Source organism: Anomalospiza imberbis, chromosome 17 (assembly GCF_031753505.1).
Source record: "Anomalospiza imberbis isolate Cuckoo-Finch-1a 21T00152 chromosome 17, ASM3175350v1, whole genome shotgun sequence".
Classification (NCBI taxonomy): domain Eukaryota; kingdom Metazoa; phylum Chordata; class Aves; order Passeriformes; family Viduidae; genus Anomalospiza; species Anomalospiza imberbis.
The window spans coordinates 16,118,496-16,179,443 of NC_089697.1; the positions used below are offsets into that span (position 1 = coordinate 16,118,496).

General features: G+C 55.4%; 3 protein-coding genes across 5 annotated transcripts; 2 read left to right on the forward strand and 1 right to left on the reverse strand.

Moving 5' to 3' along the window:
• The first annotated feature begins 3,101 nt into the window (after positions 1-3,101).
• Positions 3,102-31,061, forward strand: L3MBTL1 (L3MBTL histone methyl-lysine binding protein 1). Of its 2 annotated transcripts, none has more exons than XM_068208256.1 (23): positions 3,102-3,271; positions 9,854-10,043; positions 10,269-10,431; positions 12,519-12,742; positions 13,403-13,547; positions 13,684-13,813; positions 14,468-14,591; positions 15,187-15,274; positions 17,326-17,417; positions 18,011-18,115; positions 18,862-18,997; positions 19,467-19,567; positions 20,575-20,726; positions 20,811-20,887; positions 21,277-21,362; positions 21,909-22,019; positions 22,265-22,379; positions 22,636-22,735; positions 23,647-23,844; positions 24,134-24,180; positions 24,868-25,025; positions 25,652-25,714; positions 26,636-31,061. In XM_068208256.1, exons 3-23 carry the CDS (start codon positions 10,296-10,298, stop codon positions 26,768-26,770), a joined length of 2,523 nt encoding a protein of 840 aa, XP_068064357.1. In that variant the 5' UTR covers positions 3,102-3,271; positions 9,854-10,043; positions 10,269-10,295; the 3' UTR covers positions 26,771-31,061. The 2 variants fall into 2 exon arrangements, with proteins under 2 accessions (XP_068064357.1, XP_068064358.1); XM_068208257.1 differs by having other exon boundaries at positions 19,476-19,567.
• Positions 31,062-34,309: 3,248 nt separating this feature from the next.
• On the reverse strand, positions 34,310-37,066 carry LOC137484430 (osteoclast-associated immunoglobulin-like receptor). The gene is made up of 5 exons (XM_068208297.1): positions 36,183-37,066; positions 36,057-36,092; positions 35,598-35,861; positions 35,092-35,373; positions 34,310-34,479 (listed from the first exon to the last, which is right to left on the reverse strand). Exons 1-5 carry the CDS (start codon positions 36,211-36,213, stop codon positions 34,310-34,312), a joined length of 783 nt encoding a protein of 260 aa, XP_068064398.1. The 5' UTR covers positions 36,214-37,066.
• Positions 37,067-43,077: 6,011 nt separating this feature from the next.
• On the forward strand, positions 43,078-59,931 carry LOC137484382 (sacsin-like). 2 transcript variants are annotated; one of them, XM_068208260.1, is made up of 7 exons: positions 43,078-43,228; positions 45,860-45,947; positions 46,129-46,231; positions 46,488-46,634; positions 47,009-48,341; positions 48,573-48,661; positions 49,142-59,930. In XM_068208260.1, the coding sequence occupies exons 1-7, from the start codon at positions 43,206-43,208 to the stop codon at positions 59,191-59,193; spliced, it is 11,835 nt and encodes a 3,944-aa protein (XP_068064361.1). In that variant the 5' UTR covers positions 43,078-43,205; the 3' UTR covers positions 59,194-59,930. The 2 variants fall into 2 exon arrangements, with proteins under 2 accessions (XP_068064361.1, XP_068064362.1); XM_068208261.1 differs by lacking the exons at positions 43,078-43,228; positions 45,860-45,947; positions 46,129-46,231 and having other exon boundaries at positions 46,494-46,705; positions 49,142-59,931.
• Positions 59,932-60,948: the final 1,017 nt, after the last annotated feature.

A 60,948-nucleotide genomic window follows, 5' to 3' on the forward strand; every position in this document is an offset into this window, starting at 1 on the left:
GTCACAGCTCATGGGCCTGGTGTGACCACAACTGCACCCAGGGGAGCTGCTGGAGCAGAATGGGGTAAAGTGCAAAATGCTTTCCCCTGCACAGCTCTTGTACAAACTCCTCGTTCTGCTCAGCATTGGCACGAGAGGAAAATAGCAGTCTCTTGTGATCACAGTGGTGACAGGGATGCTGTACACTTCACCTGAGGGGTGCCACAGCAGCTCCTGTTCTGCTCAGCTCTGGTTCCAGCATGGAGCATGTGCTGACAGTAACAGGAGACACAAGAAAAGTATTTCTGAAAGAGCCTTTCCAATTATCTTGTCTGGGTCTATTTGCTGACAATTAAAACCAGTTGCTCTGTGACACTGAAAGTGTAATCCACCACTTGCCATCATTCAGGTGTCAGCTGTGTACATGTGACAGCCCAGACTGAGTTCTCCACACACAGCATCCCCCTAGAAAGCATGAAACTGATACACAGCATTGCAGTGACCTTCCCAGTGGGAATAAAAGCTGTGCGTGGCAGCAGCTTCCTGGGGCTTCATGTTTTATGAGGTCTGTGTAAGGCTTTGGGACATGACTGTGGGTGAGGACAGAAGTGACGCGTGCATGCTGCTGCCATCCTGGGAATAGCAGGATGTTGTGGGGATGAATGCCAGCAAAACAAGTCCCACAGCAGGACAGCCCTACACACACTGGGTCTCGTGGGACTAATGGACCAGCAGGGTTGAAAAATCCATGTCAGAATAAATTAAGTCATAAAAGCATTACAAAGAGATAGGTTTATGTTAACAAAAGTTCACAGAATCCCAGAATAGCTCAAGCTAGAGGGGATCCACAAGGATCATTGAGTCCAAAACCCTGATCCTGCCAGGACCACCTAAAATGAAACCAACAGGACCCAGTGTTGTCCAGACACTCCCTGAACGTGGTGCTGTGACTGCTTCCCTGGGGAGCCTCTTCCAGGCACTGAGCAGCCTCTGGGTGAGGAACCTTTTCCTAATGTCCCACCAGAACTCCCTCTGAGGCAGCTTTGTTCCATCTCCTCGGGTCCATTGCTGGTCCCACAAGGGGGAGATCAGCACCTGCCCCCCGGGAGGAAGGTGCAGACAGCAATGGGCTCACCCAGCTGAATGGGCCAGGTGGCCTCAGCTGCTCCTCCCAAGTCTTGCCCTTGAGACCTTTCACCATCCTGGTCCCTTCCTCTGGACACAACTCCAGCCCTCAGCTGTCCTTTGTGTGCTGAGGGGCCCAAACTGTCCCCAGAGCTGGAGGTGAGGCTGCCCCAGAGCAGAGCAGAGCAGGACCGTCACGCCCCTGATGTTCCCCAGGGCAGGGCTAGCCCTTGGGGCTGCCAGGGCACTGCTGGTTCCTGTTCCACTTGCCCTCAGCCCAAAGCCCCTGAGCCCCTTCCCTAGGACAGCTCCCCAAATCTCGAGGTATAAGTTGAGATCCCTTCCAACAGAGGTCACAGAAATGGAAGTTAAGGCACAGAGAGGGAGATGGTCTGATGTTACATCAATGACAGGGCTCACTGGGAAGCCAAAGCTATTTTTCCTGTTTTTTATCTAATGTAGCTGTTCCCTAGGAATTCATCATTCTGGATTCCTGATTGTTTTTTTTTTTTTTACAGCAAGCTCAGCCAGGAACAGGGAACTGATGGGTTGCTTTTCAAGTGACTGACTTTCACTCTGCTCCTGAATTAAATCTGTTTGACCTTCCCTCTGCAGCATAAAAGGATTGATATGGGAAAACCTTTCTCTACTCTGTGCCACTGGAGTTTGATTTGAAAATGGGGAAGAAGGCAGTAGCAGCAAAGGAAATATATTGTTACTTCCCTCCTGATTTGCAGGATCTGTTGTCAGAGTCTAACTTAATATTTTTAATACGGTAAAAATTTTGGAGTACAAAACTCAAGCAACTTGCAGATACACTAAAACTGTGATGTTGTTCCTACAGTCTCCAAAGTGAGCAAGAACACTCTGCGGCCCGGGTTTGGAGCAGCCAGAGCTGGCTGTCAGGGTGAGCAAGCAGTCATCTCTCTCCGGCCCATCCAAACCACAGCGAGGGCTCTTCTCAGCACATTTTGGTACATTTGGCCCTTGTGCTTCCAGCCTTGGTTCCTTCCACTCCCACTTTCTGCAGGTAAGTGGGACAGACCTTGTGTAAGTGTCTGAAGACACTTCTTGTGTGGCCACAGAATACTGAAGGTGAGGAGCCCTGGCTTTGACCAGAGCTGTTTGGAAGCGCTACTGCAGTGTGTCCATCCTGCATTTCCACTACAGGACCAGTCAGAGTGATTCTTTCACTTCCCAGGGATCTTGGGGATGTCACATTAACATCCTCTGGTCCTTCTTTGGGGCTGTGGCTGGAGTGCCAGGGAGTGGATTCTGCCCTGGTGCCTAAGCCAGACAAGGCCTGGGGAGCTGCTATGGTGTTCTTGGCTGCTGTGGAGGACATGTCTCCACTGCTCTTGTTTGATTCCTCTCAGAAGGGTGTTTAGTTAATCACACAATCTTAGAATTATTTGGACTGGGAGGGACCTTAAAGGCTCATCTCATTCCATGGGCAGGGACACCTTCAACTATTCCCAGGGTGTTCCAAGCCCTGTCCAGTCCGGCCTGAGACACCTTCCGAAATCCAGGAGCAGCCACAGCTTCTCTGGGCACCCTGTGCCAGGGCCTCACCATCTTCATTCTTTCCCAGTATCCCATCTAACCCTGCCTGCTGGCAGCGGGAAGCCATTCCCAGTGTCCTGTTCCTCCATCCCTTGTCCCAAGTCCCTCTCCAGCTCTCTTGGAGCCCCTTTAGGCACTGGAAGGGGCTGTCAGGTCTCCCTGGAGCCCTCTCCTCTCCAGGTGAGCACCGCCGGTCTCCCAGCCTGGCTCCGGAGCAGAGGGGCTCCAGCCCTCCCACAGCACCCGTGCCTCAGCGAAGCATCACCCCGTGGCTCCTCGCTCTCCCGTCTCGTCTAACCCTGGCCCCGAGGCCCGGGGCTGCCCGGCCGGTCCGGGGGGCTCCCGTTGTTGCCATGACGACGCCCCCCTTTCCCCGCATCCCCCCGAAAAGCTGCGGCGGGGCTGAGCGCGGCCCTGCGGATGCGGGCCCGCGCGTTTCCACGGCGACGCCGCGGCTGAGCCGCCCCCTCCCCGCGCTCCCCGCGCACACTCGGACCGGCCCCGCGCCCCTCCCGCTCCGCGCCCCCCGCACCCCGGGCCGGGCCGGGCCGGGCCGGGCCGGGCAGCGCCGCCGGGGCTCGCAGCAGCGCCCGCCCGGGTGCAGGTAAGGAGCGCGGCCGGGCGCCGCCGGCCCGGGCTCACCGCGTCCCCGCCCGGCATCGCCGCAGCCCGCTGCCCGCACGGGCGAGGCCCCGGCCGGGCCAGCGGGGCCGAGCCCGGCGCTGAGGGGGAAAGCGCCGACATCCCCCGTGCTGGAGCCGCGCGGAGGGACCGGGGGGGCTGGGACCGCCCCGGGGCGGCGGGGCCGGGACAGCGGGAGCGGCTCGCCGGCTCTGGCCGGGCCGCCGCTGTGCCCCGAACATCGCCGCGCTGAGGGCCCGGGCCGGGCTCGCGTCCCGCCGGCGCTGCGAGCTGCGAGGCGCTGCCCAGCCCTGGCCGCAGGCACCGCGCTGCCCCGGGCGAGCCCCTCCGGGCCGCGCCGGGGCTGCGAGCGCCTCGCTCGGGGGACGCCCGGCCGTGTTTCTTCGGGTGTTTCTCAAACACCGGGTGGGCAGGTGCTGTCCCGGAGCCTGCAGTGACAGCACTGCAGCCCTGGCCAGGGCCCTGCAGCGCGGAGGGCTTTGCTCCAGCCTAGCAGTGCACAAACAACCCAGGCTGTGGACAGGGTGCTCCACATGGTCCAGGACAGGTCCTGGATTGATTTTACGAGTTTTAACCTGGATTTCTTTACTAGTTATAAAAGAAAATAAAACGTTGGACAGTTAGAAACATTTCGAGGTCAGGTATCCACCCTGCTTAGATGTTTCCATCTGCTTATAAGTGTGGAATAATATCGAACTGTGGAGGTCTGGGTGGTGAGCGGGCTGGTGCTCTCAGGGGGCAGTGGGAGGTGGGTGTGGCGGTCCCTGTTGTCCTCAGAAGTGCCCGGGCTTCAGGCTCTCTGCTGGCCTTGGCGTTCAGTTTCGATGGTGTCACCTCGACCCCTTTGGGGTGGCACATGGGATTGCTGGCAACTGCTCATCCTCCCCACCTGTGGGTCTGAGCAGATCCACAGTCCTGAAAGCTGGTCCTGGTGACAGTGGAACTCCTGGGGACAGCAGGTGACACCCAGCCTGAGTGTTTCTGCTTTGTCGTCTGTGTCTGAACCTAAAGCTCAAGTCAGTTGCTGCTTTAATGCCCTTCTCCCTCTCATCTCCATTTCCACAGAATCTATTTTCTCTTTTGAAATGTGTAACATGAACAGCCTCTTACTGCACAGAGGGACATTTCATCTGGTTTTGAGGTGTTGATAAATACCGTGGCCTACTCCAAACCTCACCATGCTGCTAAAGAACCCAGGAGCAGAACTTTGTGGCCCCTGGTTTTTTCCAGAGGAGGCATTTGCTCCTGGCTTTGGAGCAGCATTCAGATTTGGAAGGGAAGAAGTGTGTGATTGTCTTTCTCCCCTGGGCCACCTGCCTGTGCCAAGAGTGTTCCTGAGTGCTCCTGTGTGTTTACAAAGCAAGTATTTTCTGCAGTGCCATTAGTCTCCTAAACACCTGTCCTGGGCAATGCCAGATGACGGGAAGATCCAAGGGAGCAGCTCTCAGCCCCGCAGGTCTCTGTCGTGCTGTGGTGTGCCACTTGCAGTTTTAGCATGATCCCAGCTAATGGTCTTTTTCAAAGGCTCAATTTTGCCACTGGAGGTAATTAAAAATCTGTATCTCTGCTGATGGCAGGGATGGGGAAGTTCTCAGTTTTGGCTGAGAAAATTCCTGAGAAAAATTACAAATCTCAGTCTAGGTGAGGCTGGAGGCACCTCTGCAGGTCACCTTGCCCAGCCCCTGCTCCATCAGGGCCACCCAGAGCCAGCTGCCCAGGATGTGTCCAGGTGGCTTTTGAGTCTCTCCAGGGATGGAGACTCCACCACCTCCCTGGGCACCTGCACCAGTGCTCGGCCACCCTCCCAGTGCAGAAGTGCCTCCTGAGCTCAGAGAGCCCCTCCTGTGTGTCACTTGGTGCCCAAGGCCCCTGGAATGTCCCTGGCTCTGTCCCCTCTGCAGCCTCCCCCCGGGTATTTATCCCCAGGGATGAGATGCTCTGAGCCTGCTCTGCTCCAGGCTGGGCAGTGCCAGCTCTCTCAGCCTCTCCTCACGGCAGAGATGCTCCAGTCCCTCCGTCACCTTCATGGCCCTGTGCTGGACTCTGTCCAGTCTGTCCCTGTCTCCTGTACTGGGCAGCCCAGCTCTGGGCTCAGCACTCCAGGGCTGGCCTCACTGCTGTGGAGCAGAGGGAAAGGATCCCCTCCCTCCAGCAGCTGTGTCGCAGCTCCCGGTGCAGCCCAGGACGCTGTTCTGCATTGCTGCAGGAGCACATTGCTGGCCCGTGGGCATCCTGGTGTCCAGCAGGACCTTTCCTCGCAGCTGGGTGGCTCCCAGCATGTACCAGTGCAGGTTTTAGGAACATTTAAAATTCTGAGCAGCCACTACATGAATACCCGTTAACATTGTTTGAATTAGACTACATTAAGCCAATTTTGTGATGAACAGAAACACCTCTTTCGAGCAGATCATGCTTTGTAAACACTGTCGGGGCTGGGCAGCGGCTCCGTGCTGGGAGCTGCCCTCTCCATGCTCCTCTGTGGCCTGTTGCATGCAGCACGAACCTCCTCTTCCCAAGGAGCAGATCACTCCCTGGCTCTGCCATGGTTTGGTGAGAGGGTGTGTGTGAGGCTGTGTGTGAGGCTGTGGCAGAGCTGGAGGCTCGTGTGTACAGCAGCCCTGGAGATGGTCTGCAAGCCCCAGGGTCGCTGCTCCAGGACGTGGCTGTGCCAACACCCAGCGATCCCTGTTGGCACAGCTAAACCTCTGTGAGCAGCGGGGCCAGTGATCCTGGTTGCCTTTAAGGGTGTGTTTTGTGGCCCGTGTCCTCGGTCCTTGTGACTGTGTGCACAGGCTGGTGTCCCCAGCTCTCTCAGGAGCTCAGGGTGGTCAGACTCAGGTGCCCTGTGCTGATGCCCTTCCCTGCTGGGTGAGGGGCCATGCAGGGATCCCTTCTCTATGCTGGTGCTTTGTTTCCTGAACCTGAGGGTTTGTCTCTGACAGAGACCACTGTTCAGAGACACTGATCCTGCTGTCAGAACAGGTTAGGATAGGCTGGTGGGGTCTGGCTGCAGACAGGCTCCATGTGCACAGCCCTCTTACACAGAGCATGGGATTCCAGGAGCAAAGCAGGAGGGACCAAAGCACTCCCAGATGAGAATTGTCTTGAAAAATTCCACCCTCCAGCAGCACATTGTGGTGTTCTCTGGAGGCACCATGTGTATGTTTGTGGGGGTTTCTTGGGGTGGCTTTCCTCCTTCCTGGCTTTTCCAGCCAGGAGTCCTTGGCTGTCCTTCAGCAGAAGGCAGAAGTGAGGAGTCCTTGTGGATTGGATGGGCAGCTGGCTGAGGAGTGGGGCTCACCTGCACCCTCTGTAAGATGTGGAATTACACCCAATACCAGGAAAAATGGAGAAGTCAGGGCCTCACTGTAAAGGCCAAAACAGCTGCAGCTCCACTGTTGCTCTTTTAAAAGTTGCATTTGGGAGGAAGGGTTGAAGGCTGCTGAGCAGCCTGGTTCTGTTTTGTCTGGGTGGGCAGAGCTTTATCAGATGTCACTGGGATATGTGTAGGCCAAAAGCGTTTTAAGACAACAGCTAAAAAAAAAAAAACATAAAGATTAATAAAACTTTTGTTCAATATCTAGGGCAACCAGCAGAACAAATCACAGAATATCCTGAGCACAAGGATCCCGGTCCTGCACAGACACCCCAGCAATCCCACCCCGTGCCTGAGAGCATTGTCCAAATGCTCCTGGAGCTCTTCCTGGGAGCCTGTTCAATGCTTGACCACCCTCTGGGGTTAAAACCCTTTCCTAACATCCAAGGAAAAAGTGTGAGTTTGGTTTGGTAATTGTTGTGCTAATTTGCAGATTTGCATCCTGGTAGGCTGGATAACGACCAGGCTGGGTAAAGCCCTGAGCAGCCTGGTGTGATCCCACCCTACTGGGAGCAGAAGGTTGAATTACAGACCTCGGAGGTTCCTGAATTACCCTGTGACCATATGGGTCGCTCCAGGGCTTGTAGGATCCCCCTGAAGGGATCTCTGGGGCAGTGGTACCTCCTGGGCTCTGGCTCCAGGGGCTGAGGCCACCAGGGTTGTCTGAGCTGTGGGCATCCCCTTGATGGCCTCTTTTCTGCTCCCAGGGAGCAGGGTTATCCAAAGTGTCTTTCTCCTGCTGTGGCAGTGGTGCTAGGGCAGGTCGCAGGCTGAGCCCCTTTTCCTCATGTAGCACTCCTGACCTGGGATACTTCACAGCAGGTTGTTTTTATTACAAAAACTAGTGAATTTACATGATATGATTAATATATATTAGTAGTAAGTGTTTGAAGGGATTATTAATATTTTTAAACATTTATGTAATATTAACAATAGTTACTATTTATTGGTATTACTTATAGAAAACAGAAACAACAGAGGTTATAAGTTTATTACTAACAATTTCTAAAACTTTGAATCATTGGGGAATCAGCTGATGACTGTAGATGACTTTGTAGATAGGATTTGATTGAAGTTTTTTAAATGTTTTTAGAGAGATTTTTGGTAGTTGAATTATTACTAATACTTGTATCTTTATATGGTGGCTTCACTCATTGGGAAACACTTTTTACAGTAAAAGATTTGTATTTGTGTTATATTTGGAATAGTACTGATTTGTATAGTGTCCTTCCAGGGGGTTTTATACTGGGATTAAAAACACTGTGAGCTGCAAACAACACCTCCAATCCTGATTCTCAGTCCTCCAGGTGGGGATGGAGCTCTGCAGCCCAGGTATTGTCATGCCCACACCTGTGGGGCCATGGTCCAGGGGCTGTGGAGGTTCTCCCAGGAATGCTGAGTTAAAAGTTTACCAGTTTGTGCTATGGTTGATGGGAGCAGTGTTGGTGGTAAATTGTTGTCTGACACCATGGAAGCCCCTGACAAGAGGTGGGAGAGCCCTGGGAGCCGCTGAGTTTCAGCTGTGGCAAGAGTGTGCTTACAAGTTCACACTAACAGTGTACTGGCAGCTCATGTGTGGCCTTGGAATAGCTTTGGGCTTGGAATAGAATCTATGCTTCATGTGTGCTCAAAGGGCAGGAGTTGGGACAAGGAGTTGGGGAGGGAAAGGTTTCCACCAGCAGGACAGAAGTTGCTCCAGCCAGGAGTGCTGGGGCGAGCACTCACACTGCTGCTGAGGGACCGGTGAGGGGAACAGGAGGCACAGTTTGTGGTAGAATAATAGCATTGTTAAGGTTGTAGAGGACCTGTATGATCACTGAGTTCAACAGTAGGGCAGGGCTGTGGGCTGGATGGGCTCCTCTGCCTCTTGGAGGGCTCCTAACCCTCTGAGCTGGGCTGCCCCAGTGCTGGGACATGCCCTTGCTGCAGTGAGGCCTGTCCCAGGAGAGGACTTGTCTGGAGGTTAAGGCCTAAATCTCAGTTGTTTAGCTTTTCTAGTTTAAAGAGCAGCACCACAATCTGTAATCCAAATTCATTCTGTTCACCCTGAGCTCACAGTGTCCACAGCATCAGCCTAGTCCTGTAAGGATTTGGAGAGTGAACCACAATCACAGAATATCTCAAGCTTTGGAAGGACACCAAAGGACCATCAAATCCAACTCCCTGCTCCTGGCACCCAAAATTAAACCATAATGTTGACTACTGCTTTGCATTTCCTGAGCAAATATTTGCTTTTGTGTTCACATCAGAGACTGCGAGAAACTCAGGTGAAGCTTCCTGAACCGGAGTACTGGATCTAGTTGTTTCTCTTCCTTTCTAGGCATTTCCAGTCCCAAATTCTGTTTGAATTTAAATAAAGGGCAGAAGTTCCCACAAAATGAAGAGCTGTCCTTGAAATATTTGACCCAGTGATGAATCAAGGATTGACTGGATTTAAGTGCCAAAAAAAGCAGATAGATTCCTACTGGCTATTAGGAAGCACTGAAACAGGTTGGCTGCTAAATTCATTTCGGCTTTCACTTGGAGTCTGGTGTCTAGATTAGTTTCTCAGTTCCTTCAGTTGTCCTGACACTTAACAGTGTTTTTCGGCACCTGGAGAGCCTGAAAGGTCTGTGATGTTTGCCAGTTGTCCATCAGGTGTTTCTAGTCACAAACCTGACAGAACTGGGAGAAGTAGATCTTCCCCTCAATGTGATCACACCATCCCACTCTGTACCCTGTGATTGTAACACCTTTATCTGAATGTCTCAAGTTTTAAATTTCCAGACTTTATCCTTTGTAGCCCAATTCTTAGCTAACCCTCCTTCACCAAAATGATTATCCTGTTTTCCACATGGATGTCTTCCCTTTCAAATTCAGATTGGATCAGGAGGGGCTAAGACATGACTGTGGTCCTCTCCAGCCCTGCCTCCATCCTGGCAGCAGGTGCTTTGGAGAGGATGCTGCTGCAATGTGGAGCCCCTAGGCCCATGGGTGGGGGGGCTAGTCACAGCCAGAGAGAGTCAGTCGTGCCCTCGAGGCCCTGACACTTTGCTTCCTCCTTGAGATGAACGGCTAGACAGGTTGAGCATCACCAGTCCCCTGAGAAACTCGGAGGGGTACAGGGACATCAAGTTCCCCCCACTCACACCCCCCATAACTCCTGTCACTTGTGAAATTCTCTTACAGCCAGTTAGAAGATCAAGGGTGACACTCTGACGAGAGAACAGGAAGGGGCCCTGCAGGGAGCTCTACCTGCTCCAGGGTGGGATTTGGCAGCCCTCAGTCACAGTCTGTCGGAGCATTGTGGGCCCCCGTGGGAGCCAGGAGCAGCTTGTGGTGGACCTGTTGTGCTCGTGCCATCTTATGGTGGTGCCAGGTGAGAAAAAACCCTCAGCATTTGCAGGCTCTGAGCTGGGACCTCACAACAGGGGCTTTCATGGGGCATGTTGGTGCCAGCTGTGAGCTTCATGTGGGTTCAGTGGACCTTTAGTACATCTTGAGGGATTTCTGCTGGGAGAGACCATCCTGTGCAGTCACATTCTCTCTCCTTTGTTGTGTTTATACTGGTACCCAACTTGATTTGTTCCCCGCTGCCCTGCAGGGCCTCGCTGTGTGCCCAGGCAAGGTGATGGACAGCAGGGGGGAGATGGAGGTGGTGAGGAGCACCAAGGGCAGTGCTGCTGGGGAGGTCAGTGTCCACGTGGTCACCACCGAGAGCACTGTGCAGAGCACCCACCTGCCCACCACTGCCTTCATCATACCAGGTATGTGGAGCAGCCCCCTGCAACTGCTGCCTCCCCAGCCTGGAGAGCCCACACTCCTTGGGGAGCTGTGCTCCTCCCAAACCTTGGGAGGCAAAGCCAAGCTGCTGTTGCCATCTTGGATGTTCTCTGTGGCTATCCCACATCACTTGGACTGTGGTCAATCAAATCTTCCCGAGCTTTAAACTGAAGCTCTGGTATGAGGGGCCCTGAGCCAGGGCAGCACAGTGTGCTGGTACCTGCTCTGCAGGGCTGTGAGCTCCTGGGCTGCTGCATTAGCATGGAATCCCAGAATAGCTCAAGCTGGAGGGGATCCATAAGGATCATTGAGTCCAAAACCCTGATCCTGCCAGGACCACCTAAAATGAAACCAACAGGACCCAGTGTTGTCCAGACACTCCCTGAACGTGGTGCTGTGACTGCTTCCCTGGGGAGCCTCTTCCAGGCACTGAGCAGCCTCTGGGTGAGGAACCTTTTCCTAATGTCCCACCAGAACCCCCTCTGAGGCAGCTTTGTTCCATCTCCTCGGGTCCATTGCTGGTCCCACAAGGGGGAGATCAGCACCTGCCCCCCGGGAGGAAGGTGCAGACAGCAATGGGCTCACCCAGCTGAATGGGCCAGGTGGCCTCAGCTGCTCCTCCCAAGTCTTGCCCTTGAGACCTTTCACCATCCTGGTCCCTTCCTCTGGACACAACTCCAGCCCTCAGCTGTCCTTTGTGTGCTGAGGGGCCCAAACTGTCCCCAGAGCTGGAGGTGAGGCTGCCCCAGAGCAGAGCAGGACCGTCACGCCCCTGATGTTCCCCAGGGCAGGGCTGGCCCTTGGGGCTGCCAGGGCACTGCTGGTTCCTGTTCCACTTGCCCTCAGCCCAAAGCCCCTGAGCCCCTCCCCCACAGTAGCTCCCCAGTCTTGGTCCCCAAGGCATACAACTTTTCAGGATTAACCCATCCTAGGTGCAGAATCCAGGTCTTACTCTTGTTTCATGCATATGGTGATTAGATTGCCCAGCTCTCTGGTCTGTCCAGATCTCTGTTTAAGGCCTGTCTATCCTAAAGGGTGTCCACAGCTCCTCCTAACTAAGTGTCATTGATAAACTTACTTAATGGTCATTCAGTTCCTCCATCCAGATTATTTATAAAAAATTTAGGAGCACTGGCCCTAAACCCTGGGAACCCCACTGGTGATGGCCACCAGCCCAATGTGCACCCAGTTCCTGTAAGGCTTTGAACCCAACTGTAGGAGAGCCATCATCCATTGTTCACCCCATGGACAATGGACTGGATGAGCTCTGTGCTGGACTTTTTGTCCAGAAGGGTACTTTGACAGGCAGTATCAAGGCTTTGCTAAAATCCAAAAACTCACATCTATTGGCTTTGCTTGGTCAGCTTAGTGGGGTGACCTTTCCATAAAAGGAGATTCAGCTGGTTAACCAGGACTTCCCCTTGTGAACCTGTGTTGGCTGTGACCAACGACTTTGTTGTCTCTCCAGTGTTTTTCAGTAACTCCCAGAATAACCTTCTCCATACTTTTACCAAGCACTGTAGTGAGACTGACAGGCCTGTAATTATCAGGGTTGTCCTTCTTACCCTTCTTGAAAATTGGGATAATTTTGAGTGCAGCTGACCAGTGTCTTTTAGGAGGTGTTTGAGCAAAGCATGGTTGTGTATTAGGTGAGATGAAGAGTGTTCTCTAGAAGCAGATCTCCCAGCTTTTCCTGGTGCCTCAGTTCTCACTGCAGAGAGGCCCTGGGTTGCACAGTGTGTTCCCTTGAAACATAACTAAACTGGAAATTGCAGCCCAGAAGCAAACTTCTGTCACATCAGGGCACCCTAGGCATAGAAACAGTCTGAGATCAGGCTGAAGTAGAAACCCTTGAATGTGGATAGTGTTGGTGCCACCCCCCAGCATTAGCCATTACTGGCTGCAGATTTTTTTGCATCACTCTGCTTCCTTTGTGCTTTGGCCCACAGCAGAGCACTCACCTGGGAGACCATGTCCTCTGGGATCCTGGGCTGCCTTTGAACCTTATTTGCATCAGTGAAGTGTTCTGTGTATGCCTCTGGTTGTTTGTCTGCTTTCTTCCCTTCTCAAGCAAACGCCACTGCCATCAACCTTCCCGCGAGCACCTTAGAAATCCAGCGATTCCCCCGGGAGCCCCAGAGAAGCACAGGGGCTGAGAGGCCAGACAGGGGAGCAGGGAATGAGCCCATCACAGCTGCTGTCATTCCCCAGATCAGCGGGGTGCAGACCTGCAGCACAGTCCGTGTGCTGGAGTGGAAAGATGGTGTGGCAACTTTGCCTGGGAGTAACCTGCGGGTAAGTGTAGCCCTGGGCCACTGGGTTTGACCCCTCTGCCTCTCCCCGCAGCTGCTTGTGCTTGTAAATCCCTCAGCCTGTGCCAGGTAAGGAGCACCAGGATGTGCCATGGGCCTCCTGCACCCCAGCTGGAGAATCCCTCAGCTGCCCCAGCTCTTCTTCTGCCCCATCCCTATGGCCCTGCCATCCTGGGAGCTTAGCACAGAGCTCACAGAGGTGCCAGAGGGCTGCAGCAGCTCTGCCCTGCACAAGGAGGCACAGGGGTGCTACATGCTGTGCAGGACATCTTCCCTTCCAGACTGTGCTGTGGACTTGGCTCTGCCCCAGCTCCTGCCCTCACCCTGGGAGCAGCAGCCTTGTGCTCATCTGGCATCAGGTGCCACAGTGCATGACAGCTTGCAGAAAATGCACCCATTTCTCAGCTGCTCCTCAGCCTCAAGACACCTCATCCTCCAACCACCCACCTGCCAGCTCCAGCTGCAGGCTGCAGGCAGGGCACCTTCACAGGGCCTGGGGTGCTGTGCTCACCTCTGTGCTCAGAAGAGTTGTCCTCTTGTCAGACACACTGATGAACATCCCTGTCCCTCACTTTCAGACCAACCACCCAGTTACATGTCTGTCCTGCTGAACTCTTTTTCCTTGCTTTTTGTTCAACGACAGTTCCGGATAAATGAGTACGGCACGCTGAAGGTGGTGAGTGCTGATAAGATGCCTCCCGTGGAAGCTGTGAAGGAGGGTCACGCAGAGAAAGATGGGGACTCCGAGGTGGCACCCCCCAGCAGAGACAATCCTACTGTGGCTCAGGGTAAGGGCACTGTGGTGGCACTTGTGCAGTGGGTACCAGCATCCAGCAGATGCTGTCTGGTGTCCCCGTGGGTGAGGCAAATGTCTCCTGTGTCTGCTCTCCTTCTGTGTGCCTCACTGCTGCTCCTTTGTCGCAGATGTGCCGGAGCAGCCCACGGCAGAAGGCCTGTGCCACTGCGATACCTGCGGCCGCAGACATGTGTGGGATGGGGCCCGGGAGGGCAGGGGCTTCTGCAGCGAGCACTGCCACCAGCAGTTCAAAGAGAGGTAAGGGAAGGGGGGTCTGTGCCCTGCAGAGCCGGATCCATCCCTCTGCTCTCCCTCCCTGCCCTGCTCCACGTGCTCCAACGAGGGATGGGAACGCCTCTGCCTCCAGCAGGTGCTGGGGGTCCCGCGTGTTCCGCTTGTTCCTGGAGGCAGGCTGGGGAAGGGAAACTTCCCAAGGGAGCAGCACGAAGCATGGGAGCTAAATTTTCTCCTGCCCAATTTGTGGCCTTGTAAATGCATATCTGCTGGAGCAGAAGGTTGCTGCAGAGGGGGTTTCCAGGCTGAGCAGCAGTGGAAGGCGACAGGTCACGGGGGCATTTCCAGCCCTACTCCTGACCAGTGTGTGACTCTCAGGATTTGTTTTCCAGCATCTCTGATGCAGCTTAGAGCCCTTCTACTAAACTAGATCCCTTTTGATTCATCCCTGGGTTCAGGTTTCTAACACCCAAGTGTGTGAGGGTGACTCTGGCCTGTCCCTGGCTCTAACTCTTGACAACTTATGTGTGTACATCCCCCCACAGGAGGGGTGGGGGCATGTGTGAGTAAGAAATGGGGGGACACTGACTGTCCACCAGCCCCTCCCTTACTGACACCCCAGGCAGTGTCACTGTGCTGCACTGGCTGCAGTGCTTGGCCCTCCTTCCCTCTGTGCAGGTCTGTCATTGTGGAAAACTCTGCCAGCAGCACCAATGCCACTGAAATCCTCAAGCCTGTGAAGAAACGAAAGAGGAAGGACTATCAGAGCCCCTCGGAGGAAGAATATGAATCCGAGCAAATGGTAGGACAAAGACAGGGAGGGGGTGGGTGCAGCCAGTGTCCCAGGGGTTGGAGGCCAGCCCTGTGTGCACAGATCAAATCGTGCTGCTCAGGGCTCTGTCAGCTGCAGGTCAAAAGAGAAACAGATTGGCCAAAATGCCAAGAAGACTTGAATGTGTGGAGATGAGGGCTCCTAGAACTGGGCTGGTTGTTTGGCATGTGGACCACTGAGGCCTGGACAGTGCCAGACTGTCCTGGCTGGCCTGTAGGTACTGACCACTCTCAGCTGCTCTCTTGTGTCTGGGCCACCAGGGTAAGGGTTGAAGTAGAGGAGTGTCTGTCTATGTGCTAGGTGTCCTGGGGAAGGGAGAGACTTTGACAAGGTAAGGAAGCTCTGCTTGCCAGCCCTGACTGTCTGTAGCAGGTCCAGTCCAGGTGTGATTGCTACCAGTCCCTGCAAGCTCCCATCACCAGATTCTCTGGCAGTCCATTTCTGGGCCAGACATTGGTCAGACTGTGAACCTTGTGAGGGGGCACTATGGCCCTGGTCACCAGTGTGAGGATACAACACACAGCCAAAAACCTCTGGGTTCTGTTCTGTCCGCTGTCATATCTAGGAGGAAAAGCAGGAAGAGAAGAAAAGCTCTGTGGAAGACTCTGCCATGAGCAATCTGGAGGCTGAGGCGTGGAACGGGAGCCAGCACGGTACGGAGGGCAGGGTGGGCTGTGGGGTGAGCACTGCTGCTGGGGCTGGGGGGTCCCCCTGCAGGGTTGGACCCTTTTGGTGCTCCTGCAGGGTCAAACACCCGCTGCAATGTGCTGGCATGTGGTCCTGAAGGCTTGTGAGCTCCTCTGCTTGCTTGATCCTGCTCTCTCTGTCTCTTTCCGTTTCTCTCCTTTCCTCTCTCTCTCTCCATGGGAAGGGGGCACCCCTATGGACATGGCACTGGCCTGTGCTGGACAGAGCTTCCTGTCCCTCCCCTCAGGAGCTCAGTTTGTTACTGGCTCATGGGCACTGTGTTTGCTCCCAGGGACACTGTCCTGAGCACAAACAAGACTGCACCACGTGTGGCTTTGCCCTTCTTTGGGATGGGCTCATGGGGAACTTCCCTCATGGCATCAGGAGCTCACAAGTTTGGGAGCTGCTTGTGTAGGTGCAGTGCCACTGAAGCCCTGCGATTTGGGGTTGTCTCATCCCGTGGGGATCTATTCCGGGACTGTATCGCAGATCTCAAAAGCAGAGCTGTCTCAGAGCAGAGCTGAGCATGGAAGGAAAGGAGACAAGCTGAGGGATGCAGTGTTTTCTTGGTTAGTTTTTCCCCTGCAGTGTCAAGGAAAATAAACATTTATGGGAAACCTTTTGTCTTTGAGTACTGAAAGTCATACTCAAAATAATTTTAAAATTAAACTGTTCCAACTTCATACTCCTCTGCATAACCAAGTGCAGGGACAGTGGCAGGGGCCAGGTGTCATTAACCCCTGATGTTACAGTGAGTTAACCATCATTAAAAATGAATCTCAGATCTCATACCTGCTTCTCACTCTGAGCCCTGAGCATGTAACCTTCCCTGCTGCATACAAGTAAGCAGTGATGAGCTTTGCTACTTCAGCATTTTATTTTCTCTTATTTTAGAAGTACTTCAGCAAACAAAATACACACCTGGTTGCCTCAGTGCAGCAGTCAGTGTATGCTCTGACTCTTGGTGTATTTGCCATTTCCCAGAAGTGCAGAGCTTGTACTCACAGATTCCCCAGCTATGCCTGGCACTTTTGTGTATGTCCTAAGGAATAGTAAAAGTGTTTTTCAATCTGAAGATGTCAGCAAAGCAAGGTTAGTCACCTTGCTCACTGAAGTTCACCTTTAAATTCTTCCCTAAGTTTCTGTTTTTTTCCCATCTCCTCTTCCCCTAAGCCCAACGGATGAAGGAGTAGATCTGTTTTTCCCCTGCATTTTTAGCCTGCCCTCCCTGAGGCTGTCTGCCATAGCTGATCTGCAGCTGGAAATTCCTCAGCTCTGGAATAGGCACAGCACCCCTGGAGTCCCTTCAGCTGCTGCAAATTAGGGAGACAAAGAAGCTGGAGAGCAAGAGACTTGGGTTGTGTCTCATAGGTCTTGGGCAAGGCCTTTGTGGCCTTCTCAAAGGCATGAAGTCTCACCTCCCTGCCTATGAAGAGACAGTGCTGTCTTTTTTGTCGTGGACAAACACATCTCTAGGGCATCAGAGTGGCCTTGCTGTGCCATGGGGGCTCATGTGGCTGTCTCAGAGCAGAGGATGGCAGAGCTGGGATGTGAACCTCCTGCTGGTTTGACTGTCTAGGAGCCCCTTGCAGCTAGGAATGATTCCCAGACCTGTGCACGGATCCTGGCTTCCACAAATCCATCCTGTGTGGACACAGCAGATGTTCTGGCTGGAAGAGGGTCTTGTCAGGTCTGGTGTCCTGATGGCTCGTCCCTCACACTCCCTGGAATCCCAGACTCATTGGAAAGGACCGTAAAGCCCATCTTGGTTCCACCCCCTGTCATGAGCAGGGACACCTTCCACTAGCCCAGGTGCCTTACTAGGACATGGTTCAGGACATTTGGGTCATGGGGGCTCCTGGCTCTGCCCCTCGTCGTGCAGCCGGCCAGGTTTGCTGGAGAAGGGGCTCTGGTAGGATGGTGCTGAGCTTTGCAGGGATGCAGGACCCTGTGTGAGAGCGGGACGGGGCTGGAGCGGCCCCTCAGCAGCATTTGTGTGCGTTTGTGCTGCGCTCAGGTGCCAGTGAGGAGAAGAAAGAAGGCTGGTCTTGGGCGTCCTACTTGGAGGAGCAGAAAGCTGTCGCTGCCCCTTTAGATCTCTTCCAGGATGTGAGTTGGGATTTTCCTGTCTTTTTCCCTCTTTCATCTTCTCTTTTCTTTCCCTTTTTTTCCCACCCCTCCTCCTTCTCCTCTCTTCCTTGCTTCCCTGTTTTGTGGGACTCTGAGCAATAGCCAAGCTCCCATTGTCAGCTGGAAGTGGCTGGGCAGCCTCCAGTTTTGATTTGCCCAGAGTCCCACTCCCCAGCAGGTGCTGGCCCCATCCCAAACACCCCACCTTTGTCTAGGACACTGCTGTGACTCTGGCAGGGTGGTGGAGCCTCTCCAGCCCTTCCTGGAAGCCAGGTGGGCTCTCCTGAGGCTGTGCTGCAAACAAGTCAGGCCTGTGTCATGCTCCCCCAGCTGCAGCTTTTACCCCAGGGACACCTTGCCCTACCAATAGCAAGAGATGTAAATCCTTAAGGAGATGTAACACTGTTTTTTTTTTCTATGGGAAAAAAATTAAAATTTGTATGACAACATAACCTGTGGCCCACAGTCTCTTGGTCCCAGCAGCTCCCATTGCCTGGTGGTTGCTCCCCTGGTGGGTTCTAGACCCAACTCCCTGTGTTGGTTTTACATTGTAGCTTAATTTTTGTTTCCAGTACCAAGTAGCTTCCCAGCACAAGAATGGCTTTAAAGTTGGGATGAAGCTGGAGGGGATCGACCCGCAGCACCCATCTATGTACTTCATCCTGACAGTGGCTGAGGTGAGGAGCCTGCAGTGCCCATGTTCCTTGGTTCCTCCTGGCTCCCACTCAGCCAGAGGCTCTGGGGCAGGGGAGGTGCTGCCAGATGGCTCCTGGAGGAGACAGGGCCTGTCGCTGCAGGAGACGAGCTGCTGCTCCAGCACCTCAGCAGGGAGTTCCCTGCCAGCTTGGAGGGACAGGGCACAGCACTGTGGAGCTGTGTTGGTCTCTGTCACCCTGACACAGCACAGGGGGAGGGATTGTGGTGATGGCAACAGCTTATGTCCCTAAGGCAGGTCTGAGTCCTTGAGATGGAGGATGTGGAGACATCCCACTGCTCTTCTTGTGTCCGTGCAGATCCCCTTTCCACTCAGCCACGTGGCAGCTGAACCAGCCTTGCCTTGCAGAGCTCCCCAGGCAGCCAGTGTGGCATTTAGCCAAAATCTCTGCATCAGCAGCTTCCTAGGCTGCAGAGAAGGGAGTCTGTGCACTTGCTGGATCCAGCAAGGTGCTCCACCATGGCATTTAATGCACCCTGAACATCCCTTCTTCGGGCTGGCTTGTGGTGGCTTTGCACTGACCTTGTTCCATGCTGGACACCCTTTGGGACTGGTTTGTGCCTCCCAGTTTGGGCACTGGCCTGTGATTGACTTTTGGCTTCCAAAGTGACCCATGCTGAGCTGGTGTGTGGGAGGGGGTGTGATGCTCAGCCAGGGACAGCGGCAGGTCTCCATGGCTCTTTCCTTCTCCTCCCTCCCTGCTGGCAGGTGTGTGGCTACCGGATGCGTCTCCACTTCGATGGCTACTCCGAGTGCCACGACTTCTGGCTGAATGCTGACTCCCCTGACATCCACCCTGCTGGCTGGTTTGAGGAGACGGGGCACAAACTCCAGCCCCCCAAAGGTAAGGAGTTAATTCAGCTCGGGTGGTGGGTCCTGCTGAAGGAGGGGGATGAAGAGTGGGCCAAATGTAGAGCTTGAGGTGGGGACAGGCTGGCTCCTTGGGGCCAGGGAGGGACGCTGCTGTGCTGGTGGAGTTCCACAGGACAGCATTTCAGGCACCCATCTCTGCTTGCTCACATTTTTCAGCAAAACCCTGTTGCTTTGGACCTCCCAGTGCCACTAGCTGTGCCCAAGGCAGACAGGACCGGAGGAGGAGCTGTGCTCTGGATTTTCACTCCACTGCTCATGTTTCCTAACACCCCTTCAAAACCACCCATCAGCCCTCAGCCATGGGCTTTGGGCATCCCAGGGCTGCTGCAGATCCTGCTGCAGCAGGATATGCTGGCAGGGTGACAATTGTTCAGGGATGGCCAGGCTCATCCTCACATCCTTCTGGCTGTGAACTCACTGCTCTCATTTCTCTTCCTGAGGGGTTGTAGGTTATAAAGAAGAAGAATTCAGCTGGACAAACTACCTGAAGTTAACAAAGGCTCAGGCAGCTCCTAAGCACCTCTTCATGGTCCGAAACACTGTGAGTAGCAGCATCACCTTCCTGCCAGAGCCTACAGGTTCAGGTGTGATTCTTCCCCTCCAGCTGAGCAAAATGCTTCCACCAGCACTGGGTTTTGCTTTGTCCATCCTACACCCCTCAAGCCCACAGTGCTCAAGAGCCAGGAGCATGTCACACTGTTGCTCAGGATCTGTTGCTTGGGCACTCATTTGACATGCCCAGAATTGGTGCTGGTCTGATTATGTTTCATCCAGGTTGATCTCATGGACAATTAAATGTGAATGTGAATTAATTGATGAGAAGTAACTACTATTCTCAGCAATGACTTGGCTAAAATATATCACTTAATGTTTCATAAGTATAATTCCTTTGCCTCTTTGTATATTTGTTGTTTCTGTGTCTGCCTATTTCTTTCACATGGAAGCTTGGGTAAGGAAAGTGGGAATATAGGAGAATGAAAATGCTGATTGTTCCTTTGTCAGCTGCAGAGGAAACTCACCCTACTGGCAAATCAGCCTCTCCAAGTTACTTATTGGTCTAAACCCTGCTGTTCATTGCTGCTACAGCCCCACCAGTTTGTGTGATGCAGTGTTTTGCACAGAATCTGGATCCAAGAAATAAAGGCAAGGAAGGGAGAAGGGCCCAGCTCCTCCTGCCATGCCTGAGGCATTGGTTGCTGCTGACTGACCACAAACAAGTGTTTTGGGACAAAGCAGAACTAGTGTCAGTTGGAGGTTTTTTTTTTTTTCCTTGGAATTTACTAGTTATAGAAGATCCTGAGGGTCTGAAGATCACTTTTCCTCTTTCTTTGTGTGGCCCAGCTGAGTTATTTGCCCACTTCCTCTTTCCTTGCAGTGCAGCACACTGTCCATCTGGGAGCCTCAGTGGTCCCAGGCCTGTCTGGAGGCCAGATGGGGTGTGGTTTTGGGAAGGTTTGGGCAGGTGCCTCCTTGCAGCAGGCATAGGCAGTGGTGAGGAAGGAGCTGGGGCTGCAGCTGTGAAAAAGCCCTGCCCCTCTCTCCTGCCAGCACGAGGCTTCTCCAGGCTTCAAGGTGGGCATGAAGCTCGAAGCCGTGGACCGCATGAACCCTTCCCTGATCTGTGTTGCCACAGTGACTGACGTGGTGGACAATCGCTTTCTGGTGCACTTTGACAACTGGGATGATACTTATGACTACTGGTAAGTGCACTGAGGCTCTTGGGGGCCAGTGGTGGGGAGACACCCACAGAGGGCCCTGTGTAAGAGCTTGGGTATGTTTTCTAGGTGTGATCCCAGCAGTCCATACATCCACCCAGTTGGATGGTGTCATGAGCACGGCAAACCCCTCACACCTCCTCAAGGTGAGTCAGTGATCAGTCCTGTGCAGCCTGGGAGTGCATCCCCTTGGGAACAGGCTTTTCAGGGTGGCATGGGGGTCCTGGGGACCCAAACCTCCTGCCAAGGCTCCTGTACACATGTTCAGGTGCAGCATGGTGCTTGTGTTAGGCCAAGTCTCCACTCTGAGATACGAGGAGGACCGCAGCTGACTGTGTACACTCAGCTGTTTCTGCTTCCTTGTACTGTGGGTTGCATGGTCCATGAGAAAATAGCAGCATTTCTTGGTGTCTCTCACACCAAGGTTCCTGTGTTCCCAGCAGACTTGGTTGGCTCTCGAAGGCAGTGGGGCATTCTGGGGTACTTTCTGACTTCCTGCAGGCATGTCTCACCTTCTGCATCTTCCCCCTTCCAGATTATCCTGATCCTGACAACTTCACCTGGGAAAAGTACTTGAAAGAAACTGGAGCATCTGCTGTCCCAGCTTGGGCCTTTAAAGTGGTGAGTGGTCACATCATCTGCTCCACCCCACCTGGGCAGGAGTTTGGGTTTTCTTCATTGTCAGGTCTTTGCTTTTGTGACAAGTCTAGTGATGTTCTGTATTCTCCTGCCAGAGGCCTAGGCTTTGGATCTACACTCAGAAGTCAGGGGTATCCTGGGCAAATAGTTCAAAATTGAGAAAAATTAGGAATATGACTGTGCCCTCAGCTAAACAGGACCTGAGTGATGGGAAATAATTTAGGTTTGCTTGATTAGTTTTTGTGTCAAACGGCACCACCAGCAGCCGTGTCCAGCCAAGCGTGGTTACAATATAGATCCCCAAAATGTGTCTCTTAGAGACCTTCTTCCCTGGGGCACATCTTGTTAAAGACAGCTCAAATGCAGGGAGTCTGTTTCTGCTTTCTCCTGTTGCCACTATGAGCTGGGATGGCTCTTCCTGGTCAGGCCAGGGCTGGGAGTGGGGCTTGAGGGGGACACAGTGCTGGGAAAGCTGCTGAGGGGGCAGGAACCTGAAGCTCCCTGCTCCCCCTGACTGGGCTCTTCCAGCGCCCGCCCCATGGCTTCCTGGTCAACATGAAGCTGGAGGCAGTGGACAGGAGGACTCCTTCCTTCATCCGAGTGGCCAGTGTGGAGGACGTGGAAGATCACAGGATAAAGGTGGGTGCTGGAGCATCGGTACTGAGCCTGTGTCCAGGCACTGTACTGGCTCACTCCTGCCCTTCCCAGCTCACTGGGAGTGTGCAAATGTGGGCAGGTACCCGTTCCTGGCTCCAGGAGTGGAGAGCCTTGTGCTGCACTTCAGCTCTACCCTGCTGCTTGCTCTCAACTAGGAAGGCTCCAGAGCTCCTCTGGAGAGAGGTGTGTTGGTATTTGAAGGGTGACCCCTCTACTTGCTTCCCCAGGTCCATTTTGATGGCTGGAGCCACGTGTATGATTTCTGGATTGATGCGGATCATCCGGACATCCATCCTATGGGCTGGTGCTCAAAAACAGGACACCCATTGCAGCCTCCTCTCAGTAAGTGCTGCACCTGTGTAAGCTCCTCGCTACAGGGCACAAGCACGCCAGACACCTCTGTCACTGCCACCTGCCCATGCTCAGAAACGGGAGGGCAGGTTCTGGCTGAGAATGGGCAGGGAGGAGAGGCCACTCCATGGATTTGTCAGTTGGAAAAGCCCTCCCTGTTTGGTGCAGGCAGGGAGCTCAGAGCCCTTGCTCTGCCTGGGCTTGCAGCCGTGACAGCCTTTCTCCTGTTCCTCTCCTCTGGCTGCAGGGCCAAAGGAACCAGCCTCCTCTGCCCATGGGGGCTGCCCAAGCCTTGGCTGCAAGAGCATCCCTCACTCCAAGAGCTCCAAGTACAGCTTTCACCACAGGTGAGCTCCCTGGCACAGCCTGGAGGGGCACAGCTTCTTCCCTGCCAGGCCGGGCCAGCTCTTCCTCACCTGGCACCCCCACCAGCATCCAGCCTTTCCCTGCACTCACCCCTCACCTGGCTCTGCCCCCTGCTCCCCTGGGCAAGGCCCCAGGGCAGCAGCAGGACCCCAGCTGGAGTAACCCCTGTGAGCTCCTCCTGTTCCTGTCCTGTGGCCCCAGAACCCCTGAAGGTGTCCTGTGTGCCCACCTATCATGGGCACCTGTGGGCTATGGAGAGGACAGTGCACATGCTGTTCACTGACACCAGCTGTGAGAACGCTGTCCCCCCAACCCCTCCTGGATGCCTTTCCCTGTCAGGCTTTGAGCTGGGAAGTCTCAAGAAGGAGCAGTGTATGGTTCCAGCTCAGGCAGTCACTTGAGGGACCTTTTCCAAGGGAAGCCAGGATGGGTCTAATGCCAACCCCAGCACTAGGCTGGTGTCAGGAAGAGCCAGTATGGTGGAGTATCTGTGAGGATGGGGAGGGCAGGTGGGCCTCCTGGGGGTTTCTCTGCTGGCCACACTCTTGGCACATGCTTTCTGCTCGCTCTGAGGCTGGTCTGGATGCCTGTGGGGGCAAGGGAAGATGGAGACTCTGGGAGCCCTGATGAGCTGCTCAATCAGTACATGGGTGCCTTGCCCAGGCTTGCAGGGATGGCAGAGGGCCAAGGTTTGTACCTGGAGGGAATGGCTGTGCCCTGCTTCTGCTCCCAGCAGCTTGGCCGCAGGAATTTGCTCAGCACATCTTTCCTCTGCCTTCCATGGCCAGGGCAATGGCTGCCTGTGCTCAGGGGCAGAAGGGCGGCCCTGCTGGTTCGTCCCCCGATGCTGCTCCAAGCTGGGCCCAACGCTTGTGTCCCCTCTGTTCTCTAGGAAGTGCCCCACACCGGGCTGCGATGGCTCAGGCCATGTGACGGGGAGGTTCACAGCCCATTACTGCCTCTCAGGGTGCCCGCTGGCAGAGAAGAACCAGGGCAGGCTGAAGGCTGACTTGTCTGACACCGAGGCCTCAACACGCAAGAGGAGCCCAATGGGTTTCCCTCAGCGAAAGAAATCTCGGCACCACGGGAGGTAGGGGCATGGCCAGTGAGCCCCGTGCGGGGAGGGCCCCTGTGCCACCACTGCCCGCCCTGGCGGGGGTCACCAGGCCGCAGAGGCTCCTTGGCCTCGGTCCTGCCAGCTCTGCCGGGCACCTCTCTTGCTTTTTCTTCCCATGGTTTCTGGCTTTGGCTGTCAGCCCTTTGGGTCAGGGCCCAAGGGGTCCCTGCTCCCACTGCTGAGGTGTTGCTCTGGGCACTGGGGAGGAGGGCCCTGGGGCTGGCCCCAGCCCAGCCGGACATCAGTCTTCCTGTCTCTTTAGAGGGAGACCTCCAAAGTACCGGAAGATCCAGCAGGAAGACTTCCAGAGTAAGTGCCATCCTCTGCCATGGTGTCGTTGCAGGGCAAGGCTGGAGGAGCTGGGGTGGGTGGGGGTGCTGGGGACAGGTCTCCCTTGGCTCACACAGGTCCGCCCTAGTGAGGTGCTTGTGGTCAGCTGCCAGACTCGACCAGGGATAAGAGACGTTCCAGCCTTGTGCCAGGGCTCACAGAGCTCCCTCGGTTTGGCTCTGGGGTTATGCCTGGGAGTCTTTGAGTGCTTTAGAGCATCGAATTAGGATCCTCTCCATGACACTGTATTTTCTGTGCTGCTTTGTCCTCTTCAGACAGGGATAGTGGGAAGTTGTGCCCCAAAATTTCAGTGTGGTTGTGAAGTGCCAAATTATTGCTGCCACACAGAAACTGATGCTGGACGGTTGGCTTGGCATTTAGTTCTGATGCCTGACAGATGCAGATGCCACCATCCCTTTCACCATGGGCTGTCCTGCCACCTACCCCACCGCTGGGAGTGAGTGGAAAATGAATGATTAAAGGTCATGAGAAGAAGGCAAAGCCAAGCTTGTCTGAACTTCTTTTCCCAGGATCCCTAATCCCATCTAAGTGAACACTTGGATACACTGAAACCCTGTTGACTCAAGGGACAGCCATTAGCTCTTGATACCTGCATGGGATGTTCTCGTCCTTGACGTTGTATCACATGTTGTGCTTTATCCCCAGCTATTTCTTCTGACAATGTGCACCAGTCGCTCTTCATGTCCGCCCTGTCCGCCCACCCTGACCGCTCCCTGTCCCTGTGCTGGGAGCAGCACTGCAAGCTGCTGCCGGGGGTGGCTGGCATCACAGCAGCCACGGTGGCCAAGTGGACCATTGATGAGGTGAGGTGCTTTGGACAGCTCCATGCTGGCATGGCTGGGAGCACCCTGCCTGGCTGTGCAGCACCGTGGTACACGCACCAGGCACTTCAGTGGCCACGTCCCTGGGCTAGCAAGGGGGGATCTGCTGGACACGTTGTCACCTTTGTTCACTTTCTTGGGCAGCTATGGTGACCCCTGTTAAGGCCTGACTAGGCGGAGGAGCTCTGGCACCAGCTCCAGCAGCCTCTGCCTGCCTGACTCAGGCACTGGCACAGGCTGCCCAGGGCAGTGGTGGAGTCACCATCCCTGGAAGAGTTCAAAAGCTGTGTGGATGTGGCACCTGGGGACATGGCTTAGTGGTGGCCTTGGCAGTGCTGGTCAGTGGTTGGCCTCAATGATCACAGAGGGCTCTGCCAATCTTAACGATCCCCTGATGTCCTCATGACCCCCCTGGGTGCCCCTCTCAGGCCAGTGCCTGTGCCTGGGGCCAGGGGTGGGCTCTGGCATGGGAGGGCAAAGCAACTGCAGTCTCTGCCCCAAGAGCCCCGTGGCACCTGCAGAGCTCAAAATGTGAGAATATGGGACTGGGGAGGGGTCTCCAGCCAGAAACATTGCTCTGTCTTGATATTTCTCTCATTTATTCCAAGGTTTTTAGCTTTGTGCAGACTCTGACGGGCTGTGAGGACCAAGCCAAGCTCTTCAAGGATGAGGTGAGAAGGGCTGGCGGATGAGAGCAGGAGGTCGAGGACCGCTGTGTGCCACCAGGGCCGGGAGGAATTGGCCAGTGGCCTTCTTGCAGTGGCTTGCTGCTGGATGCTGAGGGCACATCCAGCACCTGGCAGTGGTCCTGCCCTGCAGTCCCACTGCATGGGAGTGTGCAGCCATCTGGCTGTGTCCAGACGGGGCAGGAGGGAAACTGCTGAGCCCCAGGGAGCTGTGCTGCCCTGTTCTCCCAGCATGGGGGACAGAGGGCCCCTCTGAGGGGATGCGGATGGGGGGCAGGAGGAGGATGGTGCTGCAGCCTGAACAGCACCATTGCCTCCTGTGGGGAGCTGCTCCTCCTCACCCTTTCATCCTTCCCCCTCTGCCCCTCTCACCAACACAGCAGTTGGGTGGCACTGCTGCCTGTCAGGGTCGGCATTTTTGGACCCTCTGTGGGCAGACGTGGTGGGGGTGGCTCTGACACCCACGGCTGATCCTGGGCACCCTGGCTACAGCCACTGTCACAGCCTGCCTGGGAATGGCCCCTTGTGATTTAAGGGTGCTCAGGCAGGCAAAGCTGAACCAGGGCAGCGTCCACAAGTGCTGGTCTCTGGAGTAGGGAATGGATGGTTGCTTGCCCAGAGCAGGTTGTGTTGGCTCTGTGCTGTGCCTGTGGGGCTCCAGCACAGAATCCCAACCTGGCTGCAGTGTGGGCTCCTGGGATGGCCCGGAAGGGCTTCTCCCCCTCTGCCCTGTTCCTGGGCACATGAGCTGCCATCTGGGGTTTCCCGGGGAGTGCTGTGGGTGGGCCCTGCCCTGGTCTCTGGAGTCACCTGTGGCTTCTGCCCAGGTCGTGCTGGTGCTGGCTGTCCCCAGGAGTGCCAGCCCAGGTTTGCAGTAGTGCCTTTTGTCCCTGCTCTCCTTCCCAGATGATCGATGGCGAGGCGTTCCTCTTGCTGACACAGGCTGACATCGTCAAGATTATGAATGTCAAGCTGGGTCCGGCACTCAAGATCTACAATGCCATCCTCATGTTCAAGAACGCTGATGACACCTTAAAGTGACTTCTCTTGGCCCAACCGGGACCCTCCCTCATCACTGGTGCTGCCAAACTGTCCAGTCAGGACAGAGATTCCCCCAGCCGACCGCAGCTTGTCACGTCCTGCTCGTGTCCTCCCGGATGCCACATCTCCCCTCTCCCACCAGTCCATCTCCCATCCTGTTCCTTGCAAGCTGCCCTTCGGCAGCGCTGGGCCCAGGCTGGCCGCAGGCCTTGGGGGCGGTGGCAGGGAAGGAGGGCGGATGTGGCATTGGCCCATCTTAGTGCCACAGCTGCCCCCACTGTGTCCTGCTGTGCCTGCACCGGGTCAGGGGTGCTGAGGGCCGGGGGAGCACTGTGGAGGGTGTCACAGCAGGGGGCTGACACCTACTCGAGTCACCCAGGCACAGAAAGGGACTGACTGCCTATATCCGTGCTCACACCCACTTAAAGGCTGCTCTTGCCTTTGCTCAGCAGCTGAGAGAGATTTGGGATTTTTCCCTCTGTATGATCCTCTGGGGGTACTTGTGCTAACACCACTTCCAAGGGACATTCTTGAGGAGCTTCTGCTCATTTTGCCTTTTTCTCTGAATTCTTTTGACTTTCCCTTTTTAAGGCCAGTTGATGACTGCTTTGCCCCTGCACTGCGCTGCAAACCAGTGGCCACCTCTTGCCCCTTCAGGGAGCAGCTGTCCTGGCAGCTGCTCTGCTCACGACCAGCACCTGTGCTTTCTTCCTCTTTCCTGAAATTCAGCAGCCCCAGGGCCCTGCCAGGCCAGGGCTGGCTGGGTGCAGAAAAGGCTCCATTTCTTCCTGCGCTTCAGACTGTTTTGTCCAGCACTTCTCTGGGAGAAAGGATGCTTGGATAGCTTGTTCCCCTTGCACCTATTAAAGAGTCCTCTACAAAGAAAGTTGGGACCACTTTGGTCCTTGTATTAGGAGCAAGGCCCTCTCTAGGATGGAGACAGCTGCCAAGGACAAGAAGCATCCATTGCTCCAATAGGCAGATCCACAGTCACTTCTGAAGGCATTCCTGAGTTGGCTGAGTAAATTCTGCCAAGCTACCTTCTCTCCACTCTTTGCCCTCACAAGGCACCCAGGTTTTGCTCTGTGAAGAGCAGGATCTTCTGCTGTTCCTAGATCCCTTACCTGCAAAGCTACAAGAAATCCAGCACTTAGCTGGTTTGTTTCTGTCCTTTTCAGAACATAGCATCTTTCCAACAGGGCCTCAGGCAGTTTGGGAATGCTCATGTAACGCTGTCCTTTGTGATGCAGGAGAGACCAAAGGGCTACAGAGCCAGAAAAGCCAACATTCCTGGGGGTCCTGGCAGAGTCCCAGCAGCTTCTGAAAGGCCCCTGTGCCTCCTGGCAGTCCCCACACTGCTCTCCATGGTCCATCACCCTGGCACACCGGCTGTGGGGGCTGTTGGAGCAGGGACTGGCCATGCAGTGCTGGAGGCTGGCCACCTGCCCAGGGATCCAGTCCCAGGTCCACTTCCTTTCCCATTCCCAACAATGACATCCCAGTAATAAAACAGCTTCCCCCCTTTCCCAGTGCCCAAAGACAGGGATGCAGAGGTGTGAGCAAGTGCACCAGCAATGTGTCCTGAAGCTGCACTGACTTGGGAGGCACTGTCACATCTGGGTCAACCTGTTTGAGGCTTCCCATGGAAATGTAGCATTTTGACTCTGTTATTGAATATTTGGGGTCATGTTTGACCTGCTCTTGAAATGTCTGCTGCTTGCTCTTCCTGCAGGACTTGCAACTTGTCCATGCCTTTGTTTTGTCATTGCTTGGGTTTGATTTAGGCAGCTTTCCTTCTCCTTTCCTTTTTAATGTCCTTGCATCTTTTCAAGCACTGCAGTGTGGCCAGCTGCGGAGAGGTCGAGTGAGAAGAAACAGCTGTGTCCCTGGGTCCCAGAGTCACTCCCCGAGCCACCCTTCATCTGTAGGAAGTGGTGTGGAAATTGGTCTCTTGAGCTGATGGAGAGTCTCTTTCTGGCCAACTGTGTGCAAGGGGAAAAGAGGAGGAGGCCTGGGACCTTCAGTCCAGACTGTGAGTGGTGCTGAGACTTTTCCAGGTTTGATCTGGAATGAAGAGGCTCCCTCACAGTGGACACAGACCTTGAGCTTGCAAGGACCCATTTTAGGAAAGCATCCTGTTCTCATCTGCTATATTCCCACGTGTGAAGTCATTCCTCCTGCTGGGTAAGGGACTGAGCACCATCCCAGGGTGCTGGGAGAGGAGCTGCTACCCAGCCATCAGATCTGAAACTACTGGGAAGGAGGGAGAGCCTTGTGTCTCACAGGGCTGCCTGGGAGAGCAGAGGTGGTGAGGAGCTCAGAAGATCCTGCTGAAGGGAAGAGGAGCCATGAGCCAAGCCCTGGCTGCCCTCCGGGGCTGGGTACAACCAGCACCACCAGCTCTTGCTCTGCTGCTGGGTGCAGCCAAGCCTTGCTCTGCCTGGGCCCCAGCCACACAGGCAGAGGTGCATCCCCACACTGTGCCAGCCACGGCACCACCTACCCTGGGTTCTCCTCACCTCCCTCTTAAAAACAGACATGACCTGGACTGGACTGCCAGGGTGCTGCCCCTTGTCTGGGGGGTCTGGCTGCAGAGCTAGAGCCCAGGTCCCTACCAGGTCTGAGCTCTGTACTGGGAGGAGCTGTCAGGAACACCAGTCCCATTGTCACACACCTGCTGGATTGAGCATCACTTCCTCAGCCTCTCAGGCTAATGTACCTGTTGGGGTACAAAGCTGCTGGATTTGTCTGGGTGAGGGAGTTCCAGGGTTTGTAGGTGGTCAAGGGCTATTTACTGTTAAAACATATAACCTTCTGTGTCCTTTAAAACCAAACCCAAAGCATCGTGTACGTGTGGATGGGTGATTGTGGGAGTACCATGACGCCATTCCCCTGCTGTTGGTGTGTTGCTGTTTTAGGGTGGGGGTCTCTGGGGCTGTGGAGGCAGCAGATACCCATCCCATGGTCTCATGTGATGTGTCCTCTGTGAGCAGTTGTCCCTGGTCCCAGCAGGGAGGCCCTGGTCCCAGCAAGAAGGAAGGTTTGCTGCACCCCTGGCCTTGGTAGGTCCTCCATCCCCACAGAGCATTGAGTGGGAATCCCCCCTCAGGGACTGTTAAGGACAGTTGTGACCAAGGCAGAAGCACCAAAGTTTTCTGTCCTTCCCCTGCTGCCTGACCAGATTCCTCACAGTGATGTTTACTGCTGTGTCACTAAGAAGCCAGAGAGGAGAGTGGGCTGGGTCTGGCCCACAGGTTCTCCTCTGGGGCCTTTCTGAGAGTTGTGACTACAGCCAGCATTTCTAAGTCAATGAAGAATTCTTCAAGTCGAATGTTTTTCTGAGTGGAGGTCCCCAAGTCTCTTTCTGCCATTCTTGCCTCTGCAGCTGGTGTTGGCAGGGCTTAGCTGGAGTCATGGGGGAAGTCCCACTACGTGCTCCAGCCTCAGTTATGGGGTGTCTCCTGGGAGGGCTGGTCTGTGGCTGACTCTGGGTATGTGGGAACAGTTGGAGCCTCTTGGAAAACTGTTTTTTCCTCCTCGTGGAAATGGGCAGCACTGGGACAGTGCGAGCCAAGGTCTCCATTTCCATGAGAGCAGCCAGCCTGGAGCTCAGCAGGGAGGGTGGCTGTGCCTGCCCTAGCAGAGCACAGCCACATGCCCTCGCCTTCCTCTGCTGCTCTCCATGGCAATCACAAGCACTTTCAGAAGAGAAAAGCACCCTCCAGTGGTTTAGGAGGGCTGGGGGCTTAGGGCAGCTGCTGCCACATGGGCACATCTGGGCCTGTGGGTGCGATGGGGTTGTTGGAAGAGGAAGCCAGGAGAGGGTGACTTTGCCACTTGGGTTCTTCACTCTTCATCCTCCAGGAAAGCTCCTCGATGCAGAGAGGGAAAGACAGGAGGGCTACAGCTTGGCTCCCTTCTTCCAGCCTAGCCCTTCCTTCTGGGGTCTGAGGCTTGCTCGTACATGGAGGGGGGAATGGGAACCATATTGTGGAGGGAGTGTGATTATGGTAACAAAAGCTTTTTTGCACTTTCATTCATTTTGCACTCTTTCCTTAATTTCTTTTTTTCTGTGTTTTTGATATCGGCGCCTACTCTCTGTGTTTTCATAATGAAAATCCTTCTGTTGTAGCCAGTGCAGCTATTCTGGAACTGTGTGTCCTGAATGTACAGAGATTTAAAGGCTCTATATATATAAACTTATAGTGGTACAAAGGTAAATTTATATATATAGATGATGGTGTGATGTGCTTTGTCAGTGTTTTAAAATAATAAATGAATGTGAGCAACAGAGGCCTGTGAAGCAGGAGTGGTCACTGCGCTGCGCCAGCAGTCACTGCAGGGCAGTGGGAGCAATCACTGTGCAGTGGGGTAGCAGGAGCAGTCACTGCATGGTGGGGGAGGTCAGTGCACTGGTCACTGTGTGGGAGCAGTCACTGCATGGCCAGTGTGGTCACTGTGCAGCAGGTGAGGTCAGTGGAGCGAGTGGTCAGTGTGCAGCAGGAGCAGTCACCACGCGGGAGCGGGCACAACATGGCTCTGTGGCAGGAGTGGTCAATAGAGTGGTCAGTGGAGTGGTCACTGTGCAGCAAGAGCAGTCAGTGCAGCAGTCACTGCGTGGCCGAGGGATCAGTGCAGCAGTCAGAGCAGCGGTCAGTGTGCAGCAGGAGTGGTCAGTGCAGCGGTCAGTGCACAGCAGGAGCGGTCAGTGCGGCGGTCAGTGTGCAGCAGGAGCGGTCAGTGCACAGCAGGAGTGGTCAGTGCAGTGGTCAGTGTACAGCAGGAGCGGTCAGTGCGGCGGTCAGTGCAGCGGTCAGTGTGCAGCAGGAGTGGTCAGTGCAGTGGTCAGTGCACAGCAGGAGCGGTCAGTACAGTGGTCAGTGTACAGCAGGAGTGGTCAGTGCGGCGGTCAGTGCACAGCAGGAGCGGTCAGTGCAGTGGTCAGTGCAGCGGTCAGTGTGCAGCAGGAGCGGTCAGTGCAGTGGTCAGTGCAGTGGTCAGTGCACAGCAGGAGCAGTCAGTGCGGCGGTCAGTGCAGTGGTCAGTGCACAGCAGGAGCGGTCAGTGCGGCGGTCAGTGCAGCGGTCAGTGTGCAGCAGGAGCGGTCAGTGCAGTGGTCAGTGCAGCGGTCAGTGTGCAGCAGGAGCGGTCAGTGCAGCGGTCAGTGCGCAGCAGGAGCGGTCAGTGCGCAGCAGGAGCGGTCAGTGCGCAGCAGGAGCGGTCAGTGCAGCGGTCAGTGCGCAGCAGGAGCGGTCAGTGCAGCGGTCAGTGTGCAGCAGGAGCAGTCAGTGCGCAGCAGGAGCGGTCAGTGCAGTGGTCAGTGTGCAGCAGGAGCGGTCAGTGCGCAGCAGGAGCGGTCAGTGCAGCGGTCAGTGCAGCGGTCAGTGTGCAGCAGGAGCGGTCAGTGCAGCGGTCAGTGCGCAGCAGGAGCGGTCAGTGCGCAGCAGGAGCGGTCAGTGCAGCGGTCAGTGTGCAGCAGGAGCAGTCAGTGCGGCGGTCAGTGCAGTGGTCAGTGTGCAGCAGGAGCGGTCAGTGCAGCGGTCAGTGCGCAGCAGGAGCGGTCAGTGCAGTGGTCAGTGTGCAGCAGGAGCGGTCAGTGCGCAGCAGGAGCGGTCAGTGCAGCGGTCAGTGTGCAGCAGGAGCGGTCAGTGTGCAGCAGGAGCGGTCAGTGTGCAGCGGTCAGTGTGCAGCAGGAGCGGTCAGTGCAGCGGTCAGTGCGCAGCAGGAGCGGTCAGTGCAGTGGTCAGTGTGCAGCAGGAGCGGTCAGTGTGAAGCAGGAGCAGTCAGTGCAGCGGTCAGTGTGCAGCAGGAGCGGTCAGTGTGCAGCAGGAGCAGTCAGTGCAGCGGTCAGTGTGCAGCAGGAGCGGTCAGTGTGCAGCAGGAGCGGTCAGTGCAGTGGTCAGTGTGCATCAGGAGCGGTCAGTGCGCAGCAGGAGCGGTCAGTGCAGTGGTCAGTGTGCATCAGGAGCGGTCAGTGCAGCGGTCAGTGTGCAGCAGGAGCGGTCAGTGTGAAGCAGGAGCGGTCAGTGCAGTGGTCAGTGCGCAGCAGGAGCAGTCAGTGCAGCGGTCAGTGTGAAGCAGGAGCAGTCAGTGCAGCGGTCAGTGCGCAGCAGGAGCGGTCAGTGCAGTGGTCAGTGCACAGCAGGAGCAGTCAGTGCGGCGGTCAGTGCAGTGGTCAGTGCACAGCAGGAGCGGTCAGTGCGGCGGTCAGTGCAGTGGTCAGTGTGCAGCAGGAGCGGTCAGTGCGCAGCAGGAGCGGTCAGTGCAGCAGTCAGTGTGCAGCAGGAGCGGTCAGTGCAGTGGTCAGTGTGCAGCAGGAGCGGTCAGTGCGCAGCAGGAGCGGTCAGTGCAGTGGTCAGTGTGCAGCAGGAGCGGTCAGTGCGCAGCAGGAGCGGTCAGTGCAGCGGTCAGTGTGCAGCAGGAGCGGTCAGTGCAGTGGTCAGTGCAGTGGTCAGTGCACAGCAGGAGCAGTCAGTGCGGCGGTCAGTGCAGTGGTCAGTGCACAGCAGGAGCGGTCAGTGCGGCGGTCAGTGCAGCGGTCAGTGTGCAGCAGGAGCGGTCAGTGCAGTGGTCAGTGCAGCGGTCAGTGTGCAGCAGGAGCGGTCAGTGCAGCGGTCAGTGCGCAGCAGGAGCGGTCAGTGCGCAGCAGGAGCGGTCAGTGCGCAGCAGGAGCGGTCAGTGCAGCGGTCAGTGCGCAGCAGGAGCGGTCAGTGCAGCGGTCAGTGTGAAGCAGGAGCGGTCAGTGCAGCGGTCAGTGTGCAGCAGGAGCAGTCAGTGCGCAGCAGGAGCGGTCAGTGCAGTGGTCAGTGTGCAGCAGGAGCGGTCAGTGCGCAGCAGGAGCGGTCAGTGCAGCGGTCAGTGTGCAGCAGGAGCAGTCAGTGCGGCGGTCAGTGCAGTGGTCAGTGTGCAGCAGGAGCGGTCAGTGCGGCGGTCAGTGCAGTGGTCAGTGTGCAGCAGGAGCGGTCAGTGCAGCGGTCAGTGCGCAGCAGGAGCGGTCAGTGCGCAGCAGGAGCGGTCAGTGCAGCGGTCAGTGTGCAGCAGGAGCAGTCAGTGCGGCGGTCAGTGCAGTGGTCAGTGTGCAGCAGGAGCGGTCAGTGCGGCGGTCAGTGCAGTGGTCAGTGCACAGCAGGAGCGGTCAGTGCGGCGGTCAGTGCAGTGGTCAGTGCACAGCAGGAGCGGTCAGTGCAGCGGTCAGTGCAGTGGTCAGTGTGCAGCAGGAGCGGTCAGTGCGCAGCAGGAGCGGTCAGTGCAGCGGTCAGTGTGCAGCAGGAGCGGTCAGTGCAGCGGTCAGTGCGCAGCAGGAGCGGTCAGTGCAGTGGTCAGTGTGCAGCAGGAGCGGTCAGTGCGCAGCAGGAGCGGTCAGTGCAGTGGTCAGTGCGCAGCAGGAGCGGTCAGAGCAGCGGTCACCGCGCTGCCCAGGGGCGAAAACCCCACCCCTCTGTGTGTTCCTGGGTGTTCCACCGCCCGCCCGCCCCGCGGGACCCCCGAGGCAGCCGGGACAGGGACAGGAACCGGGACAGGGATGGCGACAGGGACGGTTTATTCATCCCGGCGTGGGTGGCTGCAGGGCAACAACGGCGGCGGTCCCGCGGCGGTGCCCGGCGGGGACCGCGCCGGGCGGCTCCGCGCCGCCTCAGCCGTGATGAGCCCCAGCAGGAGCAGCAGCCCGGCCGCCAGCGCCAGGCGCACGCTGTTGCACAGCGTGTAATCTGCAGGGACAGAAGGGGCCGTCACTGGGGAGGAACCCGCTGGGAGATCCTAGTCCTCCCACGGGGGCAGGGACACACAAAGGATCCAAAGGGCAAGGGGAGACCCTAGGGATGTCCTCGGCTAAAGAGACACAAAGGGAAGTTCATAGGGAGTAAAGGGAGCCCCGAGGGGGCCCCCAGCTGCACCTCCCACATCCCTGTCCCCTGGGGCACCCCCTACTCACAGCCTCTCACCTGTGACCCCACCAAGTGGGGCCAAAGATGAAAAGGAGGGAAGAAACATGGAGCTGGCCCTCAGATGCCACTGCCAGCAAGATGGTGACACTGAGCTGTGACAAAACATATGACTGTCCCTGGGGCTGGGAGGTGCAGGGAGAGGTGTCCTCTGACTCTTATCCCCACCTGTCAGACCAGCAACCCTGGTGTCTTGGTCATCTGTACGATCTCTGAGGAGCTGGCCAGGCTCAAACAGGTGAAGGAACCTGGAACCCTCTCCTTGGTCCCCTCATACAGCTGCTTTCCTGCCCTAAATCCTCTTTTCTAGTTCCCGCAGGATGTGACAGATTGCAGGGAGGAAGAGTGGAGCAGGATGTGGCTGGGGGGATGTCTCACCTCTCACCACCAAGTCCAGGGTGTTGCTGACAGCAGACCATTCTCTCGAAGCATTGAAGGTGTAGCACTGGCAGCTGTAGCGGCCGCTGTCACCTTCCTGCACAAGGGAGAGGTTGTAGTCGCCTCGTTCCCCGGGGAGTAGCTGGGCTCGGATCTGGCCCTCCAGGTACAGGTAACAGCCGGTGCTGGGGTGTGTGGTGGTGCAGCGGAACACCACGTCAGCTCCCGGAGTCACCCTGTGCCCAGGCAGGACAGAGAGCTCGGGTCTGGGCAGACGGAGCTCTGTGGGGACAGGAGAGGGAATGAGAAGGTGCAGAGAGCTTTGATGTGCCAGGAGCACCAGGATCTCTGTGAAGCCACCAACTGGCTCAGGCAGAGGTGAAGATGGTCCCCACCTCTCCAAGCCAGGGAAGAAAAAACCCTGTCCATCATGTGAATAGCCACAGGCATCCTGGTGTGCCCTGGGGCATGTGACCTCACAAGAGGGGAAACAGCACATTCCTCACCTTCCACAAAGACTTCCAGTTCAGTACTTCGAGCCAGCACAGTGCCTCCCTCCAGGTAATGGCAGCTGTAGCTACCTCTATCCTTGTAGGTGGCATGAGAGATGGAGAGCTTGGCCCTGCTGCCACTCTGCTCCAGGATTCGGTGGCTGCCCTTGTACATTACAAAGCTGCCATAGCTATGCTGGCAAACGCAGCAGATGGTGATGGAGCCTCCAGGTGGGATCACCCCAGGTGGCTTCTGGAAGATGGAGATTGTGGGGGCACCTGCAAAGGGAGAGAGATGCTGCCAGCCAGACAGGGAGCCCCCAGCAGCTGCCCTGCTCTGAGCCCAGGGCAGCCACCAGGCCCTGTCTGCACACAAGGGTGAATTTTGTTCCAGGGGGCTGTGGAAGAGCCGTGAGAGATGGGTGGGCCCAGAAATGTGTCCAAACTCCCCATCCACCTTCTCAAGATACTCACTTGGTGTAGCCTCACTCTGTGACACCAGCCAAGTCCCTGCAAGAGAAGCAGCTGCATAACATCTCTGTGGAGTGTCTGGAAAACTCCTGTCGCCCTCTGGGAATCCCCACAGCCTCTGGCACTCACCTAAGGCCAGCACACAAGTCACGGGCAGCATCACGTCTCTCTTGGCTCCCTCTCTATTTGGCTCAAGCAGGGTTTCTTCAGAGCAAAGTGCTGGCCAGAGGCACCAAGCAGCTGCGTGGCTTATTGTGGCTACTGATAAAACCTCATCACAGGCCACCTTCTGTCCCACGGCTCGGGTTTCTGCAGCACGACTGCAGGGCTGGGATGGTTGAACTGGAACCTAAACGTCCCAGTCACATGCCCAGGGCTGGGCCCCTGTGACAACTTAGGTCTTAGGATCTGGCAGACCTTGGGGGAAAGGCTATCAGGACTTTTTGTTTCTCTTTCTTAGATCCGGTCACTTGATGGTGAAATGGCTTCTTCTCTGCCTTATGAAATAGGGGGTTGTTTTGCAACCACAAACCCACAAGTTTGGTGGCTCAGCAGAATGAAGTAGAAGGCAAGGAACTTGACTTCCTTTTTTGGCCATTTCCTGGGCTACAGTGTCTGTCTTTGCAGGAGGGACAGCAACACTTCCTACCTGTAGGTCTGGGTGCACCCCACAGAGATGGTCCCACTCCTCAACCATCCAAACCCCCTCAGTCCCACGCTGGAGCAACTGATGGTCCTTACTCCAGACAGCTGCTCCCTTCCACCCACACCTGGAGCCAGGTGCACCTCAGCTGCATCTTCTCTGGGTTGGCCAGTGATGTAGACAGAGCTCCCTTTGACAATAACGAAGAGCTAATGAAACAGGGAAAGTCGTTTGCACCTCTGGATGTGGGAGAAGGGAACGGATGAATTCTGGCACTGGGGCTGTGTGGGACATGTGCAGCTCGTCCAGGAGTCCTGCTCTGAAGGTGGCAGCGTTTGTAGCTCCCTGCCTTCCTGTGAGCTGCAGGCAGCACATCCTGAACCCTCTGCCTCTGCAACCTCTGCCACAACTGGACCCCAGAGGAAAACCAGGGAATGCCCAGGGCTGGGTGAGTGGGGGTTATCTGGTTGTAAACCAGGGGGAAAAGGCAAAGCTATACTTCTTCCAGACCCTTTCTTCCCCCTTCAGCCTTTTGGTCTCCCTTGGAGATTCCATGGGCAGGGAGAAGTTTTGGCAGCAGGGTGCCCTATGGCCTTTTCCTGTTCTGGACACCTCCTCTGGCCCTCTCTCTTATCTAATCACCCTTTGCCTCCCCCAGCCTCAACTGATTATTGGCATTGATGACTTAGCATTTTAGCTTTTATATTTTTCATATATTTGTAATCCTGAAATTCTTTAGTGTATAACTCTAAACTCCATACAGTGACAGCTGCTGCTTCCCATTTTGTTCAGACACAACAATTCCTCTTCAGGCCTGGCAATCAAGGACACCTCACTGTCTCAGGTCACAAGAAATGTAAACAAAAATGAGTTGGGGGGAGCAAACCAGGTGTAAATGACTTCATTACCTGAAGATTAATTGGAAGATTAGCCCCCAGTATGCAAATGGACCAAACTTAATGAAAGTTATAAAAGTATGAAAACCTGTGAACCCTTATCCATTTTGGGTGTAGCCCCTTGGGGTTTTGTCTGCCCAAAATGTACCTGAAGGCCCTTCAATAAATATAATTGCTTAATATTCCCTTAATTTTGTCTGGCCTCTGTTTTTAGGTAGCCCCAGAAAGGCATCAGCATCTCCTTGGAGAGCCTCCTTTCAGCCCCACAGCCCCCAGTGGCCACACCAAACTGCTCTGGGCTCACCAGTGCCCAGTGGTGAACAAGCCCTGGCCATTCTGTGGCTCTGGCCTGGCTCACACTGTCCAGGATGATGGCGGCATCGCCATGGGCCCATCCATGGGCACATTGGAATCCTTGCTCCCCTCTCCAGAGCCTCTTCTCACATCCCTCAGCCTGAGACCGACCTCTGGGTGCACATCCAGAGCATGGGACCATGGAAAGAGTTTTCCCCCTCCATCACTGTTAAGAGTTGCCTGATCCAGCAGCCCGAGAGAGAGGAGGCTGCCACAACTCCAAGGCCCCAGGTCCAAGCAGTTGTGGAGTCCCCAGAGGACAGGTGGGGTCACACACAGACACAGCAAAGTCCCACAGGTCTGGACAGGCACACAGGGCCTCCCACAAACAGCACCAACAGGATGTGCACCTTATTGTATTCCTGCAAGCACATTTGAGCTTAAATATCAAAAACTTTAATGAACAATGTACCCCAGAGTCCCACCAGCATAAACGGTTCTACAGGCTGTAGGGAAAGATGTGGCTGGACACAATTCCTCATATCCACTTAAACAACTCCAGAGAACTCCCCTGTGATCTGGGCTTCACCCCCAGCTACAGCTACACCTCCCTCTGCTGCCCAAAGGCGACTCCTCAGCAACTGCATTGCCTACAAGACAAGGTTGCTGCACATCCTCACCTCAGCAGCAAGTGAAATGTCACCCTCTGGCAGGAGTCAATATCCCCAGAATTCCTGATCCCAGCCAGTTTAGCCCTTTCTACCATTGGACATTCTCACCTCAGAATCACAGAATATGCTGACTTGGAAGGGAGCCATCAGAACCATTGAGGCAAAATTTTGGCTACAGTGAAAATATGTGAATCAGTAGGTTCTTCTTTTTTAGGTCCTGAAGGAAACCATTGTCACATAATATTTTCCTTTCAGTCATCTACCTTCCCCAGTTTAATTCTGCAGCCTCAAGTCACTGGCTAGAGCAGAAGTATGTCCATACTAGAAACAAAACAGGGAAGAATAAAGAAATACAAGCTGTTTCCAAACCATGCAAATAACACAAGAAACCACCCCTGCTGCCAAAATCTAGCAACTGCTGCAGTGCTCCCAGCTGGCAAAGCAGACTCCAGCAATGATCTTCCACCTGCTCATTGGTGGGACCACCACATTCATAACACCTGAGCCATGTGTCCTGATAGCCCCGCAGGCCTTGGATGGCACTTCCCACCTGGATTCTCCCTGGCTGTCAGTGGAGGTCTTAATAACAAACTCTAAAGACATACAGATGCATCTTCAGACAAGCTAAGCATGAAACAAACTCTACCTGCCTGTTCACACACCACCAGGTGAGTGTGCAGCCATGTCTCCCAGCGCCGAGGCCAGAGAGCAGCAAGAACAAGTCTGCAGCAGACTTCCCAGGAAAGTTGGCTTTAGAAATATCAGGGCAGACTTCACAGCGTTCTACACCTGCCTCTGCTGAAGAGAAGCAGCAAACTCAGGCTCTCAAGGCAAGCAGCATCAACCCACAATTCACTGAAGTACTCCCAAAATTTGACATGGTGCAACATTGACTATAATTTGTGCCACAGACATTTTTAGATTTTAACCATTAAGCTAAACCACAAAGGATTTTTTACCTGTCACACAAATTTTAGAACTGTGATAAAAAAAGGCCAAAAACTTGGGAAATAATGCTGTCCAAGAAGACAAATGAGAAGACATTCCTAAGATTAAATTTTAAAAATGTTTTATGTAAATGATATTTTTATCTTTTTTTTGGTTAATTTTTCACACTTTAAACTATGCATTAATTAAAATACTGTGATAAATGCATCATCTTGAATTATAAAATAGTAAAATATTCTTGTTGAAAATATTAACAGGAAAATGTTTTTTCCACCTGGGTTGTTTCAGATTAGTTCAGAATAAAAATAACTGATTCCTTCTAACAAGCAGGTTTTATTGGTTTTTCAGTGAACCTGCATTTTCCAAAAGAGAAAAAAAAACAATTATAATGTCAGTCTTGTTTTGGGTTCTACTTGCTTTTCTTGTGATCTACCTATTTTTGCCTTTCATTTTCAGTTTCAATTTCTCAAATTTTGCCTTAATTTTGAGAGCCAAGATGGCTGGAGAATAAATGTCTAATTAGATCCCTCCCTGTGCCTCATCTCAGAACACCGGTGTTTGTCCTGGCCCTGCTACATCCAGAGAGAACGACAAGGAAGACTTTGCTCCAGACATGCAAAACTGTTCCAAACAGCCCAGGAGGTGCCTCAGCTTGCTCTGTCCACCTCTCAGCCCAGCACGTGAGAAAAAGCAGGGAAGAGAAGGGTCAGTTTTATTGCACCAATCAAGGGAAGGACTCATTTTACTTACCTTCTGTCATGGTATAATCCCAGACAGCAATTAAGCCTCATACACAATTCCTGGTGGGATGCCGGAGAGAATCAAATGGTCAAAGTGAAAAAAAAGCCCGTTGTGGTTTGAGATAAAGTTGTTTAATAAGGGAAGGAAAAGCTACACATGGAAGAAAAGCAGACCAAAGGATTTATTCCCTATGGTAGCAGCTCTCTGGCCACAGAGAGCAGTCACAGACTTTCCGAGGCATTTCCCCAGGAAGGCTGTGACAGAAGCAGAGAAAAGAATGATCAAAACAATTTTTATCTCACTTGCTGCTGCTCGGTGTTTGTGCCCATGTGGAATGTGTTCTGGAGATTGTTTACCCGAGGTGATTGCTTGATTGGATTCTGGTGATGGCTGCTTGGATCCATGGACCAGTTGGATCCACACCTGTATCGGGACTCTCAGGAGAGAGAGTCACGGGTTTTTGAGTTAGAAGTGAGTGAGAGCTCTTGCTAATAGAATAGAATAGAATAATAATATAATAGCAATTGATCAGCCTTCTGAATCATGGAGTCAATGCTAATTATTACCCAGCTGGGGGCCTGTGGCAACAATTCCCCACCTCCCACTGGCAGGTTCAGCCGTACCCGGGACACCTTGGCTCCATCACAGTAATAGTGACTTGGGAAGACAAATGCCATCACCCAAACATCCTCTTCTCTCTTCCCCAGCTTTCCCTGTGAGCACAATGCCATCCTCTGGCGCAGCAGCAGTAGCTGTGTGTCCCACTGTCCCCTGGCTAGCCAGAGCTCCTGGCAGCACTGCAGGACTCATCCCCATCCCTCCAGAGGGGAAACACAGAGCAGAGGCCCATGGCTATCTGCAGTCCCACCTGTCCTGGGGTGACGTTATGGTGCTTGTATCCCCAGTCGTGTGTTCTGCTTATGCTTGATGTTATGTCCTGTGCCTTCAGGACTGGCTCTGAAAAGTGAAGGTTTGTTTTGTCTTGTTATCAGGCTCACCTCCCTCCATGGTCTGTGTCTAGGAGAGGCTAGGGCTTGCTTGCTTGCTTGCTTTCGCTTTGCTCTCGCTCCTGCTTTTTGCTTTTGCCTTTGTTTTTGCTCTTGCTTATTAGTTAGTTTAGCTAGGCAGTCCAATTTTTTTCCCTGGACTGCTTTTCTTTCCCTTTCCTGAATACCATTCGAACCTGCTCCAGACTGGGACTTGGGAAACACCAAGAAGCACCGAGAGCCTGCATTTTGTGTTCTGCAGCAGCCATTCCCAGCACCAGAGACCGATAACTGGGCGACCACTCCCAGGAGAGACATTCTGAATTTGTCATCTCTTCAGAGCGGTGAAAGAGTTTTTGTCATCTGGTGTTGTTCATTTTTTTGTGCTGGGGAGTGCTTTGCCTGTTAAATAAACAGGTTTTTCCCACAACTCTCCAAGGAAATTCTTCCCGAAGCAGGTGGGGGAGGGGCCGTAGGGGTTTGCTTTCTGGGGGCTCCTTCCGGAGGTTTTCTCCCAAATTTGCCCAAAACCAGGACAGCTCTGAGGCTCACAGGGATGAGGGTCTTGGAGGAACAGGAATCTGCCTGGAGACGGGTCAAAGTGGTGGAGCACTGACCTGAACACCATCTCACTCAGCAGAAAGGTGAAAGAAGGAAGAAGCGAGGAGGCTTCCCTGCAGAGGTGCCTCACTGCATCCCCTGAAATTTGTCCTACATTTGCCCCAAGTCACTGTGTCCTACAGGTTCCTTCTTCATACCTTCCAAGTGGTCTCATGTCTTTGTGGTCTTTTTGCCTTCACTCTGCAGTCCAAGTAGCCTCGATGTGGTGTCCCTGTGATGTTGTGTGGTCCCCACATGGTCTGTAACAGTCCCTGGGTCTGAAATTTGTTTTATGTGATCTCTACAGTGCAAGAGATCTCCGTATGGTCCCATGATCCATTAGATACAGCCCTTTGGCCCAGGACAGTTCAGGTGTTTCTGCAGGCCAGTCTGAGGCAGGAGACCAGGCCCTCATGGCCCTGGGTCCACAGCAGTGTCCCCACATATTCACATACTACATCCCTGTAGCCATATCCCCATGGATTCCCATACCACATCCCTGTAGGTGTATCCCTACATATTTCCATATCCCTGTAGCCCTATCCCCACATGTGGGAAATAGATTTGTAGAGAGTTCTCAGGGCCTGACAGAAGGCTTACACAGTGTGCGTCCATATGCAAACTTTGAGATAAGAAATGCTGACCTAGAAATGCCATGGAATAGGACAGATATTGTTGAGAGAGAAATGGAGCTTGACAAAAGTTTCAAAGGATGGCCTTGCAAATAACACTAGATACTTTAGAGAAATAGAACTATGAAAGATGCATTGTAGTGGAGCCAGGAGGGGTCGTTTTAGATGATTGGCTTTAAAGCATCTATAGCATAGTGTGGCTACAGCTGATAGGCCAAGAAACACTTAAAGTGTATTGTAATTTGGAAATAGTTGGCTTCTGATTGTGATGGGGTGAATTATAACATCTGCATCATCTCACCCTTCTCATGAGACTGAAAATGGAAGAAAGGTTTTTAAAACACGTTTACCCCATCTCTAAATCTAAAAAATATTATCCAACACCCATGTATTCCCATACCCCATCCACGTACCCACATTCCCATATCCCTGCCCCATAGGCAAGTTCTGCCCCTGTCCTCCTCGCCACCTTTCATGTCTCCTTGCTCCCCGCCGCCATTTTTGAAAAAGAAAAGAAAAAAAGCACATTTCCCCGAATGAGTGCGTGCAACGGGGAATCGAAACTCCTGCTCCGGGAGGCGGGACCAGAGAGGCGGAGCAGGGGGCGGAGCGGAGCTCCGAGTGCCGGCAGCGCCCGGCGGCAGCGGCAGCGGCAGCGGCGGCAAAAACAACAACAACAACAGCAACAACAGCAGCAGCTCCAGCTCCACGAGTGGGCAGGGGTCCCCCGCAGTGCCCACCATGGCCCTCAGGCAGCTGAAGGCGTGAGTGGGTCTGGGGGCATCACTGGGGGTTTGTGGGGGGAGACAAGGCATGGCTGGAGTGTTCTGGGGGTCACAGGGGGCCGTTGGTGGGGCAGGGGGCTCCAGGGGTGCTGGGGAGAACTGAAGGGTGAGGAAGGTGGGGACTGCAGCGGTCAGGGCTCACAGGGAGGGCTTTTCGGGGGCTGCTGGATGCCTTGCTTTTGACTGGGGGAGAGATAATTTTCTCCCCAGAAGCTGCTGCAGTGCTGTGTTTGGGATTCAAAGTGAGAACAACATTTGTAACACGCTGAATTGGAGTCGCGTCCAGCTCACTCCAAGTCAAGGACTTTTCAGGGTCCCATGCTCTGCCAGCAAGGGGGAGCATGGCCAGGAGACCCAACCCAAACTGGCCAGAGGAATGTTCCGGACCACAGAACCTCTTGCCCAGTACAGAAACTGGGAGGGGGTTGGCCAGGAGCCACCAATTGCTACTGGGGAACAGGCTGGGCATTGGGTGATGAGTGACTACTGGGCACTGCTGGTTTCTCTCAGGTTTTATTCTGTTCTCTCTCCTTCCCATTACTATTCTTAATAGTCGTGCAGCAGTAATGTCAATATATTTAGTCTTGTTTCAGTTTTTTAACTATTCTTATCTCCACTCATGGGTTTTACCTTTTCTGGATTCTGTCCCCCATCTCACCAGAGCAGCAAGCAGCTGCGTGGCACTGAGTTCCTGGCTGGGGTTAAACCACAACAGTCCTTGTTGCTCAACTGGGGCACAAAGAGTTGAGATAACAACAGATCTGAGCAGAGTGTGTTAAAACAAAGTTGTTGTGAGCATCTCTTGTATTTATTTAATAGCTGTGGGTCACAGTTTTCTCTTGGAGTTCCTGCCCGTGCCCTCACAGGTGCATTTTATAAAACCCTTCCTGGTGTGTGTGATCCCGTGGGAAGGTTCATCCTCCCTGGCTCTGGGCTGATGTTATCATTCTGTTGTGGTTGGTAACACGGGGCTGTGGTAGGAGAGAACGGCTGTGAAACATAAACTTTAAGGGATTTAGAGATTTTAGAGGAGCTAAGATTTTAGTTAGAGATAAGCCTTACTAGAGTTAATTAAAATAAATGAGTAGGCCTCAATGAAGCTAAGAGTTAGTAGTTAACTAGTAATTGATTGCTTGTCAACACAATGTTCAGTTAGCTGGGTTTATAATGAAGAATATAGAAACTGACAAATAGCTTTTAGGAACATAAGACAGTTGTGGGCCTTCTCTGTTCTGAAACCAATGGAAGACAGGGAATGGGAGTTCTACCAAGGTTCATTTGTCATATTTGCATTGAAAAGTAGAAAGGTCAGAATGAGGAAGACTTCATTTCCTTTCTCATTTTGGGACCCTGCCCCATGAAAGGGACTACCGACCCATTTCAAGAAACAAACTTTTGAAATGATTAGCATATGAAGCAAGGAATGGGATGTACCAAAATTATGACTGTGAGTCTGTATTTTGGGTATTCACTACTTGTATGGATAAAAGGACTCTGTAATCATTTGAAAGGCGCACTGTGCGTTTGGGAGCTATGCTGCACGCTGCCCGATGTCGCAATAAACATACACTTCCTAACTTCAAACTGTTAGAGAGTTTTTGTCCATCACAATTAGATATCGGTACTAGATCAATATCCATATTTCTTTAATAAATCAGGCTGGAGATGAATCGAAGCTGCCGGCTGTGCTCAGCGTTGCCGTCCCCGCTGGGCTTCGGGAGCCATCCAGTGGGAACTGTCAATAATTACACCTTAGGCTTTTCTCCTAAAAGAGCCAAGCCATGAGACAAATCTTCCAGCGTAGCCTTTCCTTTCCCCTTTCCCCTTTCCCCTTTCCCTTCCCACCCCTCTCCTGTACTCTGTGGTTACCCAAACCCTCAGGACAGTTTAACCCCTGCCCGCAGCTCATACCATAAAACCACTTGCTGTTCCCAGTGGGACAGAATCAAAAGGAAAAGGTAAAACCTCTGAACTGACACAAGAACAGTTTAATAATTAAAACACAACTAAATATATTGATGTTAGTGCTGCTACTAATAGGAATGAAAAGGAGAGAGAATGGAATAAAACCCAAGAGAAACCAGTAATGCCCAATAGTTGCTCATGCCCCACTGACCAATGCCCCACCCATCCCACAGCAGTGACCGGTGGCTCCTGGCCAACCCCCTCCCAGTTTCTGTACTGGGCCGGAGGTTCTGTGGTCCAGAATATCCCTCTGGCCAGTTGGGGTCAGGTCTCCTGGCCATGCTGCCCCTTGCTGGCAGAGCGTGGGACACTGAAAAGTCCTTGACTGGGCTGCAACTCAAACATCAGTGTGCAACCAACACTGTTCTCATGCTAAATCCTGAATGTAGCCCTGGACACACTTCTGGGAAGAAAATTAACTCTATCCCAGCCAAAACCAGTGCACTGGAGCATCCCAGGAAGAGATAGGGGTTTGGGGAAGTGTAGTTGTTGTCCTTGGAGGTGGTTGTTTCAGTGGGTCCTGGAAGGAGATGGGGTCCTTGACTCTTTCCAAGGAGAGGCACATCCTGTGGGATCCAAGGAGAACATGGGCATCTTGGTTGCAGAGCCTCCCCCACACCTTCTCTCCCTCTCTCTGCTTTACAGGGAGACCTTCTGCCAGCAGGCACCCAGCTTCCTTGACTACCTGCAGAGCATCCTGCAGAAGTACCCGGACGGAGGGCAGATCCTCAAGGTCAGATCCCCATCACCCATCCGTGATCTCCTGCCAAGTGGGGCAGAGTTACTGCAGGCAGTGGGGCTGGTCCCGTTCCAGCACCAGCCCCAGGACCTTGGTGCCCAGCTGGGAGAGAGGGTTGATGCTCTTCTCAGGGCCTGGAGGGCCCAGGTGACCGGGCACTGGTCTCTAATTCCAGGAGCTGGTGCAGAACGCAGACGATGCCGGCGCTAGCGAGGTTGTGTTTGTGTCTGACGAGCGAGAATTCAACATCACCGGAGGGGGCCTGGAGGGCACCCAGGGTGAGAGGCACTGTGGGCACTGGGAGAAACCGGGCAAAGCCCTGGGGTGGCACTGGCTGGTGCTGGGAGGGACTGGGGGAACTGGAACCGGTGAGGGGTTCTGGGATGTGCTGGGGACACTGAGGGTACTGGGAGGACTCAGTGCTACTGAGGGGAGTTTTGTGGGACTGGAGCTTGTGGGAACACTGAGTGTGAATGACAATTCCCGCTTCATGTCCCAATTCCCCCCTTACCCATGGATGGTGCTGACCGCCAGGCCCAGCTCTCTTGGCCTACAACGATGCCGTGATGTCGCCCCGGGACTGGACAGGGATTCAGCGCCCAGGGGTGTCACACAAGAGGAAGGATCCCCGCAGCGTGGGGCGCTTTGGCTTGGGCTTCACCTCTGTCTACCACCTCACCGGTGAGGGGCACTGGGAGCCTCAGCTGGGACTGAACTGGGGATGTGCGTTTTACTGGAGGCACTGAATACAGGTGCTGGGGGGAACTGGGGGGCACTGGGGGTGTGCAAAATGGAGGGGTGTGTCCAGAGTGAGGAATCCTGAAGCTGGAAACCTGAAGCGTCAGGAGGCTGGAGGGAGGCTGGCTGGCAATGGAGAGCAGGGCTAGGGGGACAAACTGAGAGAAGACTGGTGAATTGGGATTAAGCTTTGGATCATGGGAGGCACCATGGGGATAAACCTGAAGCCATTGGGTGGGCATTGATGGGTTGGGATGATCTGGGAAGGCAGTGGTGTCCATGTCATCTCTGTGGTCTTACGGTTCCCATGTCTCCAGACCTACCAGGTGTGCTGAGCCCCCCATACTTGGGGGTGCTGGACCCCGAATGCCAGGTGCTGCCTGGTGCTGGCAAGCGCTGGGACATCTCTGAAGCCCAGGAGCTTCCTGGCCTTTTTGAGCCCTTCTGGGCTGGGCTGGAAGCTGTGGGACAGCACCGTGCCTCAGCCCAGGGCACCCTCTTCCGCTTCCCCCTTCGCCGGCAACCCTCAGAAATCGCTGCAGGGGTCTCCAATGCTGAGCGCATCTGCAACCTCATGCAGACTTTCCTCACAGAGGCCCCTCTTGCCCTCCTCTTCCTCCGCCATGTCCGCCGTATGGCCCTGCACCGTGTGGCCCCTGACGGGGTTCAGACACTCATGGGAACACTTGTGGCATGCCCTCAGCCTCTCCCTGTCCCGGTGCCATCAGAGGATGAGGGACTGAGTCTGGCGTGGTGCCTGGTGACCCTGCACAGGGATGGGGTGGGTACTGGCAGCGAGTGGCTGGTGGCCACGGGCAGGGCCACTGAGGGGCCAGTCGTGGCTCTGGGCACACGGCTGGGGTGCTGCCCTGAGCTGAGCCTGGCACACCCCCTACACGGGGCCTGCCAAGGGCGGCTCTGCTGCTTCCTGCCACTGCCAGCCACTGATGAGATGGCCACAGGGCTGCCTGTCCATGCCAGCGCTCCCTTTGCCCTCTCCGATGATCGCCGCCACCTCCGCTGGCCCCAGGAGGGTGAGGAGGGTGAGGAAGATGCCCGCTGGAACACTCTTCTGCTGCTCGACCTCCTGCCCCGGGTCTACAGCCACTTGGCCGCCATGGCCGTGGCTCTGCCCAGTGCAGATGCCTACAGCCTGTGGCCAGACCCCGAGCGCAGGCCGAGCTCCGGCCGGATCCACAGCCTGGTGAGCCGTGTGTGCCAGGAGCTGGCGGCCGCCCCCGTCCTGCTGCCGGCCGCAGATGGGGCGGCGGGGCGGCTGCGGGCCCTTGAGGCTGTGCTGCTGCCAGAGGCTGCAGGCGATGCGGCCACACGGCAGGTGATCCAGGCCTTGCTGGTGGCAGCTGGGGAGCCGGTGGCCGAGGTCCCACCCCACGTGTGGAGGGCGCTGACTTTGGGGGTGCCGAAGGGTCTGCGGGAGGCCACAGCGGGACACGTGCGGGAGGTGCTGCAGCACCACGGGGCTGCAGAGCTCCCAGCTGCCAGCCGCCTCTGCCTGCTGCGCTACGTGGCCGGGGATGGCTGCCATGCAGAGCTCCGGGGCCTCCCCCTCCTGCCTCGCGCTGACGGAACCTTCGTGGCCTTTGGAACTGCATCAGCCGTTGTCTACGTGGACACATCCGACTGCCCCAGGTGAGCCTGCGGCCCCCAGCAGCTCCGTTCCTTGCAGAGTGGGCAGGACAGCCAGTTGCCTGCAGTCACAGCTCTTGCTCTGGAATTGGGAACGGGAGGCATGGCCAAACCTGGATATTTGGGCTCCTCACTGCCCTCCTTCTCACCACCAAGAGGGAGCTGAGGCAGGTGCCCAGAAAGCTGCTCCCCATTCCCCTTCTGGTCCCCCAGCATGTCTGTTTGTTCCCACAGGGAGCTCCTACCTGGCTTGGCCGGGTCTTTCCTGCCCTCAGACCTGGAGCCAGGCTTGGATGGCCTCCTGCGAGGCATTGCCAAGAAGGGTAAGAGATGGGAGTCTCTGGACCACTTTTAGGTCCCCTGGTTGCCCCCTCTAAATCCCAACATCCCCAGGCAACCTTGTACACCTTGGGTTCCTCTGCAGTCCCAGTATCTCCCTGTACTTCCCTGTCTCTCTGGAGATTCATGTCCTTGCTGTTCTTCCCACATTCCCCCGTCGCCCCTGTGCTCCCTCGAGTCCTGGGTCTCACTGTGTTTCTGAAGATCTCTGTGCTCCCCAATACTGCTTCCCCTAACACCTTTTTACCTCCCACATCTCTTTCTTATATCGCCACCCATCTGGGGTTTCTGGGTTCTCTGTGCTCCTACTAAGGGTATGCAGCATCCCCTCAGAGCCCAGGTCCTCCCACATCGCATATGGGGGCCACCCATCCCCTGCAGGTTCTTTTTCCCCCATCCTGTGTCCCCCTGCCAGGTCCCAGGTCCCACATGTTTCTAGTCCAGCCTCTGCCTCTTGTCCACAGGTCTCTTCCCCAACCTGCTTCTGCTGGATCCAGCCGTGACTGTACAGACCCTGCGCTTGGCTCTGCCCCCCACCTGGACATCCCAGTCTTCAACTCCAGTGACCTGGTGCCCAGCCCAAGGGCCCCCCCAGCCCCCAGCCTCCTGGTTCCCAGCCCTGTGGCAATTTCTGGCCCACCACATGGATGACTTGGGCCCTCTGGAGGGGCTCCCTCTCATAGCCCTGTCCTCACTGGATGCCCCCACTGTCCGTCTGGCTCCACTGATACCTGAATCCAATCTTATCTTCCAGGCGTGGGAGGACCAGCTCCTGCCACCTGCTGTGGCCTCTGTGCTGGAGGTCCTGGGTTGCCCTGTGGTGCCACCAAGCAGGTGGCACCGCTCCCTGTGCCGCTATGCCCTGCCTCCATCCCCCCTCAATGCCCTGCGGGCCCTGGGCAGGCAGGGGGCTGCAGCACTGGCCTCCCGCATGGCCTTGCTTCCTGATGCAGATTTGCTCATCCTCCGGCTCTACCTGTCAGACATCCCATCCCTGACAAAGCAGGACATGGCCACTCTGGCTGCTCTGCCTCTCTTTCTGCCACTGCCCTGCTTGGCCACCCCACAGCCCACAGAGCTGGTGCCAGCCGCTGCCAGCCCGGTGCTGGAGCCAGAGCTGGAGCTGCCCCAAGACGTGGTGCTGCCGGAGGCCATGTTGCGGTGCCGGGATGAAGCTGACCAGCGGCTACTCGGGAGGCTCCAGAGGCCCCTCATCAGTGCAGCCTGTGTGATGCTGAAGGCCATCAGAGCTGTGGCCCAAGGCGCCTATGCGGGGCGAGCGGCTGAGACACAGGCTTTGCTGCTCTGGGTGCTGCAGCACGGAGACACTGTCTTTGCACAGAGCCCCCCGCTCCGGCAGGCCTGCAGCAAGCTGGCCTTCCTGGAGACCCCTGATGGCCCCGCATGCCCGCAAGACCTCTACGACCCCTGCGACAGCACCTTGCAGGCCCTGCTGGGGCCCGAGCGCTTTCCTCCTGCTGCCTTCCACAATCCGTCTGTCCTCCGTGCCTTGAGGGCCGTGGGCTTGCGGCACGGTGAGGGGTGTCTGCTGCCCTCAGACATCCTGGCAGCTGCAGCAAAAGTCAGTCAGGGCGGCACAGCAGCTTTGGACAGGGCTGAGGCACTGATCACAGTCTGCAACCACCCCAAGGCACTGGACAGCTTCAGCGCTGCAGAGCTCAGGCAGCTCCAGGTCCTGCCTTGGGTACCTCACTCCAAGTGCACAGGAGAGCCTGGGCAGCCCTTCCTGCCCCCCAAGGAGCTGCGATGCATGCAGTACCAATCCCTGGTGGGGCTTGCCATGCCCCTGACTGACGCCTTTGTGCCAGAGGCAGAGAAGAAGCTGGGGCTGAGCCAGACTCCACCGCCAGAGAGAGTGTGGGAGCAGCTGAGAAAGCTGGTGGGGCGCAGGGACATGGAAGAGGTGGGTCCCGCTCTCCAGCCCATCTACTGGCACATGCAGGAAAACCTGAAGGCCTTTGGGACTGCCCCAGATGGTGCTGTTGTGTGGACTGAGTCTGGGCTTGTCCTGCCACGTGATGCTGTACTGGGCTATCCTGAGAAGCTGGAGCTGGGGCTGCTGGTGCCCCGGGTGCCCCCTGACTTCCTGCCCTACAGCTGCCTCTTCAGGGCTTGGGGGGTGGCAGATGGGGTGAGTGAGGAGAGGGCAGTGTCAGCCCTGCGCTCCCTGGGGCAGGACATAGACAGGCGCAGCTCCAGAGCGGGCACTGCCACAGAGCTGCAGGTGGTTGTAGCTGTCCTGGAGTGGCTGAAGAGACGGGGCCACCAGGGCAAGGGCACTGTGCCAGTTCCTGTGAGGATCCCGCAGGGCTCAGGCTTTGCCCTCCGTCCAGCTGCCTCTGCCGTGTACCTGGACATGGAGCTGGAGGAAGAGGAGGATGTTCAAGAGGTGGTGCACGAGGCAGTGCCTTCCGGCACAGCCACGTTCCTGGGCACAGAGCGTCTCAGTACGCGGGTGCTGGGCCCGGAGCCATTCCCAGCCTGTGGCCCCTCGGAGCCCATCACCCTACGCCTCCGCAACATCCTCCAGGAGTACGGCGAGGAGGGCGACCTCTTCACAGAGATGGTGCAGAACGCAGAGGATGCCAGCGCTACCGTGTGCCGCTTCCTCCTGGACCTGCGGTGCCGCAGAAAGGCCACCTCTGGGCTGCTAGACCCAGGCATGGCTGCCTGCCATGGCCCAGCCCTCTGGGCCTACAACAATGCCCTGTTCACAGAGGATGACCTCCAGAACATCACCCGGATTGGGGCTGCCACAAAGGAGGGCCAGGCAGGCCGGATTGGGCGCTTTGGTCTGGGCTTCAGCTCTGTCTACCGTGTCACAGATGTGCCAGCAGTGCTGAGTGGGGAGACACTGCTCATCTTTGATCCCAATGGCACCCATCTGGGCAAACACATCCCCAGGGCCGGCTCCCCTGGCATCCGCCTGGACTTCTCCAGCCGGCCACGCATCCTCCGTGTCTTTGCTGAGCAGTTCCAGCCCTACCACGGTATCTTTGGCTGCTGCCTGCCTGAGCCAGGACCCTTTCCAGGGAGCCTTTTCCGCTTGCCTTTTCGCACTGAAGAGGAAGCTGTGACATCGCAGATTTGCTCTGAGGCCTTTGGTACAGAGCGCATCCAGTCCCTTGGGACTGCTTTCCTTGGCTCTAACAGGCTCCTGCTGCTCTTCCTGAAGAACGTGAGGGAGCTGTCCCTGGAGATGCTGCCAGACACGGCCACTTCTGCAGAGGATACCATGCCTCTGGCCACGCTGCAGCAAAAGGAGATCCGAGACTTGGGGGCCCCTGGGGATCCCCCAAGTTGGGCAGCCATTGAGCAACTCTCAGCCTGTCAGGAGGAATCCAGGACAGTGTGGCACTACCTGGTTTTGGTGTGTCAGGGTGATGGGGAGTTGCTGGAACTGTTTCACCAGAACACACAGGCAGGACTCCATCCTCCACTTCCCATGGCTGGTGTGGCCCTTCCTCTTGCCCCTACCAAAGATGGCAAGTGGGTGCCATGTCTGGATGCTGAGAAGGGCCAAGTTTTCTGCCACCTTCCCATGCCGGTCATCTCAGGGCTGCCAATCCACCTGCATGGGGCCTTCAGCATCCTCTCAAATCGAAAGGGGCTGTGGGACACGGCGGAGCGGGGTAAGTGGAACCGGGTGCTGCTCCACAATGCCGTGCCGATGGCCTGGCTCCGGGCACTGGACCATCTCCGTGCCATGCATGAGGCAGGCGAGTTGAAGAACTATGAGTATCATCTCTTCTGGCCAGATATTAGCACTGCCCGTTACCCCTTTACAGAGGCCGTGACTGGTTTCTACCAGGCTGTGGCAGCCAGGAGTGGCCCAAGGCTCTTTTCCGATGGCCACTCCTGGTGCTCACTGCAGGATGCCCGCTTCCTGCACCAGACTGTGGAGAGACACCCTAAGCTGGGTACTGTGGCGCAGCGAGTCTTTGCCATCACCGTGCCCCGTCCCCTGTTGGCTGTGGCTTTGCCTGGGAAGGTGCAGGAGGGCCTTGGGAAGGCGCTGGATGCTGGAACCTATGACTGGAACCGCTTTCTCTGTGAGCTTGTGCTTCCCAACTTGGAAAATCTCCCTGATGTTGACCGGAACCTGCTGCTGCTCCATGCGCTGGATATGTCTCATGAGGATGTGGACAAAGTGCTGCAGACAGTGCCCTGCATCCCTGTCAGCCCTCATGGCCACCTGCAGTTCATCAATCACCTGGTGCATCCCAGAGGTCGCGCTGCCCCTTTATACAGCCCTGAGGATGGGCGCTTCCCCATTGGGAATGCCTTCCTTTCCCTGGAGAGACTAAGCCAACTGGAGAGGCTGGGCATGGTGAAAAACACCACAGCCTTGCCAGAGCTGCTGGAGAGGGCAAAGACCGTGCAGCTTGTCTGGACCAAGAATCGTGCCCAGGGCTGCCAGAGGGCTGCCTGCATCCTGGAGTTACTTCAGGATGCAGTGAAGAAGAGAACAAATGACACCCTGCAGGCCACTTTCCAGACTGTGCCCTTCCTCCCTGCTGTACTACGCAATGGTGAGCCTGTGCTGCTGCCAGCTGCCCAGCTCTACCATCACCTCCATGAGCCACTAGTGGGACTCATCCAGCCTATCTTGGCTCCTAAAATGCTGGGGAAAAACTTCTGCCTCTCCGAGGAGGTAGCATCCTTCTTGGGGCTGGACCGGCAGATACCATCAGCTCAGGTCCTTGAGCAGCTGCGGGCACTCAGACATTTCTCCGACACTCTCCCTTTGGAGACCCTGCAGTACAGCACCAACTGCTGCTACAAGCACCTGAACATGCTGCTCCGGGAACATTACTCCAGCCAGGATGAGGTGGCTTCTGCAGTGGACCCCGGGGAGCCCTTCATCTTGATGGGCTCCCGTTTTGTGCCAGTCACAGCTGTGGCCGAGACACTGTCATTTGAGGCTGCCCCATACCTTCATCAGCTCCAAGAGCAGTACAAGCCCTACAGAGAGCTCTGGCAGTGTTTGGGGCTGCGCCACACGTTCACCTGGGATGATTATGCCCGAGTGCTCTGCACCCTGGCAAAGACACATGCTGGAAAGCCACTGCCTGCTGCGGAGCTGGATCTGGCCCTGCGGCTGGTGTCCTGTGGCTTGATGGAAGATGGCACCCAGCCAGATGCCTGCCAGACCCAGCAACTCTTTCTGCCTGATGAGGAGGGCATTTTGCACCCATGGGACAAGCTCTACTTCAATGATGCACCATGGATGCCGTTGGAGAGAGATGTCCTGCTGTGCCATAAACAGCTGTCCCGAGATGCAGCCCTGCGCTGTGGGGTGGCCACCACACGCCACCGAGCACTGGAGAGGAGTGAACTCATCACTGATCACCTGAGCCTCTGGGCACAGCCATTTGGTGCCCATGAAGATTTACCAACACGACTGAAGAACATCTTGAAGGAGTACTCTGAGTCCGCTCCTGATATGGTGAAGGAGGTGCTCCAGAATGCGGATGATGCTGGTGCGGGGCTCGTGCACTTTGTGTGGGACCGCCGGCAGCACCCAGCAAAGGCCACTTTTAGTGAGAAATGGGACATCCTGCAGGGCCCTGCCCTCTGCATCTACAACGACCGCCCCTTCCAGGAGCAGGACATTGAAGGCATTCAGCGTCTGGGGGTGGGTGGCAAGCAAGACCGGCAGGATGTCACAGGCAAGTATGGCCTTGGCTTCAACACCGTCTACCACTTTACTGACTGCCCAGCCTTCCTGACTGGAGACAGTACCCTGTGTGTCTCTGATCCCCATCTCTACTACATGCCCACAGCCACAACTGCGAAGCCTGGTAGCATGTTTGCTGTTGACACTGACTTCAAGAAGAATTTTCCAGACATTTATGACACCTTCCTACCATCCTTCTTCAACCTGAAACAGGGCGTCCTTTTCCGGCTGCCGCTCCGCACTGCAGCTGAGGCTGCCAAGTCCAGGGTGTCTGACATGGTGGTGCGAGACCAAGACCTCAAGAACATGGAAGAAACACTGGCTGAGGAAGGCGAGCACTTGGTGCTCTTCCTCCGGCATGTCCACACCATCATCTTCTCTGAGATCCCCCCAGATGGGAAAGAGTTGATGGAGAAGCTGCGGGTGACCACGGAGCTCACGGAGGATGATGCAAAGTTGAGACAGGCGTTTCAAGCAAGATTAAGCAAAGCCATGGATGGGAACAGCCCCACCCCTCTCTCCTATACCATGAAAGTCAAAAATAGCAGGGCCAAGACCACAAGTTTGTGGAGGGTGATCTCCCAAATTGGGGTGCAGGGTGGGGCTGAGGAGTCTCCGGTGCCTAAATGGCTGCCCTATGGGGCTGTGGCTGCCCGCCTGGAGCCTCTGAACCGAGTCACGGGCAGAGCCTTCTGCACCCTCCCACTGCCCTTGATCACTGGGCTGCCTGTGCACATCAATGCTAACTTCTCTGTGGATGTGGCCCGGTGCAGTCTCCGCTGGGACAAAGGCGGCACAGGGGCAACCTGGAATGACTTCTTGCTCCGACGCTTGGTGGTTCCACTCTACTGTTACTTTCTCACCGGGCAGTGGAAAGCTCTGGAGCCAGAAAAGCTCCAGTATGGGTCCCTGAAACTCTGCCAGCAGCACCTGGACTCCCACTTCCTCCAGTTTTTCCCTGTTATGAAAAGGGTCTTACCTGTCTTCCAGGACATGGTGAGAGAGGTCTACAAGCACATCAGTCATGCACGCCTGCCCCTGGTGCCTGTGTACCACAGGAAGTCATCTGACACGGTGACAATAACCTGGGCATCTCCAGGTGGAGGGGACATGCTGACAGAGCCATACTTCCTCAAGGAGAAGCCTCAGCCAGAAGTCCAGGAAGTGCTGCAGCAACTGAACATGAAATTGGTTCCAGCATTCACCCACCTGCAGCAGATCCGTGAGCAGTTCATTGAAGCCCAGGTGAACGCTGTGGTCTTAGGGCCAGCCTCTCTCCGGCACTTCCTCAAGGCCCTGGCTCTGCCTGTGCCCTGCAAGCTGGCTGAGACACCCCTGAGGACCCCAAAGAGCTGCCTCTACCTGCTGCAATACTTAATAGGATGGAACAGGCACTCCCAAGGTACTCACAAGGATGGGGCCAAGGCAGACCTGGAAGGTCTGCCCTTGCTGGCCACAGAAGATGGTCTTCTGAATGCTTTCAGCATCCACCACCCTGTCTTCAAGAACTCCTTTGCCCACCTGTTCCCCAAGCACAGCCACCGTTTTGCCCAAGAGTGTATTCCTGAATGGATCCCACCTTGCTTTGTGAAGGAGCTTGACCTCCCAGAGGCCACACCACTCATCCAGGAGGTATTGGGTCAGCTGGAGTGGACCACAGAGGGAGAAAGGTGGCTCGAGGGGCTGTGGACCTTCTTTGACAGGATGGTCCCCTCCAGGACTTCAGATGTGGACATGAAGTCGTTCATGAATCATCTCCAGAATACGGCAGTGCTGCCTATTCAGGGGAGTAAGACAGACTCAAAGCACCTACTGCCACTATCCTCCCTCTCCAAGGTTCTTTTTGAGTGTCACTCTAAAGTAGAAAAGGTGCTGCACAAACTGGGCATCCCTGTGCTCCAGCAGTCCCTGCTGCCCTGGAGTTTTGCCTACTGTTGCCTGAAGCCAAGGGCACTGCAGGTCACAGATGCCAGGGCTGTAGTGGCCCATCTGGCAGACACAAGAGCTGATCTCTGCTGGGGGGATTTAGGGGAGCAGGACGTGTCAGCCCTGCTAAGGTTTGTCCAGGAGGGAAAGCTGGATTCACGTGCACTGGAGCAGCTCCGGTATCTGCCTCTCTTCCAGAAGTTTGGGGGAGGCTTTGTAGCTGTGGCTCCCTACCGTAAGGTGCTGTTACTCCGCAGACAGTTCCTGCAAGTGCCCTCGAGTGCCCAAACCCTGTATGACTTGGACAAAGACGTGCTGCTTCTCACACCAAGCCAGGACCACGAATGGCTGGCCAAGCGTTTGAAGTGGGAGTTCACCGATGACCAAGAGCTCTTCATGACTGTGGTACTTCCCCGGCTGTCCCAGCTCACACAGCAAGGCCTCATGGAAGCTGTACGCTTGTTCTTTGTCCTGCGACCCATCTGTTCCACTCAGAGCGTGGACGCCATTGTGGCAGCATTTCGGAAGGCGGCCTTTATACCAGATGCCCACAGAACACTGCGCCTGGCCTCCTACTTCTACCATGACATGCCCTCCTTCCACACCCTGCGGCTGCAACACCGCTTTGTGCCTAAATCTTTCTTTCAGAAGCTATCTTCGAACTGCACAGTAATTGTGGATTTCTTCCTTAAGGCAGGTGTCCGCACCAGCCTCTCTGTAGAGGACTTTGTGGCGCTGGCTGAGGAGATAGAGCGTGAAGCCACTCAGGCTACATGCCATGCTGCAGAACTGCTGGAGCGACAGCAGGAGATGCTCAAGCAACTTGCAATCCTGTTGGAAAATCCTGAGGAAAATTTCCTGAGGAAAATTGCCTCAATCCAATTCCTGCCTCCACTGGATATCCCCCCAAACTTGATGAACCTCCACCCTCCTTTTGCAGACTGCACTAAGGCCGTGGCTCTGAAAGGCAGCGTTTCCTACTGCAAAAATGTGGCTGAGCTCCTGTGGACATCAGCCACCATCCTGCCAGAATCCCTTGAACTTGAGGAGCGGTCCCTGGAGGCCATGGAAGTCTTTGCAGAGATACCCACTGCCCTGGTGGTGGCCAACCTGGAGCATGTGTGCAGGGCAGCCTGCTCGACAGAACTGCAGGTAAGCACACGGGCCAGGGTGCTCCATAGCATGTACAGCTTCCTGCAGACCCGTCTGAAGGAGGTGGACGCAGAGCACCTCTCTGAGCTGCCCGTGGTGCTGGCCAAGTCATGGGACATGGCCAGGCCACGGCAGGTGGTGACATCACTCCCGGACGAGGCTGACTTTTACCCCTACCTCCTCACGCCTCACCCCCACGTGGCTGCCTTTGGAGATCTCCTGCAACACCTTGGTGTCGTCCTGGTCCCCACACTGACTCACTACAGCCGTGTCCTGGCCCAAATCTACCAGGAGAGCCATGGCAGTGGAACCCTTTCCAGTAGCCAGAAGAAGACAGTCCTGCTGGCCACACGGCATTTCTTCCAGCTGCTGCGGGAGGAACCGGAGCCCCCCGATTGCTCTGCTGTGGCTGAGCTGTACCTGCTGAGCACTGCTGACTGCCTGGAGCCATCCCACAGACTGTGCTTCAATGACTGTGTGCCCTCAGAGACCGCTCGGGCCCTAGAGAAGACCTTTGTGCTCATGGCTGCGCTGCCAGTGTCTGGGTGTAATGTCAGGTGGCTGCTGCAAAGGCTGCCACCGCACCTGCGGCCGCGGGCACTCTCAGAGGTGACAGAGAAGCAGCTGGAGGAGGGTGGTCCACAGCCATGTCATTACGGCTCTCAGTGCGCTGCGCAGAGGCGTCTCCAGACCCTGCTGGTATCCCCGTGGTTTAGGCTGGGGCTGGAGTCCCTGCTGCAGTGGCAGACCCCCAAGGCTACGATGGGAATGGAGGGGGATGGTGGCTTTGCAGTGGAGCAGGTGAAAGTGCAGTGCTGCAAGGACATCTGCACTGTGCTGGTGCACAGTGGGGCAAAGGTGGAGGGCAGCTCCCAGTCACAAGTTATCTATGTGTGCCCGTCTGGTGGTGCCCAGCGGCTCCTCTACATCCGGCATGCAGAGATGGTGCTGAACTGGCAGCAGCTGAGGGTCGTGGAGACACTGGCACAGGAGATCAATAACATCCTGGGTGGGCAGCTGGAGGCACAGGCTTTGTCCGTGCTGCGTGAAATGCTGGTCTGCCAGGAGCCACAGGACGTGGCCTTGGTTCTGGAGGCGAACAACGTGGACCTGGTGGGTGCTGCACCAGAGCCAGAGAAAAGGCTGCAGGAGGAGGCTGAAGCTGATCCATGGAAGGCTCCCAGCCTGCCAGCCTTGAGGCCTCTGCATGGTGTCAGGGGGCCAAAGGTGTGGGTCCAATACAAACCTGTGAGTGCTGCCCAGCACCACAGACAGGGAGGCTGTGGCTCCTGGCTGAGCAGTGAGGAGCTCATGGCCCTGACTCCATCCGTCCCCGAGGCCCTGCGTTGGCTGTGTCAGGCCACGAGTGACCTGCAGGCAGCCCGCAATGACATCCGGCACTGCTGCCCCAACTGGGTGCTCTTCAAAGTGCACCAGGCCCTGGAGAAGGCACTGGTGGCGGCCGTGCTTTGCCGTGGTGAAGCTTTTGCGGGCCACAGGGGGCTGATGGGTATGGCCCAAAGGCTGGAGGTGGAGGAGCCGGAGCTGAGGGGCCTTGTCCTGGACGTGCAGTGGTTGTGTGACCGTGGCACGGACGGCAAGGCCACACAGTACCCGAGTTACCATCCCTTTCCCATGACCCCCAGTGAGGCCTTCCCCAGCGTGGATGAGGAGGAGGTCCTGAAGCGGGCACAGAAAGTGCTGGTAACACTGAAGGACCACGTGGGCAGAAAGTGACAGCTCCCCACCAAGGCGCACGGCACCTGGGCCAAAGGACCATCAGGCGCCCATCAGAGACCCACCATGGACCTGTTGTGGACTTGCCGTGGGCGTGCCACAGACCTGCCACAGCCAATTCCAGACTGTCCAGCCCTGGCAGGGGAGTTCTGGTGGCAGACGCGGGCCCAGAGCACTGGACATCACAGAGTTGCCTGTGCCATTGGCATGTCTGGAGTGTGCAGTAAATAAAGTGCAAAATAAATGCTGCAATGCTGGAAGACCCTTCACTGACAGTGGAGTCAGGGACATGAAGAAGTCATGGGCAATGGGTGTTGAAGGTGGAGGTGGTGATGAAGGAGTTTGGAGAACTGTGGTTGGTCAATTTTGGCTAGCCAGGTGCTCACTGAGCCACTCCATTACTTCCCCTCTTTGACTGAAAAGGAGAAGAAAATGTGATAAAAATCCCACGGGTCAGGGAGATCACTCACCAATTACTGCCACAGTCAAAACAGACTCACCTCGGGGAAATTAATTTATTTTATAACCACTTAAACAGAGTAGGAAAATGAGAACTAAGAATAAACCTAAAACCACCTCCCCCTACCCTCCCTTCTTCCCAGACTCAGCTTTACTCCCAACTCTTTTACCTCCTCCCCTTGAGCAGTGCGCAAGATGGGGAACGTGGATTGCTGTCAGCTCATAACACTTGTCTCTGCTGCTCCTTTCTCCTCATAGATTCCCCTCTCCATGGGAGACAGTCCTGCACCAACTTTTCCAATGTGGGTCCTTCCCACGGGCTGCAGTTCTCTAAGAACTGCTCCAGCAAGGTGCCTTTCCCTGGGGTCCAGTCCTTCAGGAACAGCCTGCTCCAGTGTTCTGCCAGCTCCTGCATGGACTCCTCTCCACAGAGCATAGCCCCTGCCAGGAGCCCGCTTGTGGCAAGCACATTTCTCTCTCTCTCAGGATTTTTCTTAGAGGTGCACAGAGAGAGAGAAGGAGAAAACAGTTTCTATTTCTGCTCCTTGTTTTTCCTTGTGGAATGTGTTTGGAGAGTTGTTTACCTGGGGTGATTGCTGGATTGGATTCTGGTCAGAATTGTTTGGGCCTGATGCCAATCGGATCCACCTGTGTCTGGACTCTGGAGAACAGGGTCACAAGCTGTTGGTTAGTTAGATTTAGTAGTGTTAGAGAAAGTAGCATGTAGTTTTAGTATCCTCCTTTATATAGTCAATTAATGTATTATAGCATAGTTATAATAAAGAAATCGTTCAGCCTTCTGAACTGAGTCAGACATCATCATTCTTCCCACTGGGTTCGCCTGCCTTTACAATACCTGCTGGAGCGTGGGCTCCTTCCAGGCTGCAGATCCCTTCAGGGCATCCCCACCCGCTGTGCTGTGGGCTCCTCACATGGGCTGCACTGGGGATCTGTTCCTCTGCTCACCTACACGGGCTATGGGTCAAAATCCACTGTTGCTCTCCCATCTTCTTCCTCCCTGCCAGCTGCTGTTGCACAGCAGTGTTTAGCCCTTTTTTAGTACCTAATCCCAGAGGCCCTCCCAGCATCACTGGTTGGCTCAGCCTTAGCCAGTGGCAGGTCCCTCCTGGAGCCCTCTGGAGCCGGCTCTGCCCAACACGGGAGCAGCTTCTGGTGTCTTCTCATAGAGGGTCACCCTGCGGGCCCCTGCTACCCGGATGTGACCACGCAAACCTGCGACAAGGATGATGAGGCAGTACCAAAGGGAGCATGGGGTTCTCAAGAAAAGCATGAGGT

Coding starts and splice junctions, on each gene's coding strand:
- L3MBTL1 (XM_068208256.1), top strand. CDS start 10,296: ATGGACAGCAGGGGGGAGATGGAGGTGGTGAGGAGCACCAAGGGCAGT. Junction 10,432..12,518: donor CACTGCCTTCATCATACCAG/GTATGTGGAGCA, acceptor TCCCTTCTCAAG/CAAACGCCACTGCCATCAAC. Junction 21,363..21,908: donor CAGCTTGGGCCTTTAAAGTG/GTGAGTGGTCAC, acceptor GGGCTCTTCCAG/CGCCCGCCCCATGGCTTCCT.
- LOC137484430 (XM_068208297.1), bottom strand. CDS start 36,213: ATGCTGCCCGTGACTTGTGTGCTGGCCTTAG. Junction 35,862..36,056: donor ACAGAGTGAGGCTACACCAA/GTGAGTATCTTG, acceptor CTCCCTTTGCAG/GTGCCCCCACAATCTCCATC. Junction 35,374..35,597: donor ACTGGAAGTCTTTGTGGAAG/GTGAGGAATGTG, acceptor CTGTCCCCACAG/AGCTCCGTCTGCCCAGACCC.
- LOC137484382 (XM_068208260.1), top strand. CDS start 43,206: ATGGCCCTCAGGCAGCTGAAGGC. Junction 46,635..47,008: donor CTCTGTCTACCACCTCACCG/GTGAGGGGCACT, acceptor CCATGTCTCCAG/ACCTACCAGGTGTGCTGAGC. Junction 48,342..48,572: donor GACACATCCGACTGCCCCAG/GTGAGCCTGCGG, acceptor TTGTTCCCACAG/GGAGCTCCTACCTGGCTTGG.